This window comes from Anopheles nili, chromosome 2 (assembly GCF_943737925.1).
Source record: "Anopheles nili chromosome 2, idAnoNiliSN_F5_01, whole genome shotgun sequence".
Taxonomy (NCBI): domain Eukaryota; kingdom Metazoa; phylum Arthropoda; class Insecta; order Diptera; family Culicidae; genus Anopheles; species Anopheles nili.
In genome coordinates this window covers 55,253,095-55,321,778 of record NC_071291.1, presented here as the reverse complement: position 1 = coordinate 55,321,778, position 68,684 = coordinate 55,253,095, and the positions used below count along the sequence as shown (strand labels likewise).

General features: G+C 49.1%; 9 protein-coding genes across 9 annotated transcripts; 1 reads left to right on the top strand and 8 right to left on the bottom strand.

Moving 5' to 3' along the window:
- Nucleotides 1-11,559: 11,559 nt before the first annotated feature.
- On the bottom strand, nt 11,560-12,544 carry LOC128731116 (chymotrypsin-1-like). Its single transcript, XM_053824214.1, has 4 exons — nt 12,481-12,544; nt 12,001-12,401; nt 11,774-11,923; nt 11,560-11,697 (listed from the first exon to the last, which is right to left on the bottom strand). The coding sequence occupies exons 1-4, from the start codon at nt 12,542-12,544 to the stop codon at nt 11,560-11,562; spliced, it is 753 nt and encodes a 250-aa protein (XP_053680189.1).
- Nucleotides 12,545-12,857: 313 nt separating this feature from the next.
- On the bottom strand, nt 12,858-13,705 carry LOC128726385 (chymotrypsin-2-like). The gene is made up of 2 exons (XM_053820193.1): nt 13,648-13,705; nt 12,858-13,582 (listed from the first exon to the last, which is right to left on the bottom strand). The coding sequence occupies exons 1-2, from the start codon at nt 13,703-13,705 to the stop codon at nt 12,858-12,860; spliced, it is 783 nt and encodes a 260-aa protein (XP_053676168.1).
- A 622-nt stretch (nt 13,706-14,327) lies between these two features.
- LOC128726374 (trypsin delta-like) lies at nt 14,328-15,182 on the bottom strand. Its single transcript, XM_053820182.1, has 2 exons — nt 14,694-15,182; nt 14,328-14,627 (listed from the first exon to the last, which is right to left on the bottom strand). The coding sequence occupies exons 1-2, from the start codon at nt 15,180-15,182 to the stop codon at nt 14,328-14,330; spliced, it is 789 nt and encodes a 262-aa protein (XP_053676157.1).
- Nucleotides 15,183-16,690: 1,508 nt separating this feature from the next.
- Nucleotides 16,691-17,611, bottom strand: LOC128731115 (chymotrypsin-2-like). The gene is made up of 3 exons (XM_053824212.1): nt 17,554-17,611; nt 17,067-17,482; nt 16,691-16,984 (listed from the first exon to the last, which is right to left on the bottom strand). The coding sequence occupies exons 1-3, from the start codon at nt 17,609-17,611 to the stop codon at nt 16,691-16,693; spliced, it is 768 nt and encodes a 255-aa protein (XP_053680187.1).
- Nucleotides 17,612-19,389: 1,778 nt separating this feature from the next.
- On the top strand, nt 19,390-20,309 carry LOC128731122 (uncharacterized). Its single transcript, XM_053824220.1, has 2 exons — nt 19,390-19,629; nt 19,698-20,309. Exons 1-2 carry the CDS (start codon nt 19,408-19,410, stop codon nt 20,307-20,309), a joined length of 834 nt encoding a protein of 277 aa, XP_053680195.1. The 5' UTR covers nt 19,390-19,407.
- Nucleotides 20,310-30,959: 10,650 nt separating this feature from the next.
- LOC128731095 (lipase maturation factor 2-like) lies at nt 30,960-34,911 on the bottom strand. The gene is made up of 3 exons (XM_053824192.1): nt 34,770-34,911; nt 32,138-33,201; nt 30,960-32,051 (listed from the first exon to the last, which is right to left on the bottom strand). Exons 1-3 carry the CDS (start codon nt 34,909-34,911, stop codon nt 31,233-31,235), a joined length of 2,025 nt encoding a protein of 674 aa, XP_053680167.1. The 3' UTR covers nt 30,960-31,232.
- A 6,492-nt stretch (nt 34,912-41,403) lies between these two features.
- LOC128731106 (two pore potassium channel protein sup-9) lies at nt 41,404-43,027 on the bottom strand. The gene is made up of 3 exons (XM_053824203.1): nt 42,901-43,027; nt 42,160-42,821; nt 41,404-42,078 (listed from the first exon to the last, which is right to left on the bottom strand). The coding sequence occupies exons 1-3, from the start codon at nt 43,025-43,027 to the stop codon at nt 41,743-41,745; spliced, it is 1,125 nt and encodes a 374-aa protein (XP_053680178.1). The 3' UTR covers nt 41,404-41,742.
- A 2,092-nt stretch (nt 43,028-45,119) lies between these two features.
- On the bottom strand, nt 45,120-55,261 carry LOC128731098 (patatin-like phospholipase domain-containing protein 2). Its single transcript, XM_053824195.1, has 9 exons — nt 55,102-55,261; nt 48,325-48,557; nt 47,599-48,251; nt 46,992-47,060; nt 46,636-46,741; nt 46,445-46,566; nt 46,211-46,358; nt 46,016-46,136; nt 45,120-45,490 (listed from the first exon to the last, which is right to left on the bottom strand). Exons 1-9 carry the CDS (start codon nt 55,259-55,261, stop codon nt 45,177-45,179), a joined length of 1,926 nt encoding a protein of 641 aa, XP_053680170.1. The 3' UTR covers nt 45,120-45,176.
- A 4,023-nt stretch (nt 55,262-59,284) lies between these two features.
- On the bottom strand, nt 59,285-63,112 carry LOC128731096 (T-related protein). Its single transcript, XM_053824193.1, has 5 exons — nt 62,805-63,112; nt 61,524-61,644; nt 60,147-61,058; nt 59,891-60,075; nt 59,285-59,824 (listed from the first exon to the last, which is right to left on the bottom strand). Exons 1-5 carry the CDS (start codon nt 63,110-63,112, stop codon nt 59,443-59,445), a joined length of 1,908 nt encoding a protein of 635 aa, XP_053680168.1. The 3' UTR covers nt 59,285-59,442.
- Between the last annotated feature and the right edge of the window lie 5,572 nt (nt 63,113-68,684).

Below are 68,684 nucleotides of genomic sequence, written 5' to 3'. Positions count from 1 at the left end.
GAGCGCTCGGGAGCGCAAATATGTGCGCCCATATTTGTGTGCGCGTTTAGCCGGTGGAGGAAAGAATTTGCACCATTATGTTCGTTGCTGCGGCGGCCGAACTGGGTTTGTTCCGGGCAATTTTTTTCTCTCTATTCCTCCCCACATGAACGCCTGATGTCAGCCAGTAAGGTTATGTTTTCCACCACTTTTTCCCCTCGGAAAAATCCCGATCCCAAACTGCATTCCCGGACACAGGCTCATCGGCAACGCGTGTATGCCCCTTGGCCTGATAACAGCCTGGTCGGGCCTGGCGGCGCGCAATCTCTGGCACTCTGGCTTGCACCCGATGGTGTGCCTCCACTCGTTAACCTTTTTCGACTTTGGCACTTTGGCACCGGAAAAAGGGGTCACTCGGTGGCGCGTGTGATGCCCCAGGACTAACGCAACTCCAGGCCGGTTCCGGATGCAGCAGGAATTGCAATGCACTGCGACGGCAACGCGAGAGTTGTCACCCGAATGGGACCTCTTAGGCCTCTAGCCGATATCTGCACTCTGTCCTCTGGGGGTTGAGTTGGAAGTAGGATCGAAAAAAAAACGAAACACAAACTCACCCCGATATCGGTGACTTTCCATACAGCAGCGTGAGCTCGCCGGGCCACTCGGCGAAAAAAGTTAATTAAATTCCGCATTTATTCTCGCTCTCTTTCTCTCACTCATTTTTCTCTGGGAATAACTTCCAGAAAAGTTCCGACAAACCGAGACGCCCAGCTAGCCTGGATCGGTGCCAAAAGTGCTAATCCGGATAATTGAAATTAAAAATTAACGGATAGCCGGCGGAAGGCGAAAACGGCTAAGAAGAGCAAAACGAAGAGCGCGTTCGAACACACCCAAAACCGGTACCATGCCGGTCGACATGAGTTTCCACTTGTTTGCCGGCATTTTCCTCGTGCCCTTCAAACTGTCATCCCGCTCGGGTATGGCGCTCGGTAAATAACGCGTGAAGTGATTCAACAGCGCGAGATACGATTTTCCTGGCATCATCATGTGGCCTTCTTCGGCCGAAAAAAAACACCCGAGCTTCAAAACCGATCGATGAGCTTAAGAAAAGCTTCTTTAGTGGTGAGATTTTCCCAACTCAACCCCCGTTGAAGCTACCTGTTTAAGACGCTGCGCTAAAACACTAAAACACCCTAGTGCCGGTCTAATGGACCAACGAAAAACTCCCCCGGACCGATTACCGGGAACTTCCCACCAGATTGTCGCGTGACTTTCCACTTTTCCGTGTGGCTGGGCGTAATTACAAGCACTAATTAAGCTCATGATAGATGTCGATTCGACGAGAAGAAGCTAGTGCCAGCTGGTACGCCAGGTTTTCCCGGAGGGCACGGCCTGCTCGGATGGCGGCTAAGATTAAAGGTATAATTATGAGCCATCCGCATCCACCCAGCCTAGTGGTGGGCGCATCCGCTTCCACGAGAGTCCCGTCTGGGAGTTAACGATCTGGAAAAATGGCTAGACGACAGTGTAGGATCACGCCAGGTAGGCGTTCACATCGCCTTGCCATCGTGGTAACAACGACTAACACCAACGTAATGGTCGCCATCACCGCGATGGTGCCTCCGTTTAAGATCGTTTATCATCTCCAAGGGTGGGCACGGCAAATGAGCCGCGAAGGAGCCAAACGCAGCTCCCAAAAACGCGCCAGGGGATATATATGAGTTAATTAAACCGTTTCAAGCGGGCAAGCTCAATGCCGCCACCGGAAGGAAAATGAGCCGACGGAAAAGCACCCTTCAAAATGGGGGCACGAACTGTTCGCACTTAATCCGCTCTTATCAGCATATCTATCTTCGTTTGTCACCCGCTAATCAATCTACGAGCTGATCTCTTAATCCAGCTGCAATCTGTGTCTTTGTGTGTATTTTAAAAAAGGAAATTCCCCAACCGCATTACATTGTACAAACGAGATTATCAACACACACATGGCAACGAGAATGACGCATCATTTTAAAGCACATCAGGACTTCATTACTTGTCAGAGCTGCAGGCAGCTGGCTTTAATGCCATCACGGTGTGAATATTTCATCACACTCGAAATGCAACGGATCGGGGGACAAAAAAAAACAACTCCACCCAGCACCGTATCCTTCCGAAGTTCTTCCAGCGAGCTCCTGCCAGCTCTGGCAGGTTCCATTAGTCACGTGCGTCTCGCTCGAAGATGTGCCTTCCGAAAATCCTCATCCGGGCACGGCACGGGAAAACTTACGTTATGACGAGCATACAAACACAGCTCAGCGATGCAACCGTCGGGTTTGGTTCGGCCCGCGGGAGAAAACGAGAAACCAAGCACACGCTTCAAACACGCGAACGCGAGCCCGGTTTTAAATCAAATACCACTGTTGACAAGACTTTAACACAACGCCAAGCGGTCTGAGCGGTGTTGTCGGATGATAGGCCCTCGAGCAGTACGCAAGTACCACTCAGGTTTTGCTCCCATTGTTTCTCTGGGCATCTCGCGTATCTCCGAAAAGCTTCCGGCCCTTCAGGGCGTCATCTTGATTTCTTGTGCAGAAGGCGCTCTTCACGGTGGCGTACGAGGCTCGTAAATCTTTGTATGTGTCAGAGTCGCACGCGGTTCTGTGGGCGAGCCGTTGGTTTCCATTTTCCGAAGCTACCCCACGCGTTGGAGCACCCGGTGGGTGATAGAATAAACGTTTTACTGCGCTCGAGCTCCACCAGGTCTGGCAGATGGGAAGGGGATTGAAGGACACGCTTCTTTCTTGCGCCACCGAATGCAGCCATGAATCATTTTAATTTGAAGATATCTTTTGTGTGTACCGGTGTCGCAGTTAGGCACCGCTATTAGGTTCGGCCATCGTCCGTGGCATGTTCGTGTCATGTTTTTTGGGAAGGCGTTGTTCCGTCGATGCCTCGCCAGGTAGACCAACAACCCCAGCATGCATAAGGGGTACCCATTTGAAGGGATCTGTCCCTTTTTCTCATCCCATCTATCAGGAGTGCAACTTAAGCTCGGTTGTCTTCTGACTGCCACGGCATCACAAGAGCCGAACCGGTGTCGAACGTATTTTTGATGTGCCATTGTGTCACTGAAGAAGCTACCCAAGGTACCGTGGCACTTGGCGATTGTTGGGCCAAAGTTTGTGGGACGCAAATTTACAAGCAACTGCTGGAGAAAGCCCGGCCTTCCAAGGATCGTCAGCACAATGATGCACCGACATGGGGCTGTGGGTCTTACCAGCGCACATCTCGTGACGAATCACCTTCAGCCGGTGCTCGACCGCAAGGATGATTTAATTAAGGCGTTCCTACCTTCGTAAGCCCAACCGAGAAACGTGAGCTCGAACCGGGGGCTCTTTATTTCGTTGCATTTTGGGACGACAAATGACACCTTACCGGCAGGTGGCTGTCTGTGACCCAGATGCGAGTACAGTTGGTGCTACTTTTGTGGGTTTATTCTAAATTGAAAACCCACGCCCAACACAGACAAAAATAGGTGCCCATTTCCATGCACCAAACCAGCGCTAACGAACGTCAATTTTACTCCGGGCCGACGGGATGCAAATTAAGGATTCATTTTTACGCTCTCATTTCCAACACGAGAGTGGAGAAAATTCCTTTGTCAATGCTGCTGAGGGGGCTGCTTTAGGCGAATGATAAATTGTTTCTATGATTCCACGTGAAACCGAGCGTACGGATGCGAGCGATGATTAATTACCCGCGGCATTGATCATCGCTTTGCGTGTGCGGGAAAAGCCCACCCCCACAATAGGCTCACACACGCGCGCGTGGGATTTAACTTTTGCCGGCGGCGTATTTCGAACGCGGCTCTCTTAAACCTGTCCATCATTATCTGATGTAATTATGAAGCACTTTACGGTGTGGCCGTGGCTGTTGTCTTCATTCGTTTAATTCCCTGATCGTGCGACGTTTGAAAGCAGGAAAGATGGCCCAGATAATGGTCGTGCATTTATCACGTCCTTTGAGGCGTGCTGCTCATCCCTGGAGGCTCAACATTGGTCCTTGGCCACGTCGTGGAGGATAAATTTGCAAATTTACGGTGGCAAACAGATGGCGCAAAACCAAGGCCAAGAAAAGCCCACAAAAAGAAGGGAAAAAAAACAAATGCCCACCCACAAGATGGCAGATTTCATTACAACTTACGCAGCGTTTGAAAGTGAGGTCGCTGGTAAATAATAATCGTCCTTTCACTGGAAACCTCGACCACGGGCGACCGAGATAAGATGCCGGCACAACAAGCCCATCACGGTACAGCTTCGGCTAATTAGATTAATGGAAACCACCATCACGACCACTGTTCCAGTCGAGTGCCATCATCTGTCCATGATCTTAACGCCGCCGGGGAAAATCGGCAAGCCATGTCCGTCCAAAACACGCGCTAATGCCATTCCGGTGTAACCCGGGCGAATAACAGCGCGCTTTAATTAACTATTTTTGCGTCCACTTCGACGGCCCACGCACCGAAAAGTTGTCGAATACAATTCAGCCCCGGGTGCGATAAGACGGTGCCGGAAAAGCCACCATTTAGCGATTGATAAACCTCCCTGTGGGGCCCAGTTTGGTATTTTATTTGCTTTCTTTCTTTTTTTTGCCGGAGGGAAAACCTCTTCGGGACGTGCTTTCGCATCTTTCTCGGAAGGACGCAAAGGCACGCCCGAGGGAAAATCAACGGGGAAAACATCCTCAACTCGATGCTCCACGCGCGAGTGTCCCGAGCACCCGAGTGACCGAGTTCCGGCTGGTTGGAATTATTTATGGTGTCGCAGTGGAATTTGCCCATGCCCAGCATCGCGAACACTCGGCCCAACCGGTGGCTGACGTTGGGTAAAAATTTTAAATTGAATTAAACCACACCCGGAGGCGAACGCGTCGCGTGTCGGAAGGATTGTCGACGCGAACACAACGGTCGCATTATTTATGCATGTGCACAGAATGTGCCGCTCGAGAAACAATAAACGCACCGACAAGTCCCGTGAGAATTCCAGAACCACCCACTACAGGACCTGGCCCCTGGAGCGGGAGTGAGGCTTTTCTCTATCCTCGCTCACCCTCCCCAAGAGGACAATCTGTAATTCCTTCGCACAAAATCGCCGCAAGGTACACACATTCGACCGTAGCGGCAGCAGCAGCAGCAGAAATACTACGATTCTGACTAATGGCAAACACCAACGAGGCGTACCAGCGTTCGCCGCAGGTTCGCCGCAAACTTATCTCACTTTTAAGCGCCCATCGCAACCCCGGACGCCATTCAGCACTTCCTGCGCGAATTTTCCCGGCACTCGACGGGCAGCAACATGAAACGGCAATTTTCACCCATTTTCCCGCCACCACGCCAAGACAAACTGAAAATGATAGGCTGAATTAAATTTAAATAAATTACTCGCCGACAAAACCGTTTCGCATATTTGCTGGGATGCCTGGAGCAGCTTCGCGAAAAGAGACTCTCAGAGGCTGCTCCTCGAACAAATGTGGTTTACTTTTTCCAGCCGCGCCAGCATCCGGCTCATTCAGCATTCCGTTTCCGTTCGCGATCGAACACCGTGACGTTTGGTGCGCTATTAGCAGCATGCTTCAGATTCAGGCGAAATCCTCACGCGCAGCACTTTGCGAAAGGTTAATTTGTTGGGAGCGCCCTGTTGGTGAGCTTACGCCACGCCACGAATAACCCCGATCAAATCGAGTGGTCGGTGAGTCGAAGAATGAAATATTTACTCCACCACAGCCACACGGCGCTACCACGACGTACCGCTAATTATTGTAAACGGATATCCCAGGTGCCGAAGCGAACGAAAGCCTCTTCAAGCATCTGGCACGTGGAAAGGACGCCACGAGCAGGATGGTTGGAATCATTATCCGCCCGAGAGGCCGATTCAAGAGTGGGCGCTTGTAGCATGTAAAATTAATCATCAACCCAGCGATTCGGCTCGCCGGCAACAGGACTCGGCGGCCAAACGCACGCACGCACACAAACACACGTCCACAGGTGGGCCCAGGGTTAGCATCTGTGCCTGGTCGAGAGGAAACTCGCCCGGAATATTCATGGGCAAACGCACATCGATCGCCATGCTGCCATTCTCTTTCGGGCGTATCGAAACCGGTGGAAATGGCACAATGGCACAATTGGTGCGCAGAAAACTCGCATTCGTTTCACTTGCGGACGTTTCAATGGCTGTGCTTGTTGTGCTCGGCAAAAAAAAGAGTATACACACACTCACACACTGAATACTATCCTTTTGCATTTCGCGTGATAAACCTACGCGAAAACCTCGCTCTCGGTGAGGCGCGTTTCCACGCGAACAGTAACCTAAGTGGCAACCATTTCAAACCGGCGGATAAAAATCGAACCCCACTATAACCGGGAAAGGGCCCCACGCAAAAAAAAGGGTACATCAATCCCTCGTCACGATTCGATTGAATTATGAGACCGAGGCCGCATACTTCGGCGAAGGGCTCGCACACCATCCGGGCTTTCGGTGCCGCGCGGATTCATTTGACCGGAATCCGGAAGCTCCTCGTGAGAAGGGCCCTTTTCTGCATTCTTTGCCCGGTCGCTCTCGCGATGATGTTCACTTTCAGCTCGATTAGGTTTTAGCTTTCACTGCGGGGGAAAAATAGCCCATTGCTCCGGTTGGTTGGCCAACTACAGGGCAACCGATCGTAGGCAGCCACGGGATGTAACCTACCGAATATTTGATCCCAGCAGGCGCTGCAGGCTATCGCACTTCACACGCACTACACCTTCTCATCGGTGTTAACTCGCACAACACACTCCTCGTAAGGGAGGTTTGCGATGTCACCAACCGAGTGAACACTTCCGCGTGGAAAGCCACACTCGAGCGCACAGATGCTTTACCATTAGCTACACACTAGCGTGGCTCGTCAACACGCCCATCATCACCATTAGCGTGGCATATTGGATCATTTTCGTCGAGCACCTCTTTGCTCTTGCTTGCACTTAATCACACACGCACGCACAAAGGACGCTGAGCCCTTTTTTCTCGGAATCAGGACGCGCTTCCCGAGGAGCGCGATTATCTCGCATTCAGGTGGACGCGTTATTTTCAGCCGCTCGTTTTCGTTTCCTTTCGTATTTATTTATATTTTTTTTTCTTTGTTGTTTCGCATTAACTTCACACTCGTCCCTGCCGTGCTGCGGCTCCCGTTTATCCGTTTAGGCTGGTGAGCGGAAATGTTAGCACCGTTGGCTTTTTCTTTCTGTTAAACACACTCGCATCCGCAGCACAGCCCGGTTGGCTGGGCAGAATCTTTAAACGCACCCCCGGCTCGCCCTTCCGGAAGGGTAGTTTAGCTGGAAACAGGCTTATCGCTTCCGCAGATGTATCGCGCACGACCTAACACGCCTCGCGTAACGCGGTTTGCTGCCGGTCAGCCTCGAAACCCGGATGCCGTCGCCGTTCGGCCGAAGCTGAAGTCGGAATTGTCAGTTGTCGGTGGTGCCACCTACGATGGGGTGCCGTTTTTCGATGGTGTTTCGAGCTCGGAACTCAGAAGACTCGACGAGAGAGAGAGAAAGTGAGAGAGTTTTCCCGCTCCCAGCAGGGACTCATGAGTGGGAATTTCCACGTGAAAATTGGGCCTCGTGCAGGGAAGGACAAGTTGTGCCAAAATGCATGTCAAATGATCAGCTGGAAGAGTCGGAAGGTAAAGGCGCATACAACTGTAAATGTAGAAAGCTTGTGGGAAATCTAAGTTATTAGGAATTCATTAAAGTTTAAGCTACAGTTTAGAAACCGACAGACGGTAGAGAAGGATACAGAAATTTTTGGCAAATGACTGAGTAATAAACGGCTTATATTTCTTGAACCTGTATGGTTCAATTCTATCTATTTTTCTTCAATGAAAAGAAACAATATCTCACTTCAAAAACATCTTTAAAAAAAAGAAAATTCAATTTCACTAAGCTCGCCACCTCATTAAACATTACATTGTGTTTATTGGTTGATCTTAAATCTGCAACCATTGCTACGGAGAAACACGTCGGCTTACAGTAAATTCTTCATCCCTGTCGTTACGAAAGTTCTCAAAGCTCTCCCAGCAACACCTGCCCGGAGCTACGAGTCACTCAATCTCACGCCAGCGAAGGATCTCAAAATCACCCGCCACATACGGACAAATTGGCGCTGCTATCGCTTGGAAGGTATCCGCCTCGCTGAGCGTTTAAAATCGGAAAAATGCACATTTATTGGCTGGCAAAAATGTAAACTTACAAAAGGAGGTAGACGATGGAAAATTTTACTTCTTTTATCCATCAATTTTCACAATCTATTTGAACGGAAAGATTCCTGCAGATGATTAAAATAGCCGCCATTTTCCCATCCCCAGCGGTTGAAGGGATTGTCCGATATTCCTTCTCGCCCTCCTTCTCGCCAGGATGCAAAATCCATCTCGATCCTGGCACCGGCTGGCCACACCAGTAAACGGGAAGTAAAAGCGCAACCGAGCCAGCTCGAACGCGGAATATTTTCTTCATATTGCAAAAGTTCCAGCACCATCACCACCAAGGCACCCCAAGCGCATCCCTCGTTGGGGGAAAACTGATTAAGCAACTGTGAAGTACTAACCAAGTAAAGCACGCCCCCTAACCCCCGCTCCCCCCTCCTATCACCTCCCCAAGAGCCCGCCATTGTTCGACATCTCAAGAGAAGGGGAAACTTTCAGCAGTTTTTACAATTGACTCACTCGAAGCCCGTGATGCACGCACCGATGCACCGCGTGATGCTAAACGAAAGGCACTTTTCCTATCTCAGCTGCATTCACTCACCTCCCACAGATAACCTGCTGGGTCACAGTACGTGCACCACACACACACATACACACACACGCGCGTGGGTAGCCGACTTTCCCAAACTTCAAAGCACGGCCCACCTTCCGAGAAGCTGCAAATTTCCTGCAAAAATTAATCCCCACGCGCGTGGGAAGCTCCGATTTCGGGGGGCCAACCACGCTATCGGCACCGCGTGGTCCCTTCGCTGGTCCTTTGGCGCTGGTCCTACCCACCCAATCGCTGCTCACTATGCCGGCGAGTTTTGAGGAAAATTTCGCTTTCATGCGCCATGCGCCCACCGCCGAAAAATAAAAAAAAACGTACTTAGAAAACTCGTTACCTGCTCCGGTGAAAGATAACAACGAACAAGCGAACGGCAAAAAGGGAGAAAGAAATCAACGATCGGTGGACGGGAGGGGAGGGGAAGGGTGGTGGGTGGGACAAAAATCCTCTTACGCCCCGCCGGACGGCCAGACGTTTGAACTCGAATGGTCGAGGATTAATTTTCGGGTATTGTTCCTTTACGCCCAAACCCCCGTGTGGACCGTGGGAAATTTGGTGGAAATTTTCCTTCCCACCCGGTGGGCGAGTGGAACGGAAAATAAAAAACTCTGACCGATTTCCCACGCTAAGCTGGGAAACTGGGCAGAATGTGCCGGAAAGGTTTGGGGCCCTTCCCGGGCGTTCGCGCGAGAGCGAGAAGAGAAAAGCTCAAAAAACAACCCTAAAATTACCTTTTTGCTGCAGATTGGGGGACCCTTGTCTTTCACCCTCCGCTCCGTCACTCTTGGCACATTGACTCACCCTTCTCATCATTAACCGGTCAGCGAGGCGGGGGGTGGCTTTTCCACGAACGATCCACGAACCCCACCAACGGTCGATGGATTGGATCTGCGGAAAACGGGATCGTTTTGTTTTGTAATTTGTATCGCTTCAGCGGGCGCACGGGGTGGCAAGCGGACCACAGGAAGAGTGGGAGGTAACCATAATGGCGGCACGGCGGCAATGGGCAATTGAACGTCATCGTCGTCGTCGCCGGTCGGTCGGTCATTGTCAGTGTGGTTCAATTTCAATGCTCGCGCCAGCATCACCGGACCAAGCGACGGCTGAATGCGCCTCCATTGAGCCAGCCTGCATGAGCCACCTCTCGCTACTTACCGATGAAATTGGATTCTGGTTTCAATTCCCACCCACTCCGGCGGTGGGGGACTTCGTCCCGCATCGGGTTCTCGCTTAACGAGCTGGTGAAACGCGTCTAAATGTCACCGAAATTGGATTATCTAATTCTTGTTGCCTTCGGTTCTCGATCGACCCGCCAGGCGTTGCATCGATTTTTGTATGCACCTTCTTCGCTGAAGCGATCCTGACTGAGTCCGTGTCCGTCATGCAGCTGGCAGACTGGTTGGCTTTCAGCGAGAGGTTGTTTGAGGAAGAAGAAACAAAAAAACACCCACACACTGAAATAAAATAACACATGACATCAACGGCGGCGTGGGAATCGGCCCGTGACATACCTGTGTAGCGATTAGGCAGCGCACCGGGGGCCATTTCGACGATGCTCGAGTGAATGGAGTAAGCGTGCCCGGGTGAGGGTAATTCAATTTTGACAATCAAATCGAACGGTTATTTTGCTGCCAGACGTTACACGGTTTGCCCGCCGCTGTACAGGAACACAAGCGGCCGACCGGATGGGGATTGAAATAAATTGCAGCGAATGGGTGTATGAAGCGTGAATCGACCGTTTGAATCGACCTTTTTCAGTACTTTTGGGGCTAGAAAAAAAAAGCGGGACCGTGGATGATTTGTAATTACTGCCGTTTGATAGGAATTAACGAACTGTCAGTTATCTACTTTTTCGGTTAAATGCTAGAGCTTTAACGCGTTGCCTTGCTGAATCTATAACTGAAGCTTAAAGCTCTGATGTCTTTTTGATTTTGAGGAAGAATGTCAAGGATGGGGGTTACTTTGGCAACATATCTGCAATACCTGAAGTCGCCAATAACACAGTGAGCTTCAGCAAACTAAGAAATGCGTTGATTCCGTCTTACAAATCTATATAAAATGACCGGGACCCAAATAAAAATTGACAACACAACAGTTAAAAACACAACCATTTCTGCGTCGTCAAAAATCGACTGAAAACATCATTTGAATTTGAATACGACCAATGCTTTTCAAGACGCCACGTCCAGTTTAGAACAAATCTGGCCTTTTAATTTCAAGGTGTTTGAGTGTCCCTATAAGTGTCCCAATAAGACAAATTTCCTCTAGATACCTTACAATCAGCTGGACGAAGAATGTCGTGCATTGAAAGTTAGTATTTAATTTTTCCTGGAGAAATCGATCTTCCAACTCCGGGAACGAACACCCATGTTAGGCAATGCCAAAAGAGCCATCAATAAATCCAAAGCAACCAAAATATCATACGATAAACGTGATGCCAATATTACACGTTCCATGCTACTTATGTTGAAGAAATTTCTCACACATCATAATCCATCAGCTTCTTGGTACACCTTCTACAAGATTAGCTCACGATCGTTGCTTAAAGTTGTTACTTTTCCCGACCTCTCCCAACACCTTCCAGAGAGCAGAATTGCAAACTTCGGTAATTCCAATCCGATAAAACCCAGCGAACCCAGATAGAGCCTTATCGTGACCGACGCCGTCTAGGAACGCAAACCAAAACAGCACAAACAAACTGCCCGTTAGTAGAGTTTAGCGTTTGCTTTATTAACCGCTTATCACTCGCTTTAAATGAACCCAAGAATCCAGCTACGCACGGACGAGATACGCGTAAACACATCCGGCCGGCCGGTCGCACACGGAATGCCCCATGAGGCCACGCCGATGGCATAGTTGTCCAACACCAGTGCACCACCCTCGTCACCCTGGAACCAACGAAAGAGCGATCAAGAAATCAGTAACCAGTTGAACGAACAAGCAGAAAGAACACTCTTATCTTACGTCACAAATGCCCTGGCCTTCGCGTGTCAGCGTGCACAGTGAGGAAGCTCCAATGCGCCAACCTTCAGATCCCAGGAAGTTCGCACAATCATCGTTGCTCAGCGTGTTCACGTTTAGGAACTGCAGCGCATTGGTGTTGCTACCACCAGCCTGAAAACAGCAAATCAATGAAAGCATTAGAGGATCCCTGGTGTAAAGTTTTGCGTTCCAAACACCCAGACCAGTACCTCAGAAGCTCCCCAACCGAAGATACGCGCGCGCTCAGCCGCACCGATCACGTCCGCAGAAAGCGCTAGAGGCTGAATGGACTGCGTCAGAATGAGTGGTAGCGCCGTCTGGAACAAAGCAACATTGTTCTCCAGCGTGTTAACGTTGAAGTTCGGGTGCGTGATGATCTGCAAACCCCAGTACGGGATGGCGGCGGTGTTCAGGAACCGTGATCCAGCAACTGCCATCGTAGCCGTGGCCAACCGTCCTGACAAGCAGCTTGCAGACGTCAGAACCATCCGGTTGCTCAACAACGTGCCACCGCAAAGGTGCCCATTGAGGGAGTTGCGCAACGACACCATCCACGGGGCATCTCCGGCAACGGTCGCGATTCCACCGACAATGCGACGATCAGGCGCAACTGCATTACGCACGCAAAGCCAAATGATTAACATACATATCCTTTTTGCTGATGGCGTAAACTTCCCGCGAATACCTACCGAGAGCGGATGAAAGCGCGAGCAAGGCGCTGAACACCAGGACGCACTGTTGTACACGAACCATCGTAATAATCGAAGCACTAAACCACCACTGGAAGCGTTCAACCTCTTGGCGTTGCAATTTATGGGCTCGTTCCAGCACCTATCAGCGATAAGCCAATACCCCCCATGAGACGAGAATTGTTCGATTAGGATAAGCTTCCAGACGCGCAAGTCACCCAATCAACAAACCCCAAAGTGATATTTTGAGGCCAACCGTACCTTTAAAAGATTAGCCGCTCCGCGAGCACCATGAGTAAGGGAGCATGTGTGTGTTTGGAGTAGGAATCATTTGAAGTGACCGTTTCGTTTATTTCGTCACGATGGCTGTAAGCCTCTCAAACGAAGATGCCAGTGATTGCAGAGATCCAGGCGCGGAATGCCGACACACGTACATACACGTCAGGATAGCCGACAGCACACGGGATACCCCAGGACACGAGTCCCACCAGCTTGCCGTCGTCCACGAGTGGACCACCGGAATCACCCATACAGGTACCCTGCGCGGTCCGGCTGTACGTGCACAGGTTGGTGGCCTCGATAACTCGGTTCGTGAGCTTGCTGAATCGCTGCTTGCAGTCAGCGTTGCTGATCGTACGCAGTGCCACGTACTGCAGCACTTTGGCCGGTATAGGTGCTCCAGTCGACATAAGACCCCAGCCGGAAGCAAGAACCGCTCGGTTAGCAGCCGTAAACGAGCGGTCCATCTTCACCGGGAACACGGCCGTGTTGAAGTGCATAGTCATGATCGTCCGCACGGCCGCTACGTCGTTTTGCTGCGTCCAATCGTTGTAGTCCGGATGCACCACGAACTGCTGGATGTCGTAGGCGAACCCGGTCTGGGCCGTGGTGAGAGCACCCGTGACGGCGATCACGTTGGAGGGCTTACGATCGATGACGCAGTGTGCCGCCGTGAGGATCCAGCGGTCTCCTATGATGGCTCCACCGCAGAAGTGGAAATCCGAAGTCGTCCGTAGAGACACCTGGTACGGGAACTGACCCATGACGGCGTTCATTCCACCGATGATGCGTCCTTGCCAGTCAGCGGTCCGGAGGGATCCATCTGTCGGAAAGCGAAGAATAGATCATTGAGAATACACTTCACGTGCCTACAGCCGGCACTACTACCTTCAGCACTCGCCGAAGAGGCTAGACACAGCAGCACAAACGCAGCGATGCGATTCATCTTCACGAGCAGCACGGTTTCAGTTCCCACCAGAAGACACCCTTAGTGCAGCTAGTTCACAGTTCTTGCCATTTCTCGCCCATGCATGAACATTTTATAGGACGGTGCCTCTGGAGAAGCATCATGCACCAATGACCGGTGATTCCAAGAATTTAGATGCGAAAGTTCAACTCCTATACCACGTTGACAGCTTACAAGGGACTTCACGTGCTCTCGACCGCACCAAGACACCGCATACTGACAGTTGGCTGACAGTGGATGATGATTGATAGTGCCGTTCGGAGCTGATAAGAGACTCACCGATTGGCACATTTGCAGAATCTATCGTGCATGGTAGATCTGTATTAGACATACAATATACTGTTTTGTAACTCCGGGCATCCAAGTAGGCAGCAGACGAACGATACTACTGTTAAGTGTTCAAGAAGTAAGTCACCCAACTACTACCGTGAGCTCCACAGTAACGCGTTAAATAGACGTTAAAGACGTTTGGATTCTAGCATTTCGCGTGAACCTTCGCAGTAAGAAGAACCTTTTCAACCGATCATTAACGTTTACGTTTGAAATGTTTATTTTGATCTGTCAGACTACCTAGAGAGAGAAAGTGCGCCCCCTCAGACGTTTAAATGAGAGTGTGCGCCAGAATCCATCCACGGTGGGACGAGACGCGAGCATACACATCCGGATAGCCTTCACCACAGGGAATGCCCCAGGACACGATACCGTGCAGCTCTGCTCCGTGCACAAGCGGGCTTCCAGCATCTCCCAGGCACGTGCCCTGACCGATCGGGCTGCTCGAGCACAAGGTGTTGTCGAAGATACGCGCATCATAGGGTGCAGCAAACCGAGCACGACACTCCAGCTGCGAGATCACGTTCACCGCGATGTACTGCAGGTTGTCAGGGAACGTGGGGTTCGAGAACTGGAACGAGAAAATGATGATTAAACCTCCTGGTGGCTAGACCTAGGTGTACCCGTGTAAACTTACTTCCATGCGTCCCCAGCCTGAGACGAGAGCTCCATACGCAACGTTGATGTTGTACGATCCCAATTGCACGCCCTGCACGGCATCACTCAACACCATTAGCGTGGCCACTCGCACAACAGCAACGTCGTTAGCGAGCGTGGCATCGGCAAAGTTGGGGTGGATGACGATTCGGCGTAGACCCAGGTTGAAACCACCCTGGCTGAGCCGGTAAGCTCCAACAACGGCGCGAGTGTCCTCCGTCGTACGGCCAAACATGCACGAAGCCGCCGTGACGATCCACTGCTGGTTTAGGACGGATCCACCGCAGATGTGCATGTCAGTGAGCGTCCGCAGTGACACCTGGTACGGGAAGTCACCATCCTGCGCGTACCGACCTCCAACGATGCGGCCCTTCCACTGCTGATAGGCCGGATCTGAGGTGGCCGGAGTTCCACTGACGGCTGCCGCGAGGAAGCCCACGATCAACGCTACAACTGCGATGCGGTTCATTGCGATGCTCAACACTTTGTGTTACCTAACCGAACGAAAATTGTCCTCCACCACCGGGTGATGGGAGATTTTTATACGAGCTGAAGAACTCGCTTATCGCCGTTAGACGGTTTCAGATTCTTGCAGGATTAGGATTACGAAGATAAAACACCCAGTCTTCCTGTTCTTTCACCTCCACAGTGGCTATTGAGAGAGGGAGACGAAAATACCTAACCCCTACGATGTCTGCAGCTGGACGGGACGATTTCCTACACCCAGGAAAGCTATGCGATCCCTGTTATATCTCATACCCACGCCCCTGCGTCAACATCAGGAACGCATCAGCCCCTTCTCGCTGCCTATTACGTGAAAATGCAGGTGTTAATCACAAGGTAATAAATGCAATTAGGCGGCTCTAATCTTTCACTCCTGCCTAGTACATGCTTATCGTGTAAGGATCAGATTATATTACAGAAGACGCGAACAATCGCGTTTGCCAAAACACAACCGTCATGCCATTTTTTATCTGCGGAAAGGGAAGTTTGCAATCTTGATTTTGCTTTTATTTTTGGCTTCAGCTCGTGCACCGTGTATCACGCAATTGGAGACGACTTAAGGCTCCGATAAGGTGCGTAACGGTTTGACGCTTCTAGACGGTGTACAATCTTTAAAGCTTTCTCACTCATCGACCTCTTGCGGTTCGTTTTTTTCTCGCACACGTCTGTTTTGTTGTACGATGTTATCTTCCGGTAGGAGCGATAGATAAATTACCGTTTGGGTTATACACGATGTCAAACGGTGCTGTCGATCGCAATCAGCAGATAACATTATCAGTGTCGTATCAGGTTATCGCAATTAGTTTCTTAAATCAAAACAGTTTTGTAGTAGGCCAATCAATTTGCTTTTGGTTGCAAGAAGAAACTCAAGTCGTTAGTTTGCATCGATTTTGTTTTGACTCTATCTGTCTATGTAAATAAATAAACTCGATAATATGGATACGTAACTTTGCAATATATGACATAAAAATTGACGCAGTGAGGCTACCAACACCTTATTCTCTTTTGTAGAAATTTAAAATTAGTTCTAGTTACTATTTTTTGAGGCACATACCATCAGAGCTATCAACCGCAAGATGGCGCTTCAAAGGAGATCGAAACAACATCGAATTTCAATAGCCGCATGGATGACATTTGAAGCCTAGCAGAATTGCTATATATTTTCAACATTACCACGACATTTTAACATTAAAACGACAACATGTTGCCATTATTTCATCTCATAACTCATCATCAATGAAAAAAATCGTGATTCAAGCAAAGAAATGTTATAGTTTTCATGGATTTCCACACGACTTTTAAGCTGATAAGTTTCGCCTGCCCACAGCTTTCAAGCTTCTTCGAATCGCTCACGTTTACAAAAAAAAACCACCGACATTTTGTTTGAAGTAAAAATCCTTTAATGATCCTATCCAATCAGTGCCATTTCATATCATCACAATCACAAGAGTCTGCTGAGACGATCACGATCGCTTAGACAGCGTTGGCATTGATCCAGCCGACGAAGGACGAGACGCGAGCGAACACATCAGGCATGCCAAGACCGCACGGGATACCCCACGAGACGATACCATGCTGAACACCACCCTGGATCAGCGGGCCACCAGAGTCTCCCATGCACATACCCTGACCGGTCGGGCTGAGCGTGCACACGGTCGAGTCGAAGACCTGAGCAGCGTTTCCGGCGGTGTGACGGTTGCGGCAATCAGCCAGCGTGATGATCTGGTTGTTCAAGAACTGCAGGTGGTTCGGGATGCCGATGTTGGCCTGCACGAGGAGAGAACGTAGAAACACACCTCGAACCGGTTAGCGGAAGTCCTATAGACAACTACACGTACACAACACTTACTCCAAGCTGACCCCAACCGGAAGCAGTGGCTCCTCCACCAGTGACGAAGTTGGTTCCGAGACCGATCGGCTGGACGGCGGCGTTGTAGGTGATGACGGAAGCAGTCTGCACCAGCGAAACGTCGTTGGCCAGCGTGTTAGCGTTGTAGCTTGGGTGATTGACGATGCGAGCGGTGTTGTGCGCAATACCGCCGCTGTTCAGGAAGATCGTACCGACGACGGAGATCGTGTTGCCGGTGGTGCGACCGACCGTGCAGTGAGCTGCCGACAGGACGTAGCGGTTGTTGATGACCGAGCCGCCGCAGAAATGCGCGTTGCCAGCGGAACGCAGCGACACTTGGTGAGGGAACTGGTTGGTTCCGGCGTTCTGACCGCCCACAATGCGACCAGCCCATTCGTAGTACTCGGGCGACAGAACTGCAAGCGGAAGCACCAGTTCGTTAGACACTCGGATGCAAGGACCTTTCGCATGCAGCTCCGATACGTACCGTTTCCGAGGGCCGAAGCGGCCAAACCGATGGTCAGCAGAACGCTAAGACGGAACATGTTGTTGCGGTGGTTCGATGGTGGATGGTTCGAGTAACGGCCCACTGGTCGCTTTATATGTCGTACAGGTCTTCGGAAGGTCGTCCAAAGCTCAACTGGACTGGTAATCTAACCGATGGCGGTCGGGCCGGTACGCGTGGATTTAAAAACGCGGTGATTTATTGCGGTACTTGGCTATCGGTCAGTGTGATAAGGACTAATTACTACTGTAATGCCGGCAGGTAGAGAGAAGGTACGAGACAAGCCCGAAAGAAGGGGAGCAATTTCAATGGAGCGCTTGTGCAATATGAGCAAAACAAAACCGTTGACGTTTGGGCTGTCACCTCAGAATAAGTCGCTTTTTTTGGAGCCTTCTGATCATCAGTAACGAAGGATAAGCCTAAATTTAGACTGCTTCCAGTGCACTTAAAGCGCATTAAAAAAGCATACATTGACGCAATCTGTCTCAAATCGGCATTCGCGCATATCTACCCTGCGATACCACGGTGTGATAGTAACCCATTTATAGACATCAGATACGGGAATAACCCGACTAACTGACCATGTAAGAACACCGATCGTACCATTAGTAGCACATTGTGGCTCCGTTATCGAACCCGGTTACACTACTAGAGCGAGACCGTCACGGGAAATGTCATCCTGGCGAACAAGGAAGAGTCACCAACGTCACGGTCGACATGTTAGAGCTAAGGCCACGCGACCGCCGACTTGAATCAATCTCAGTAATCATCCGTCAACGACACCGACATAGCGCGCCGCGAGGTCTCGCAAACCTTCCGATAGTTCATCAGAGCAGGTGGCCGCCAAATTCGAACGGGGTTTTTTTTCTCTTGGGGCCCATTCATGTTCCATCTAATCAGTGGAGCATCTATTCTACTGCGACGGATGTACAATAAAACTACGTAACGGTTATTCCTATCAATACGCGCAATCGATCGATAAGCCTGGGAGTCTCCAATGCAGACTGGATTTTCCATCAACCGACCGAGATAGATCGTTAGACCGCCACGCGAACGATGAGTGATTAAATGGTCTACGCGATGATATGGCAGGATTGTGATTTTTATTATAATGGCGCTTCCAGTTAGCCTGCCGAGGAAGCCGATAGCACCGTCGCCATAGCAACCTGTGCGTTTTGAGTGTTCAAATTAACTGCGAGTGAGCCCTGAGCACATGGAAGTTATTGATTGAACGGAATCAACAGGTGAAGGATTTTTTTCAATACTTAAAGGTTAATTTCAAACAGTCATCTTAAAGGTTAACTTCGGTCATGAAGAGGTTTTTGTAAAAATTATAAAGCAACTCTGCTTGTTAAGTTACATTCCTTTATTCATAGAGTTGTCATATATATTGAAGTGTAAGCTCCTTTAAAATGCATTCGACTATGCCATGCGTTTTGAAATTCGATTTTCGTTCTTTTAACCCCAAATTCTCATCAATAAAACGCTCTCCCAACAACCCGGATAAAACGTAAAGCCCTTCTTCGCATAGAAGGGGAATAACCTTTAACTAATCCAGTGTTCCGTTCGTTCGCCCCAAAACACCCGCGCGCATTGTTCCCAAAAACAACCGGGACACCACAATCGCAAAAGAAAACGGGTCAAACTTAACATCCAAACGGATTTTCCCCCGAACGAGTCATGCACGCTCGAACGCGCCCACACATTCGGGACACTCAGAACATTCGAGCCGCCGTTCCCTATCGATCCAACAGTTCGAAATCGGATCCGAGCGTGGAGTTGGATTTGTGAGCAGCCCGTTCGCCTCGAGCACTTTCGCTACGACGTTCCAGTGCCATGGACGCGTACGACGGTGCCGAAGGTTCGAGTGAAGATCCGGAGGTCCGGCAGGCATTTTCTGACAGCATCCTCCACATTCTGAGGCCACTCTCGGTACTCGAGATGTTGCCCGGGACGAGTCCCCACCCAGACGGGGATTCTAGTTCCTCGCGGAGCGCACTCTCGGAGCCTTTTTCTGACCTGGATGACTCCTACATACTGCTGGATCAACGGAAAAAGGTAAACTTAACGTCCGAGAGTGATGGTAGCCACGCTGAATTCGATACGGTGTTCTTTGCGTTCCTCAGACACCCGGAAAAGACGACGGGGACGACATGATGCTCCTGAATCAGTTCACTTCCGAATTCCGGCAAGTTTATGACCAGCTCACTGCGGAGCATGATGAACAGGAAGATGCAGACTTGCCGTCAGAGGAACTGCACCAAGATGGCAGAACCACGCTGGAGAGTGGACTCGAGGACTCGAACGGTTTTAGCCCCACGTTCCAGGGTTTCATCGACGAGATGTTGCACAAGTGCGATCTCAAGTATCACCTGGAGGAGCGCAAAAAGCAGCACGATCTGCACCGTCGTCGGCATCGAAGGGTGCGCAAAGTTGGACCACCGCCTACGACGAAGGACTCGCTTGAACCGGCCGAAAGGGACTCGCTGTCTGGCGTGTGGCGAATGCTCGACGCCGTGTCCGAACCGAACGGATTTCCCATCACCGAGGGTCAGTACGATCTGTACGAGGACGAACGGTTCGAGTGGTTGCTGCGTGAGAAGATTCCGTGGCCGCGGTTAGAAGTGTCGCGGAAAAAGTGCGAACAGTGGCTCAAGATGGGACCCTCCGCTGCGAAGGTACCCGATGAGAAGCGATCCCGGCAATCTCAGCGACCGTCCGGTCATCGGCAATGGTGAGGTGGAACTGTGGTGTCGCGAATCAGTATTAAGCGCTTTTCAGTCCTTTGAACGAACCATTCTTTTGGGATTTGGATCGAAATGGGAATCGAAAGTGTAGCTAACGACAGGACGAAACAGAAGGCAATCGGGAGCAGCGGATTCGTTTGGATTGAATGATAATAAAAGAGGAATAAAGACGTTGAAAGGGGATTTTTATTCATCACGTTTCATCTAGAAATTGACGCAAAGAACTAAGAAATCCATAGCGAACTCATGACGAACTGAGCGGCACGTACAGTGATGTACACAAATTGTACACAACCACTACACAAAAGGGCACACTAAGGATAGTTCTATTCACTGAACCCTCCCAATCTCCATGCATAAATAAGGAATATAATTCAGAGGCTTCAATCTAAGCCACGAAAAGCTCAAATCCGTCCTTCAAAATATGCAACAGGAATAACATTTCATGTACTGTTGTGTCAGTGAACAAAATGATATCCCAGTAGGTTTTGGAGAATGCTATGGGAACGGCTTTAGGAATATTTTGGTGCAAGAGTATTTATTCTGTCCAAATTTGTAATTGGAAAATTTTAGTTAGTTGTTTAAATAAGTTTATTAGGTTGGTTTCAATCTTTAATTTGTGAACGTACCCTCTATGAACGTATGCATAGTATGAACGTGCAAAAAAATAATCTTAATCCTTGTCAAAAAAGGCTCCTGAATATTAATAGTAAGCTATGTAATTCAACCTACTTGAATTTGTTTTTTATTATCTTGTTCAAATTAGCTTCTTTCACCCTATACAATGAGGTTCACCGAGACAATATGAAGCGCTACCCATCAACCTACATTCTTTCCGAATGTATCCCTTTCATCGCGCTTGATGAGATTTAAGCTTTTTTTTTAAATTACGCATCAATTGTTAAACCCTCACGTGTCACGGATATCACCCTACCTGGAAAGACACAAGATAAACGTATCCCAGCCTTCGAAAGTCACCGTTCCCGGCGCTCGGTTCCATTCGATTGACTTTTACACCATGTTTGGCCGCAAAACAAAAGAGCTTTAATTAATCGCACGATCAATAGAACCAACCCAGCAGCACGTGCACCGCATCCTAATGCCGCTACCGATCGATCGGTTCCCGCTTAAAGCCACACCCGCTTAATGCCCCCTCACGGAAAACACCTGGAACACGACGCCCCAAACTCCAGCCACCTTCTATCGTATCGAAATTAATTAAACGAAAACTTTACATCCCGCCAAGCTCCGGGTCTGCCCGCGTCGAGGTGTAGCAAAAATGGCTCCGGTCTGACGCTGGCGCGTGTGCTGTGTGCTGTTTGTTTTAAAACCTTGTCAAAGGCTCCTGTCATAGCGTGACACACGACGAATGGCGCGATACGCTGTGTGGACGTGTTTCGAAGCCGCCTCGCACGTGCGAACGGGAGGCTTGAACAGGGAATAATCCCACCAGCAGCTTCACCAGCACCAGCAGCAACATAAGCTTCGAGTCAACACCCCTCAGAAAGCCCTCTGGTTCGTCCGCTGAGCAAGCAACACTGAAGGTAGTTCTCGACCGGCAGCCTTCGTCCTTCGATCCCGTACGTTCGGTACGCTCGTCAGCACTTCGACTTCCGCCCGGTGGCGCTTAGTGTCGGTCGTATTTTTACGAGCACTTGCTGCCATCACCATCATCTCAGCCCCTCGAGCTAGTGATAAAATATATCAGCACCCCGGCAGGACCACCGCTCGGGGCAAAAAAGCGGGTCCCGCTCGTGTTTCGTTTCATAAATTTAATCAAAACTAATGACAACGGGCATTAGTATGCCAAGTCAGATTTTACCAATTAATTCAGCGTCGCGTCCCTCGCTCGAACCTCGCTCGGTTGCACTCTGTGTGTTGGGTGGCCCTGACTGGGTTTACCAGCGCTGAAGGTGAACTGATTTCCTTCCGGAACCGAGCTCGAAACGCTTGCCAGCACGCCATGGCTGCGTTGACTCGGGTACTAATGATTGTTTCGTGAATTTGAGTACACGCAGCCCGAGGTTGCAGCGGGTGTTGCAAATGTGTTGCATCGCGCTCGCGTTGATCGATGCTCGGGAGCTGGTTCGCGCGAAACGCTCCATTTATCAGCGGAAAAGCAACAAAAAGGACGCCTCGGTTTGGGTGGCGGGTTTTCGGTAATTAGCGGAAGGGAAAATTTATTCATTGCAAACCCCAGCGCGAGCCAGCGATAGAGCTGTTGGCGTGTAAGCGGCAATGTAAGTGGAGAAACTTTTGGTTGGGAAAGGAAAACAAAGCATAATTCAGGACATGATAGATCGCGTGAAGTGTTCCTTTTTTCGGACAGCATTCTTTCTGCCACTGTGCAGAGAGAATTATTTCCGGTTTTAAGGCACTTACCGACATTTAATAAACCTCTGTTTGGGAATGCACCCGCAGCGGTTATTGCTATAATTTTGCCTCGCCAATTGAATCCCCGTCATTCCTGCGTGATGTATGATGTCTTCCTCAGAATTCGGCACTAAACCACACACAAACACACAAACGCTCACCGAAGGACGATACCTAAATAATCCCTTCCGCACTAAAACCACTTACCTAATGGAACCTGAACGCACGGCTTTTGCGGCTTCGAGGTCCTGTTTTTTTTCTACTTTGCTCCACGCATCACGCTTAATTGAATTGAACCATCGACTGACCACACCCGAAAGGACCCTAACCGGTCCCATCAGTACCGTCCGACGGTCACAGACTCCGCTTAGGTTGGCCTTTTTTTTTTAGTTCGTCGATTTTTCTCACCCTTCGTAACCATAGCAACCGCTCGAACCACGCCGTAGCCGAGCTTTGCACAAGATTGTTCCTAAATCCCGTCGCGTTTACGACTCCCGCGACTCCGTCCGTGTTCCATTCGCCCGTGAGGCGGGCCGACCGGTGGTGAGAAAACACTTGCAAAACTTTATGTTAATTGTCATAAAGGATTACTACAAGCGAGCGAGGTTGAAACAAAGCCCGCGCGTCTTAGAGAGCCGGCGAAAAATGGCCGGCCGTTTTTGTCTTGTTGCGATTTCTCAAGGTCTGCGCTTACATCCCCAAAGGAGTCGAGGTTGAAAGATGGTGCGAGTGAAAGAGAGAGATATAGAAAAACTCCCTCACTATATACGCATATACGAGCAGCCGCCCGAAACACGAAAGTGAGCGTTGTAATTTATCTTGATAATTTATGAGGTGTCGCTTCCATCCGCCCGACCATCGCCACACGGAAAAGCCACCGAAATTGGCCAACGGAAACCCGGCCCACCAAAGCCAACGTCCACCGGTGGCTGGCCGTGTAGGAGGTGTTTAAGGAGCGCAAAAACCGCCGAACGAACACCAAGCGAAGGCTCAACCCACCGTGCAAGAATCCCAAGAATCTCGTCGCCCAAAACGCACGGTGCCATAATGAGCCCAATTTACTTACCAGCCACCGTGTGCGGGAACTGCACCTGCACTGCATTTTCCTGGGTGGTCCGGGAAAATCCGACCGTGCACGGGTTTTCCCCGGGCGACGACCGCCGGATGCCGCCGTAAGAGGATTAGGAATGCGTCCATTCTAGTCCTTCATGATTTTTTTTTCGTCCTTCCTTCGCCAGACGCTCGGTGGTAAGTTTTTCGTGGCCGTTTTTCCCGTGGGTGGGGATAACTTTTCGGCATCCACCACACCACCCACCAGCTGGGGTTTGAGCACGTTCTTCCGTTTATCTTAGCCCATTTGCTCAAACTTTGTTGGCGGTTTTCCACCAGCCAGTGACGGTGAATCAAGATTTCCCCAAGACAGCGTTCGCGTGAGAGCGAAAGTGAGCGGATGTGTGCATCGGGGCGCTACTTTTCCACCCGACCGGGTGCAATCCGCGGGCGGGAGCAGCTCAATAAAGGCCCGAGCTGAGCTGAAGTAATTAGAAAAGTACCTGCTTGAAGTGCGATCGCGCCAACGGCGCTACGGCTTTTCGGTGGAAAACGAAGAGGATTTAATCATTCATGAGACTCCTGGAATTGGTGCATCCGGTAATGGTCTCTATTATGGGGTCGCTCTCGATAACACCCTCGCTGTGTAGGTGTTTTCTTCTCCTTATTTAGACTCAAAACTACAGCGCGCGATCATCCCTGAGCCGAGCGTTTCACGGTGAATAGTTTGATTTTCCTTCAACCAAGGCCGTCCATAGTGCGCTTTTACATAAAACGGCCCATTTCTGTCGGAGCAATTAGCTTAAAAGCCTGCCAACACCCGCAAGCGGTACAGTACAACAAACAGACTAAAGAACTACGTGTTTCTAAAGTTGCTGCCGCTAGTTACCCATCGAATCAACCGCTAACGTGCAAAGAAAGCCAGTCGCGCATCAACCAAAGTTTCGCCAGACGAAGGCTTTTGCGTGAAATAACTCGCACCTTCTGATTCTCCTTCCACCTGCGGTTGTTTCACGCCAGCCCAATTGGCAAACCTTCCGCTCTCGAGCTTCATTGAAGTTTAAAGAAAAAGGCCCGCCACCGGCCACGTAACAAATGGAACGAAGTACGCCACCGGAAGACGCAAGGCGTGCATTTGTCATCGCGCGCCAATTTGCACGTGTCGGGGGGGAGGACCGGAAATGGTAAACGGTGTGCATCGTGCGACAACCTGGCACGGTAGCGTCTTTGTGGAGAAAATTCACGGAAACAGTCATTGCTTCGAGTCGTCCGGGGAAAAAAAAGGATTCGCTCACGGACACGGACGGGGAGGAAACAATAAATGCCGACCAGCACGCGCAGAAAGGACGAACGGCAGCATCCTTGCTGTTGAACAAAACGCGAAAGTGAACAAAACCACCACCCAACCGGACGCAAATGCTAACGCAAGAAAGCTAACAAAACGCAGCTGAGATGCAGATGCTGGATTGGGCAGGATTTCGCATGTCCTTTGCCTCCCGGGAACGACCGCTAGAAGCGCAGAATTATGCGAGACCTTCGTACGGCAGGTGGGACAGAAAAATATGTTGGACATACATTTTTTAGCAACCGTTTCGTTCGCTTCACGCGCCTCCATTGGGACAATGCTGGGTTGAATGGATGCTGCGCAAGGATGGGCACCTGTGTCTTTGACGGTGCGATTCTAAGCACGAGGAAAACCAACCGAAGACACCATAATGGTGACGCATAATGATGACGAGTCCTAGTCGGCTGGTGAAACTCACCTCCTCCCACTACCAAACACACACACACACACACACCTGGTAAAGGTGAACAAACTACACGCGCTCAGATAACAACTCGCTGGCAGGACGTGTTTATTTGTTGCCCTTTCTTCGGGGCTGTGAAGCCGTAAAGGTACAACCGCAAGGCACCCGTCAAAGTATGCAAATTACAGCGAATAAATTCTCACATCCCCCCCCCCCACCCCACCCACCAAACCCCTCCCAAAGGAGCCTCCTGTCGAGGTGAATCGTTGTTTTCCTCGGTGCGCCGATCCAGACGATGCGAAATAAAACAGGTGGAAATGAAGATACACACCCACGTCGGGATGTAAAATAATCAAAAACGGCATTCCATCCGCCGCCAGTCGTCAGTCCGTTAGGGAAGCGTGCGTGTGTGTGTGTCACTTAGTCGCGCGTGAAGAGAGCGAGTTATCGTGCCGGAATCTTGGGCCGAGCGCGCAATTGAGGAATCCGGCATCGTCCTTATCGCGATACTGGCGCAATTCCTTGCATTCCCGGCAGCCTGTCACTCGATCGGAAGGTGTTGTGCCATCACCGCAAAACATGAGAAAAAGAGAGTAAAAATCCACCACCACGATGGTGTATCGTAAAATCTGAGATTTTTATGAAAATTGATAGGTAAAAGTGTTCGCGCGCGTTGCTCGTTGTAAAAGAAGAAGGAAGAAGGAAAAAACTGCACTAAATTTGCATACCTCAGCCGGGTGCGGGTGGAATTTATTTATGCTCCGGCAAAGATTTACGGCTAAGCTATCAATTTCACCCGCCCCCGGCCATGCGTCATCATTTGCAGCTATCGCGCGGTAAATTGACTATTAAAAGCGATGAGTGCCCCTTTGTCCGAGCTTCTAACGGGACTCGGAACGACTCTCGTCCATCCTGGGGCGTCTTCTCCCGATTCAATTATGAGTGCCAATTTCGATGCCGAAGTGCGTCTTAAAATAACGATTCCAACTTGCCCGTGTGGGCTTTCGTCTCCCGAGGCTCGTAACCTCAAAAACAACCACCGCAACCCGATGTGCCATCAGCTGCAACCCATAATTCAGTCATCCTGGCGCGCACGGAGAAAGTTTTCTCCCCCCCCCCCCCCCCCCCCCCAAATGGCATCTCCGGCCAGAGAGTGTAAAGTTTTGGTATCATTTTTTTTTATGGGACACTTTTAGTGCAGCGAGGTCGATTTACACCGTTGCATCGGGCTGCCAGGATCGGGCTGTAAAAGGGACAGGACTGGCAGCTTTCCGGCTAGAGGTACCTCGAGCAACAGGTTCGTCCACCAGGGCAGTAGCTTCCCGAATCGGTGCCACTGGAACAATGAACGGGACGGGGAAAGTTTTAACCGAATTATAAAATCTATGCCACACCGGTCGCGCTACGAAGAGGAACTTCCATCTTAAGGGTGCCTTTAGGGGTTCTTCGCAGCAAACAAACCTGTCAACGATAAGACAAACCGTGTGCCTTACTGCTTGCTGCTTAGTACCCCACTTTCTCGGCTTTCATGACAGAGAGAGAGAGAGAGTGCATCTTGGAAAGCACACTCACATGCATCCAAACACCCTAAAACGGGAGCCTAACGAGCTGTCGACGATAATCCATCCCAAGCCAAGGTGTTGGACTTTTTGCACAACCCGAACACCGCGGAGTGATGCATTTCCAGTACTCGATGGTGCTGGTTAGCTCCACCGTAAATCCCAACCACCCACCACGGGGCTAGTATAGCTCTGTGGCACGCGATTTGCGAAGGCGTAAATCGAAAATTGAAACGAGCACGAATGACAAATGCGAACAAGGACGCTCGGTGCTGACAAACGGAACCGGAGATGCTCGCAATGCAACCATAATGCCAAATGCATCTTTTTTTTTCATCTCACAAAGATGCATGTGTGTGTGCGTGCGTGTTTGTGTGTTTGGTTCGGAAAATGCACGATCGTGTGGGAAGATAAATACGCCCGCGCTCATCCAGCGATACAGGGTGGAAAATGAAAAGCAAAACACATCCTCCGGACAGCCGGAAGCTCAACGTCACGCGGGAATGGTATTTTCTGTGCCACGTCCTGTTCTTTCTCTCCTTCCCAGCATCAGCCTCCCACACCCCCGGGGGGAGAGGGGTTTTCTTTCGTTCGGATTACGGCTTTCTTCCCCAATGGTGGTTGCACCGATGCGTGTCCGAACACACACACACTTTGTGGCGGTGTATGTGGACCTCCACACACCCACCCACACACACACGCTATCGGACGCTTTCCCGCCATCGCCCGCGGGAGATAAATTATTCGCCTCCATTTCATGGCGCTTCTCGGGCCGCGCGTGCCGTTGGCTAAAGCGCAAAGGAAATCCAGAAAATGCATAAGAAAGCTGCACTTCCTGCGCTTCGTATTTCGCGTTTTCCGATGCACATCCCCACCCACCCGGGAGGAGAGGTGGTTTCGCATTTTTACCTCCACAACCAACCCCACCGCAGGCAGGCAAAAGGGACGGCAGCTTTCGTTGAATTCCTTCGCCGCAAGAAAACGCTAACTCGTGCGCTTCATTTCAGCTCTATAAATAATCTAAACCCCATTCCCTTCGGCTGGCATTGCGTCGGTCGGAAGTTATAAGCGCGCAGCTTCCGGAAGCGGTTCCGGGAGCTGCATCATGCCAGCTGTCGGCATCCTGTCGTCGCATTATTACTGGCATGTTATCCTCCCTTCCACCCAAACCCATGGGTCCCGAAAAACACCGGTGGAAAAACAAAACACGCAGCACCGAAGCGCGGCGCACGGGAAAAAGGCCCGAACCGAAGCGAGCAAGTTTTTCCATTATGCGCTCGTAAAAGCAATTTACTGTGTATTGCTTCTCATTTCAGCACTACATTTCCTAGCGCCCAACCCGTTTTTCCACGGTAGGTAAGCAATGCTTTCATTTTAACGCGCAAGGGAAGAAAAAAACATTCCTCAGAAAGAAATCCACCCGCTTTTTCCGTGGCAAATAAAGGGTGAAAAAGACAAGTGGCGTAAGGACAGCAACGAAAACAAAATAAAAAAATACCGGAATTCCACAAACGCACCATTTGATACGCTGAGTGACTCCTTTCGGCTTCATATGGGCGCAAGCATGAAGCTCATCCCGTTTAACTCTCAAACGGCAACTTTTGCCGTACCTTTTGCCGGTACGTAATTATGAAACTTCCCATTTTCCCAATCTCGGATTTACACGCTTACGGGCGCTTGATGGACGACCTTCAAGGCATCGCAAGGAGTTGGCGTAATTTTTTTTTTGTTCACGACGCCTCCAATGTGCTTTCCTGTTACTGTGAGAGCTTTGAACGATTCTGAATGCTATTCTGATTCCAAATTCTCACGTAACTAAGCGCGTTCCAACGAAGCGAACCCTTCCGTGAGTAGTAATTTGTCGTTTTCAAATCCTCCGTACGACTTCTCGAGGGTTGTGAACGAAAAAAAAAGTCACCCCCTTAACGCTCAAGCTGAATATAGCCGAAGAAGAAAAAAAAGATCACGAACCTCGCAATTGCGCCTCCGCGAAAGATGATTAAAACTTTGTTTTCAAAATGTAGCCCCACCGGTTCGTCCACCCACATTATGGGTGGCCGTGGGCGGCAGGACTGTCATTTCGCAGCCCGCCAATCATTGCGTAATGATGCTCCTACTCGGCTTTCTCTCCACACAGCACACTGGTGAATGCTTGCTTATTTCTTGAGGGCACTTATTCTGCGAATCCTTGCAGACCCGTTCGGAGAGCGGGATTTTGCGTGCCAGGGGGTCGCTCGAGACAGGGGGGGGGGGGGAAGGAAAACCGCAACCAGGACATCGTAATTCGCTCGCACCATTATCGCACACCCCACCATCGTGGCCTAGGCGAGGAGCTGAAATAATGCAGATTCCTTGTACGCGCGGGTTTTCACCGGATAAGACGACCACGACAACGGCAAACACGCCGTCCAGGAGGACGCGAGCGTCTTTTCACGCCCGAGCAGACCCTGAGCCGCTGAGCAACCGCATAGCCGTGACAGCGAAGGTATTGGCCCCGTTCCGGTAACGGTGCAAATGCATTACACAACCCCGACGTCCTTGCCGAGCATGCACCGTTGCACATTCCCCACGTTGGAGGGAAGGATTACAAGGGCCAAACCCCCACGAAAGCATCGCGCAAGAAATGACTCATCTTATCCTCTTGAGTGCATCCTTCAACGGCGTGCATATCCTCGGCTCCGGGAATCGCTTTTATACGCCTCCGAGCCCGGTGCCGAGGAAGGTCAATAGCGGTGGCAAAGGATCCATTTCCCGCGACAAAGAGCGCATCCTTGAACGTACGCTTGAGTGGCACTCGTACGCCGGGATTGCAATACGCTCGTCTTGCCGAAAAGGAACACGCCCCAAAACGCAACAAAACACTTCAACTCGGCCGGTGCAATCGCTCAAAAATGCATCCGCATCGGTTGCGCAGCCTGCAGTCCGGTCAATTATTCATCCATCCGTCCATCCATCCGCAATCGGAAGACACGAATGATCCGCCCTTGTTCCGGTGCAAACCGTGCCCTTTCAATATTCGGGGTCGGTAGAGAAACAGAAAAAAAGCATCTCAAAATAGCTATTCGTCTGTTTAACTGGCTGAATGAAATTGCACTTCCAATACTGCTCTCTCCGGTGGCGATTGGTGGCCCGTTGCAATTCGGTTTTTGGCAAGAAACAACTGGAAAATGGGTCCGGGTTGACGACGTCGGAGAAACCGGTACTTCCGGTGCCAGGAACCTGTGACAGGTCCGTGACGGAGCGGAAGAAAATCGCACTCAAATCCATCCTCAACCCCGATCGACCCCGGGGGACGGCTACGACAAAGGGGCCGGTCGAGGCATCATCATACGCTGCGGAGAAAAATGGCCATGTTTGAGTCCACGTGAATTATTGCTAACCTTTAGCGGGCATCCTTTTTTGCGCCAGAAGTGGCAGCCGCCAGTGCGAATGTGGTGGTCCAGTTTTCTCGAACAACTGCATGACTTCAGGGATCCAGCCCAGCCCTAGCTTCACCTGCTTCATGGCCGTTCAAGGCTACCAATTTTCTAATGGTTCGGCAGTTTATAGCCCTCGGGTTTCGGGCAGTGGGCAGCAGGACAGGTTCGCCTGGCAGGCAAATATTCGAAACTCGAAACGGCTCGTCCGTTCCGAACCTGTCGGAAGCTAATGAAAAATGCAATCCTTTCCCTGCGAGCTGGCATTTCAACGTTATGTGTTGCCGGCTTTCCTATTTTTGCTCTCCGATGTGTGCCACTTCCAGCGAGGGCGAGATGATGGAACATGGAAAGACGAACGGTGGAGGTGGGGATAAACGTTCAAAAACTTCTCCCGTTCGCCAATTGTTCATCGGAAAAAGCGATAGAAACAAAGCAAAAAAAAACACACACACACACAATCGGAGAACTGCGAAATTGAAGGTTATCGTTGCTTTGTGAGTCTATTTATTTGCCGCTGACGTGCAAAAAGGACGAGCTTATAAGAAATGAAAATGGCGGTGATGTGGAACAAAAAGAACCGGTAACAATAACGTCCCAATAGGGCGGGAATTGCATCGATCGGGAGGAGAAAATTCGTGCGCAATCGTGCAGCGAGATGAATACTCCTTCAGTGCGTATATTGCATAGATTTTGCATTAATTTGACTACAATTGACAATGGGTTTTTTTTCTTGCGTGCGCGTGAGAATCCCTCTTAGGAGGGCTACTAAGTGGATTGTCCAGTTCTATGCTGCTGCTGCTGCTGCTGGGTGTAGATAAGCATACCAGCGGCCACGAACAATCCCGTCAGCAGGTAGCTTCCCTCGATGGCACCGACGAACCGTCGAACGGCATCCAACAGACAACGGAGCAGCCAGTTCCACGAAGCTCCCGATGGTTCAGTCGTCGTTCGGTACTGCATCTGCTTCAGCTTCTCCTGCAGATGTGCGTCGTCAAGCGAAAATACGCTGAAGTAATCGCTGAGGCGTTCCCGTGACCAAAACCCGCCATCCGAGAACGAGGTGTACGCGAACCGGTACAGTGACACCCGGATATGCTTCGGTGTCGTCGATGGAACGTGACGCGGGTTGAGCAGATCCAGCACGGCAGGTTCATGCTGCAGCAGCCTCAGTACCATGGGGTACATCCACTTTTGTGCATCGATTTTCGAGCCGGAAGCGTCGTAGAATTTAAAATCGAATCGCGGGAAATGCAGCCACGCATACGGCAAGGATGAGCCACGTTCGAGTGTCCACGGTTTGTACTGGAAGCCGTATTCGTGCCATTCCGTGCTGTTCACGTCATCCGCATACTCGAGGATGAGCTCCCGGCGCATCGGTCGCATCTTTGTCAGGTGCCGGCCGTATTGGTTGACAACGTACAGGCTGTGTAGGCCACCGTATGCGCGGGTCATCAGAGGTGATGAAATAGCGGTGTTTGGTAACAACCGCGAGTGTGGCACGATCGACATGAAGAACACCGTGAACGCGACGATGGTGGAAATTAGCAGACCGAGATTCTTCGAGAACTGCCTCATGCCATCAGCCTAGGGGTGGTAGAAACAACAGGACATGAACAGGAACATTTTCAGAGCAGCATTAACTTCGTCAGGGTTCAACCAACGCTACTTACCAAGCTGCCCACGCTGTCCTGGGAGGCGAGCAGCTTGAGGAATCTTCGCACCAGCAGAACGAGTACGAGCAACGGAGCGGCGCGTATCATCGCTTGCATGACGTTCAGGTACTGGTCCTTCGTGAAGGATGGCTTAACTGTCAGCTGGCCGCCATCCGAGAAGCCGATGCTGAAGCAAACCCACGACCCAACGACCATGAGCAAAGTGATCGCCTTCACAAGGTGTCCTCCGTTGCGATCACCATCCGTGGCATCCTGCTGATTGCGACCGCGTACACGCGCCGGGCGACGTCGGGATCCATCGGCAAACAAGCGATCCTGGAGCCACACCAGCAGCTCGTCCTCGTCGTCTAGCAGCGTTAGGAGTAGCGTTACCACGAATGGGGATAAAAATCCATAATTGCCACAGCCGATAATGTTCAGATGGAGGAATACGTGCCAACCGAGAGCGAATCGGCGGACGGCTTTGCTCGGAGCGAAGAACAACCACGTGCAGACGAGCTCACTTAGGTACACGTAGATCGTGCTGAGCTTGTGGAACGCATCCGGCAACTGGTAGGTGTACCAGCTGTACGACGTTGGCAACGGCATCGTTTCGTAGTGCTGTTTCAGCCCATCCAGCGACCACCAGAGCGGACACCCACTAGCCAGTTTCACCGAACCGGACGCAAACATGAACCGGAACACGAGCCATTTCAGCAGAAGCAACGCGATGTCCTCCATGGGATGGCGAGCGTCCGATAGTCGGGCGGGAGCAAGCAATATGCAAAGGAAGCCAGCCTCCAGCAGCAGGTGGTCGGCTTGCTGACGGAAGGATTGCGCGATCTGAACCAGCGAGAAATACACCGACCACATCACGATGAAGCTGAGCAACCGGCAGTGGGTCCTGGTGACGAGTCCTAGGAATGCGACGGTCGCGCCCACGAGACACAACAGATCGATCGCCTCGTGGCCGTTTCCTAGTCCAATGAACGGACCGAGTTGCAGCAGGCTCAGTCGCTCTTTAAGTGTCCCGTTCGCCAGGACACGACCCGCTGGTAGAATTCCCGCGTCTCCATACAGCCCTGCAATGAGACATCGATCCGCCAAAAAGACACATCACCGGATGTACGGATTAATCGAAACGTTGCAATGGATTCTGACAGCTTCCACTCGCTGAATAAAACGACCCAACGAGCTCGGGGACGGCGTTTGAAATCGATTATCAAGTTTCTTCTCAAATTGAGATATAATTAAATTACATCATTCGCATTCGCTTTCGCTTGACTGCGCGCGCGGTGCTCGGTCAAGGGTAGAGAGCAAGGGATCATATTGGCGTTGATGGTTGGACGATGACGACGGATCCATTTCAACGTCCCTGGTGGCTCGTACACCCGCGATCCCGGTTCTGAAACTCATTTATACAGCAACCCCCTGTTCCATTGAAAGCTTGATGCTCTTTTGAAATCATTGATTTCTAATTCCTAATCCGATGAACGTCCATTTGTCACCCGAATCACCGGGTCAATCAGAGAGGTTGACTGCTCACGGACACGTTAACGTTGGGGTTTTTTTCCCCGACCCCACTCGACAAGGACCTGACTCTCGTCCATCAAAAGGCCAGCTGACAAAGCGAGGCTTGCGGAACGACAGTATGGAAAAAAAAAAAGCAAGAAGATGCTAACCAAATTACAACGGTCTGCTAACGGCAGGTAGTGAAGGATATTGAATTAGAGCATAAATTAAATTACCAAACCACATACACAACGTATCGGCTTTATTCGCCCGTGGTAGGCAAGTATCATCAAAGCAGTTCGCTGCCGTAAGCTTCACTTGGTGGTCGGCTCTCTTTTGAGTAAATTAAGTGGTCGCTCTGAAGGAAGAACATAAAGTCCCGCGGGTGATGTAAAAGTTCAGAAGTGCCTGGTGACTTATTTGTGGTAACCGAATACGTATATCTTATCCGCCTCTTTAATATGAACAAATAGATTATTAATTCACATTTTAGATCAGCTGTAGAAGTATCCTAAATAAAAGATATAATTACTATAAGTTTTATCGTTAAAAGTATAGAAGCGGCTATATTTTAATTTTTTTTGTTAGTTGTTACTGCAACAGAAATAGTGCATAATGCATTCCAAAGAGGACTGCTGAACGCCTCGAGTTATGCAACATGTATACACTTCACAAAAGCTTTAATGCACGCACAATGGGCCATGAAAGCTTCAATATTTATGTTGCTTGTAAAAATAATTTTGTCTGAAGGACATGCAGTGATACCTAAATATTTATGAGTGTAAATTTTAGCTGTTTTGAAAACAGAATGAGATTTGTAAAAATAATATCGAACAATATCTAATTTTTGATCAATCAGTTGAAACGAATATATTTTCCTATGTAGCTAGATTCCTGCATAAAATGGTAAAATAAAAATCGTTTCGCTTTAAACTTATTTATGTAGATTTTCTAGCCAATTTTAACATAAGCCCTACAGCCTCGAAACGCGCAGATCTCAATATCGATTTCTACCCGTAGCCCGGTACAATTGTAGCACTATACCAGGGCCCAATTGAAATGCGCTGTAAAATGGTTGGAAAAAGCCGGGTAACCGACAGATGTTGGACAGGGTATTGTTTCTAGATTTTATACCCACCTTCTGCTTCACAATAGAAGCTAACGAATGCCATTAGGTAAACGGCGCACATCGAACGCAGCAGCATATTTCGCACCCGTGGCACATCCTCGGGCTCTTGCGGTCTAGGATCATTGTTTTTATCACTGTGTGCCTTCTCCATGGCAGGCAACGGTTTTGCTTTGAGATCACACTTTCAATCAGGTATATCTTCTCCGAAACGAAGCTACTGCTACTGGTATGGCGAGATGTTGGCTCTGCTCGAAGCCTAAGTACTGGAGCAAAACATGAGCGATTTCGCACAGTATTTCTACCACCGAACACCGTTCTGTAAAGTTGAAAGGCAAAACCGTTTCATTACACGTACGATGCTTCCCACATATTTTGGCACTATGGTTTCTTTTTTCTACACCAATCAAAACAATAACATAACCTTCATGCACTGCTGGGAAGGAAGCTATTGCGCATGCACCGGGCTGTCAGATGTCGGCGCCTTAATGTTTTGGAAAACAAAATAACAAAAAAGAAGCAATCAACGGCGCCTCAATGCAATTGGAAAAAATGATGTTATTTTCACTAACCGATACGAAATGGCTTCGTCACTCTGATTAGAACCACCTGGTCGAGGCTACTGCTAGACGGGAAATAATACACGAGTGCTTGGGTGGTTAGATTTCATAAGACTTCCAGCGAGATGCAGGACCGGCTTCGATCGGTAATCAGCTGGGAAACTGATACCAAGCTTAATATTGATACTCTAGAATGCAATTGATATCCAATACTGTCTCGTGGACGATCCCAAAACCACCCGGCCACCGTTTCCTACCGGACAAAGGTATCTTATCAATCATTAAATCGGTCACGGATAAGTGGGTCTTCCGCAATCTGTATACCCTCCCGATTATGTGATTATACTCTCAAATTTACATGCAACAGTTTGCTTGCCAATGTTCCCTACCGGCAATAAGATGGGCGTAAATAGGAAACCGCACGGACATTTTGTTAACCGAGGCCTTCTGAAAACGCCATCTTCAATTTAGAAATTTCTCGTTTCCAACCGCACTTATGCTCTGCATGCAACTCTTAACCAAATCAATGTATGCATAGCCTTCATAAATACTTCTCATTGAAGAAAAACAACATAAATTCGTGTTAAGCAATGTATTTTCGCTATTACATTAGCGTTTCATCAATGGTTGCACATATCTTTTGTTAGCATTCGTACATGTTTCAATTTCCAGGCATCGATTGTTCCGTATCTTACTAGCTATCCGTATCATCGAACTTATGAGCTATCTTAGGGGTATTACAAAACAACCACTGGAATTTCTGATAAATTTTTTGCCATACTGAGAGGACTCGAGTTTCGCCATTCCTCTAGTAAGCGTATGAGCAGTATCAGAGCGGTACAGCAACATCCCATCGGAGCCTTTCGTCAGGTATGCCATCACGAGGATAATAACCAAATCTGTGAAATAAGAACCAAAGTATACGAATTAGCTCAGACATATTGATTTTCCACGCGAGAGCTAATACCACAAATTTTAAGAAATATTAATACTTACGTGTTTTCAAGCCGAAAGTTACGATGGAAATGAAATTTAATTTAACCCAGAGGCGCGTACATCATGCTAGAAATAGCGCGTTTCTCATTTGACAGGTTAGCTCATCGCCCCATTTGCCAAAACTAAAGAAGGTATGGTTTGACATTTCAGTGCTATAATGGCTTACGAAACAAATGTATGATTTTCAACAAATTTTTACATTAAACGCCGTGCAGCAACCGATTGTATGTATAATTACAATTTTGCTGAAATAACCACTTTGTTATTTTAAATTTATGAATCCAGAAAGCGTGATTCTGGTTAAATTGTTTTTTATACTTGCGATACACAGAGCCCTTTAAAACAATTAAAAAGCGTTCTATATTATATTGATACAAATTTAGAATACATTGCTTTTCAACAGTAATGTTTTACAAACAAGTCGTCAACATATGCGTATATCCTTCATGTAGTGTCCATAAACCAGAGATAATTCATTGGTGTTTTATATAGTATGCATGCAGGCGTTTTTTACGACATCCTGTAAAAATAGCAGAGGTACAATTGAGTCAAATTTTATTGTTGGATTTTTCCCAAAATTTCTTAGGCTTTGATAAACTAGTTGAAATAAACTATTTTCACTTTAACTTTACAAAAGGCCAGCGTAAAGTTCAATTTCCACGCTACATAACACAGACGTTACCAGTAGTCACAAATTTAAGGTTCAAATATCAAATTTCATACATTCAGTGATGTAGATTCTGAGAGTAAATTTAGCACTTTCTAGCAGATATTTCTAAAACGAAAAATTTATCATCCTCATGCTGAACCAATTTAGCGCTTTAATCTTCACCTTGTTCAGCTCGGATACCGGTCAGTGGGTCACGCTATGCTTTCCGACTGCGGCTCACCGCCACTTTGGTGCAGTCGGAGATGAATGTACAAATTGGTAATTTGCTTGTAATGTCCCATGCACGCCACCGTCTCGCACGACCCACACTGCTCATGAATATGAAACAGCCTCCTGGGAATATGAGGGTGGCAAAGTGTTTCCTGGTCGTTGCAGGTAAAACAGGCCACTCGACGCAGGACTCGCTCGGTTCCAATCCAGCACCAGCTACGGTTCGGCCTGCTGGAACGGAATCCCATTAACGGGCTGTCGAACGCAAAGTGGCCCAGAAATAAATATATTCGTAACGGGAAATAATTTCCTAACTTATGCTCCACCGAGAACCGAACCCTTGCGCCGGTGAAGAAATGTCCCCCCGGAAAGGCAAGGTGACGCGAAGGTGCCGGACGTTATGGGCCATTTTCGGAGCGGAACTTGTGAGACTTTTCCCCTTTTTCGGTGTCGTAAATATAATGGGCGCATTTATATTTTTATATCACCTCGCCGGCCGGAACAACCTCCCGACACGTGGCTCCGGGGTTCGCATCGGAAATGAAGTCGGAAGGGACGAATTCGGCTCGACCGGGCGCCAAAGCCGTCCGATGATAAAGGTGTGGCAATTTATTGCGAACGGTTAAAACGGCTCCCCGGGCAGGGCTCGCAGGACGTCCGAAGGGTTTATGCTAATCCCGGACGAATGGACACCTACGGTTTGCGGGCGGGGATTGTAGTTGAAGTAATTCTCGCTCGTTCTGTTTCGCTTCCGTTGGCGCTTGTCTCGTAACAAATATCTTCAAATCACTCACCCGTATCGATGCGGCTCATAAGCTTCAATATCCGTTCAGAAATGGCGAGTGGACAATTTTCGTAGCTAGTAGCAGGAAAAAAGCGAACGAGCAAAAGGGATTTACTAGTCGATCACTCGGGAAGAATGGGCCATAATCTATCAAACGGAACAGGACACTCGGAAGGATTTGCCCGGGAAGGTAATGTACGTTTCTAGGAATCGATTCGGGTGAGTGAAATCAGAAGACACCGATCAAGAGGTGTATCGAAATGTGATCAACTTCCATTGAGGGATGAAAAAGGGATGATTTTCGTAAAGTTTTGCTCTCAAATAAATATCGATCAAGCGATAGAGTAAGAGGATTTTCAGTTTTTCTATCACATGACTCATGGTCATGGCTGTGAACTTAACCACACGGTCGTGAACAAACTTGAGACCAAGAAGAGCTAAGTTCAGAAACTACTAAATAGGGTTACAAACAAGCCACCCAATTGCGGTTTGCCGTGGCACACACAGCGGGAAAACAAACTCTCTTCCGACGAAGTGGCAACCGCTCGCATTATGCAAAACGGTGCAAATGTTATTAGTAGGTGAAAATTGCAAACCCAAAAGAAGAAGAAAAAAGTAAGCAAAACCTCCTCCCGACCGTTTCGTTGTCAATTTTCAAGCAGTATTCAGAAGTTCTCGGTCGCTGGAATGAGAGGGCCAATGGGTTTTCCGCAGGCTTTCGACATCGGGTTGCTATGATTTTCCCGCGCATCCCATGGCAACCGACAAATTGAACCATTCCGCGGCGTGCGCGCGGAAACTAACCGCGCCCTTTTGCGAAACGAACGAATTTACGGCACGCGGGATCGGCTGCTTTACATAAAATGCCACTCATGAATATTTAAGCGCGCACCGTGCGGTGGAGGAGCGTTTTTATTTTGCTCCTTGGAGCCACCTCATCGGTGGGGCTGATGGAATTGGGATAGGGCCTCGCTGTCAGTCGGAACCGAGTGGTGTCAACTACCAGCTTGCACCGCTGACGAAAGCTCTCTAATTATGACGATGAATATGTTTACCAAACGTCCCACCACCGACCCGGGCTTCAAAAGGACATTCTTTTCCCTCATCGCCCTGAGGGGGTTGGGCCGGTTAAACAAGGATGTTGTCCTCGGGGGAGGACGAAAAAAGGCCATCGGGATCAAACGCGTTCAGCGAACTCGCATACCGAAATGCGTCCCGCTTGACAAGCTAATCCCATTAGAACGCTCGATTTACGTTCCCGGTTCGTCGTGTCCTCGCGCCAAAATGCTCCCCGGCATACCAACGGCCTCATCGCTTGGGCGCATTAATGCCGACGCCATATTGTTGTCCCTTCCAGTACATCGATTGACTTCCCATTGGGCAGCCTTGGCTGTGAGCAGGAGCAAAAAAAAAAAAAGAGTACAGCCCCATCCCACCGGACAGGACAATGTTGTGCTTTTTCGTGGCGCTGATGGGGGTGGAAAAAATAAACTCACCCCCATGCACACTCGGCGTGCGTGGGGATGAATGGTGCGGGAATATTGATGTGACATTACCATGTTATTTCTATGCTTGGCCATGCTTTTCTCCCACGCTCGTTGGGTGGCCCTTCTAGCAAACTCACCCCTCGCCGAAGATGAAAGTGTTGAGGCGTAAAGCAAATCCTCGCTCGGGAACACATCCTTGGCAACACACCCCCACAAATGGTGCGCCCAAGGGGGTGGGATTCGCCAATACCCATACACTGGGATGGCCCTCCGTGTGCTGAGGGAGAAAAATAAATGGTACGCTAGTAACATCTAAGCGGGCAATCTAAAACGCTCCCCAAGCATGGCGGTTCGGGCGGTTTTCCTTCCGATGGTCAATTGACTTTCACTGATGGATGGGAAATCGTTCGCACGTACCACCCAAACGGGGTGACCATCCTCGTTCGGCAGGTAATCGGGCGAAAATTAAATGCAAAAAGGCCATCCGCCAGTGGCTTATGGTTGGCACGCGTGGATGTGTACATGCTAAGGACGAGGCACTCCCAACTCCTAACTGAGAGAGTATGCAAATCGTTAGTACACAGAATATGTTTATCGTTTACCGGGCGTTTGTTGTTGATCGTTATGTGGGAGTGAACTTGCAAAAAAAGGGGATTTAGTGACCCATAAGGACGAGAAAAGGCGGTACACGTCGCTTAAGTGAAATGTTATACGTATCCGGATGGGTTTCTTCCACTTTTATGCCACCATGTACCGTAGCCAGTTTTGTAGAATTTTACATTTTACATTTTACTAAAACTGTTTTCGTTCTCATATGCTAAGGTAATAATTTATATTCACCGAACTCCAGATCACGATCTTCGAACTAGCACCCGTTCAAAACGTAAACCACCATACGCCAAATATATTACGTTTATGCATTCACTAATAACATTAGCACAGAAAGTCCCTTTCAGGATCTGGTTAGGAAAATCTCATTCCCAGGTGTAAAACCCGAAGGATGCTCCTGCTTGGCATCGCTCGGTTCGATCGTTGCAGCTCCGTAAAAGGAGTGAACTCCGGAACGATCCTCTTTCCCACCTTTGACTCGTTTCCGGTTCACCTGTCGCGGGCGGCGAGGAGCAGTGGAAAATCTACCCTTCCCGGTGGAGGGAATTCACTTTTCACAAGCACCCAATTTGCATGTTTTTATGTGCATTCATAAATAGTAATCAAGGAATACTTTTACTTTCTGCTGCCCGGAGCACCCGCGAGCACTTGGGTCGGTTCGTGCCGTCCTGGGACGACACTAGTTTTCCCTCAGCCCACAGCACCGCTCAGGATATTCTGATTTCCTTGCAAGAATTACAGCGAATCTTCACGATGCGCTTCGGGAAACGAGTCGTGTTTTTTCCTTTTCTTTGCCAAGCAACGTTTCTATTAACATTGGTAAGTTTTTTTTTGTTTCTATTCGTTCGTTATAGCTGGTTTAGCAGGAGTTTTGCTTGAACTTTGCAAAAAGTTTTTTCATAAGAAATGAAGCGCATTATAAGCATGAAATCGAGTGCACAATACTTATGGTCGATTTATGTTTATTTCTATATATATTTTACGTTAAAAACTATGAGACAACTGTAACATAAGGACGTATTATACTTTCACAGAAAAGACGATACTGTCTACAGGTTAAGCAGACATGTCAAAAGTTTAGATAATAAAGTTATAAAGTAAAGTAGTAACGTAAAGTAAGCTTTAAGGCTCTGTATACTAAACCGAAGCCTTGCATCAATGTATTATAGCTATGAGAGCTAAAGGTACGTAATTAAAAGGACTTAGCAACTAATAAATCAAAAGCTAAAAGATCGCCTAAATCGCGAACTTACAACAATTTTGACTGCAGGCGATTTCGGATTTCTCCCCAAAGAACGCAACCAAACACGCACGACTCGCTTATGTACGCAAATTGCTCTTGCTTTTTTTATTAGTAACGCTCGAACCGATTGTTCCCGGAATTTTTAATTTGTCTTTATCATTGCTAAAACTTGACTCAACCGCCTTATTACGCTACGCTTATCGTAAACCAATTCGTACGCATTCGCATTGAAGAGATGTTTTGTTACAAAAGTACTTAGAGGAAGTTGGTGATTCGCGGCCACTAATTGACCCAGTTTGCCGAGTGCGATGTGTGTGTAGATCTGTGTGTATGTGTGAACGGGAAGCTGCCGCACACCCGTCGTCATGGTGCGCGTACACGTGTGCGTGGTGGCCTGGGATCCTGAAAACCGCAAAGGACGAAGGTTCAAACGGACGCGCGGCCACGGCTCGGATGGAAGTCATATCGGAGCGGTCGTATTAGGCCATCATCGTCGGTTTCAAAGTCATGCATCCGCTGACCAGGCTCGGGACCACCGGCCGGCGATCGGAGCTGCGTCATCTCGCAGTCCATCAATGGGTACCGGTAGCTCGTCTCGATGAAACATCCATTTCCACCCTCCGTCATGTCGAATTTGGTCGGGCAGTTGTGACACACCGTCATCGGGTTGATGACCGAAATATGCTCGTAACATCGCTCATCCACGCTATCTGTATTGCCGGTGATAATGTCCCCATCGAGCTTGACCGCGATTTGTAGTGCCTGTGGGAAGGTTTTAAGGATCAACCAAAGATCTATAATGATGCACTCGGTCGAAAACCTGTACTCGAACACTACGCCTACCTGTATGGCTTGGGCTTCGTCCCGTTTTTCATCTTCTGTGTTCATTGTCACGAAGCGCAGTACGAGCAGATTGAGCGAAGCGGCCACCACAGCCAGCCCAAACAGGATGAAGATGAGCGCGAACGCCACGTACTCCGGTTTCTTATTGAGCGCGTTGTCCTTCTGCAACGCCACCATGTCTCCGAACCCAATCGTCGTGAGCGTGATGAAGCAGTAGTAAACCGAGTCAAAGTAGCTCCAACCCTCGAATTTGCTAAATGCGGCCGCTCCACCAGCGATCGTCAGCGAACTGAGCGTAGTGACGACGAGGATCAGATCGACCTCAGACGCGATCGCTTTTTTGCAGTTGAATGACGTCTTAACTGCGTGCACGATCACGCTGCTCAGCCGATTCACGCGCTCACCGATGCTCTGGAACATGACCAACCCCAACGGGATGCCAATGGCCGCGTAGCACATCGTGAAGATCTTCCCACTGACGGTAGACGGTGTCGAGTGGCCATACCCGATCGTCGTCAGCACCGTGGTGGCGTAGTAGAACGCCCCCGAGAACTTCCACTGCTGGCCGGCCTTGTGCGGTTCCGACTTCATGATGACCGTCTCGATGACTTTGAAGTCTTCAGCGCTGATGTTGTAGCGCGTGATGAGCACATTTTCGATCGCTGCAAGAAAGGATCGGCAGAAACATTAGCATTGGTTTCATCTGGGGAAGGACATCTTTAGATAATCCTCGTAACGTACCGCTGAGAGCCTTCCAGCGCTTCTTTTCCGTCTCCGACTCGAGAGCATCGAACACGGCGGCTCCTATTAGCAGGTAGGTGAAGGTACACACGATCAAGGAGATGGTCCGTACGTTTTGCTTTTTCATGCTCGGTTACGTCTCTGCAATGAAAGGACACGGATCAGTGTTACATCGACTCCGTCACGGATACGGCCCATACTCACCTCGGGGTGGCTCTGTGGAGTTTCGTTTCGGATGTTTGGCACTGTTTGGGGACTGCGAGGGTATTATTACCGTGGCCGTGTTCGTGTATTGCTATTGCTACGATAAGCCCGTTCAAAAATGAAACGGCTTCTCCACCAGTGCGATTGGTCTTAGCTACGTGGAAACATCCTGGCAGGTGGAATTGGAAGCGTTTTTGGCGGCCGTTTCTCGGGGAAGATTTCGGATACAGGAAGTTTTTTGGCACATACACACAAACACACGCCCGGCAGACCCGCCACCCCGGGCTGGGTTCCAATTCCTGCGGTGCGCTCGCCTGGCCAGGAATCACGGTACGCGGTAGCGATGGGTATCGGAGAACGGCACCATGACAGAACAGAAAAACGGGAAGCAGCTCCTACCTAACTATCTATCGATTGATTTTTTCGCCCGTTGTTTGACGACCAACGAGCCTTTGACGTTTCTCGCCACGCACTGCGCATGGCACGCAAGGACGAAAGCATACCACTAACACACGCCCGACGATGGAAGGACTCCACGCGCTTCACATGCGTGCACGTGCGCTGGCCTACAGTACGATGCGCTCGACGAGTGGACAGATAGGTAGATTTTTTTGTCGATTGGTTTGTTGATTCTTTATTTTTTAAAAATATTTCTATCGATAGATGAATCGTATAAATAAGCAAAATGTCACATTGTTTTCCCTCAGCTATTGAACTGAACGGGCAACGGATCGATAAATTCTACGACGCTAGTTCAAATACACTGTTTCTCTTGCACTAGTTTCATCCGGCACTCTTCGCGTTTCCGGCTCACCTTGTTCCCGACGAACGGTGTCTACAAATATTACGTATCCCTTTCTACATGGCAACGCGCTCATCCTACACCTCCCTACACGTAAAATCTACACACAAAACCCAACAGCAAGTTCCTATCCATGCGCCCTTTGCATTCGAATTCATTCTAAACAACGAAAAAACAGCTTTGTTCCTATTGCACAGCCTTTTGTGAAAGTCATTCCGTTCGATCGGCACCACCGAAGCACTCTAATATCATTCACGGTGACGTCGAAACGGGACGGCGAGCTGAAACGGAGCGTGCGGAGATAATCATAAGTTAACCAACCACGTGGCAACATACCGTAACCAATGTGCTAAGGACTACACTATCTCGCTTAACATACTTGCATTCAAAATCACATCCGTTAAAAATTGCCTCTCGCAAAAAGCTGACTCGAAATGAAAGCATGGCCGTTTTTGGCTAACGTTACGTTGTTGCGCAACGAAAATAATTGAAAAAAATATCCTCCGACAAACACCGGAAGTTGACTGAGAGCAATCAAGAGAAAGAAATGTATATCTAATTTAAAAATACGCCACACACACATATGCAATCACACACGCCTGTGGTCATCGCATAAAATGCAAACGATATTTCGGCACCCTCCTATCGTTTACGATATCCTGTTTGGTTCTGTTATATCCTTCATTGTTTGGCCTGCTAGACACCACAATATATCGCAATTGAACACAATATTCAACGTTCACCACGCTCGAAAAGGCACACCTGCGGCACGGGGAGCATGCTTCATCCGTGCCATAATAGGTTCCTGCCTACGTGTAAAACCTACCCGCCCTCTATGCTTGCAGCCTCACTAGCCTCTGGTAAGTCCTGCAGAACAGGGGTTATTTTTTTTTTTTGGGCCGCCTGTGTGAGAGTTGTCCCGTACCGGCCAGCACCAGTGCATGGCGCTCGACGGCATCTCAGCACATTGCACTACCCATTATTCGCTTTTGAAGCTTGCCTCCGGGCAGCCCAGGAATGGTGACTCTAAGAAGGTAACTTTGGTCGCTATTAATTGGTAATATCATTCCGGTAACCTCTGGGGCCGACGGGGTTATGCAGAGGGAGTTTAGCATTAGACCCGTTGCGGCCGGACGTGTAAGGCACCGATCGGCTATCATGAGTGAAAAAGCATGGTGCTGCTCGGTTTCTCGCGCGATCACATTTTTTCCCTCTTCGGCTACGCCCCAAACTGGTACGCTCAGTTCACTAGCACTAGCCGGCACTATTTCTACATTTCGATCGAGTAGGACGAAGGTGGTTTGCTCAGCAGCAGGGTGGCCGATTCCGACAGCAGGCTCGTCTGCTGGTCTGCCTCTGGTTCGAGCGAGGGATCGTTGAAGTCGGTCGGCAGCTCCTCGATCTGCACCTGCGAGCACTCCCACGGGTTGATCGGATACTGCGTCAAGGTGTTAGGAGGTCCGGAGTTGTTGTTGTTGCCACCGCTCATGAGATGATGGTGGTTTCCACTCATAAAGATGCTGGGATCGAACTCTTCGATGTCAATTATATTGTCTCCACCGTACGAGTTGGCGTAGAGGAAATCTGCAAGGAGCGAACAAGATGGTGATGATCATTAAAACGTCGTACAACGCGAGGAGATATAATACAGTGTTTCTACAACTGTTATACGCTACTATACGGTAGCTGCTAATCCCACCGAACGCACTTACAACATATGATAACAAGTACACAAAAACACACACTTAATATGAAACGCCCGTGTTAACTTATATCAAACGAACGAAAGAGCGAAAAGAAGTGATGAGCAGGTGTTTGGTGAGATTTGGTTAGAAACAACTAGCTGACGTTAAACACCGCGTGTTGAGTGTTGAGACAACATTTCTGCAAGTTGAAAGAAATCATACCATTACCAAACCAGCCACTTCGGGAAGTGCTGGGAAGAAAGGATACATCCACCATGCTAGGATACATCCACAATGGTCTACAAACAGCTCTACTACGCTAGCAATCAACTACTTCAACACACGCAGATGAAGATGGTGGGGAAAGGAGGACATACACAATGTGCCATGGTGGAGGTCCAACTATAACGCTTCCGGCCTGTACCTGGCTGTGTCGTTTCCCAGTCCGTGTCGAACTCGAGCTGTTGGTTCGCCTCGCGCTCGTTGGCAGTCTGTAGAGCAGGATTGTCGCTTTCGCTCATGTCAAATATTTCCGTCACCTTAACCTGATGATAAGAGAAAAGGAGCATGGTAAATGCTCGATCTTTCACACACGATCCTTCGATCCTAGACGGTTTACCTTATTGTCTTCGTCCATGTAGTAGTAAGCGTACATTGCGTCGTGATGGGAAGAAACCTGCAGTATGTGATCGAAGGCGTCGATGTCACCCACCGCCGAATGATGACCGGAAGAGTATCCTGAGGCGATCTCTTTGCTGAAGGATTTTCTGGAAATCGAACAAATGCAATGGAAAAATGTTAGTCAGATTGAACAGATCCTTGTGCTTGTACAATTTGTATGCTCGGTACGTACCCATCATCCAGTCGCATGTCAATAATCGAGCTGCGGTGGCTGTGTTGATGGTGCTGCTGTCCTGCTCCTTGGTTGTACTCAGTCAGCGCGATCTGACACTGCAGGTTCGCGGTCAGCTGTGCCTGGGAAGAGGAAAACCGAACTTCCGTCAGTTACGAAGAACACGATGGAGAAGTTTATTTTCACCTTACCTTCTGTCGCCGGCGCACCTTCAGGAGGATCGTGTTCAGGTTTTTCAGCACAAACTCGCTCATCGCCCAGATCTGCTTGCCTATCGACGGTGCCGCGCCCATCAGTCTGGTGAGCCGTGTTGAGCAGAGTAAGAAAAACAAAGATAGATTAGTCATTGTTATAAACATTTCAAGTGCTTTTGCATCTTAAGTATTCGCATATTCGCAGGCACACCCGAACTTCCGCCACCAACATAGACAAAGGTCACGCAGGACACAAACAGACAGGACAACGCAGAAAAAGGCGAGACGGTCACAACACGCACTGCAAGCGCTAGTGTGCTAAGGGTTTTGGACCCGAATCAGGGTGCGCTTACCGATAGGCTAGAAGGCTTTCGAAGTGCGCCAGGACGCGCTGCCGATCGAGGACACCCATTGCCGCCAGCCTGCCGAAAGGGAACGGAAGGGGAGCGAAAGGGCGAGCCGAGGTGGAGGAGCATACAAGATGGTTACATTTCGTACGGTGTTGCTGCAGCAGCGTGGAAGCTTCCGTCGGACAAACGACATTCCCGAGCACTTGGTAGCGGAACTGTCGCTGCTCGATTTTATCCCCAACGGCACTATCGGCACGAAGGTTAGTTTAGCAAGAGGAGTTTGGGGATCAGGCGGATCAGGAGGATCAGGTCGCAGGAAATGGGAAGTTGGGAAGTTGCGGTTTTTTTGCGGTTAGTTACAATTGCTACTACTTTTTCACTACTTTAGCGGTGTAAGGTTTCGTGTGAGGTGTAATGGGAGAAGATCGGTGATAAGCGAGCCAAGACGGACAAAAGCGACACGCACATTGGTGCGTTGTGGTGTTGTGGACATTAAATAGCGTGATGGCGGAAGATTGGGGTGTATCTGGCGGGAAGGAGATCCCAAGCATTGTGGGGTGCCGTTCCATTTTCCCAGTTTAAAAAACGAAATGGATAATGGACAACTCACTTCGTTAGCGTTGCGCACATGATGTCAGCTGGCAGGACAGCCGGAAGCGAGAGCGCTGTTAGTAACTTGCCACCCCGGTGCCGGAATACCCAGTTGATGAGACCCTTGTTCGCCTGCTCAATGTACGTCTGGAACACGGTGAGCACGTTATCCGGCATGCTACCGACAAGCGCGTTCTTACGGTGCTGCGTACACTCCTTACACTCGCTGCACTCGGGATCGTACTCCTCCAGGATCTGCTGCTCAAGGTTCGGAGCAGGTTGTTCCGCAACCACAAACGTCGACTGTACAGCGAGGCAGCGCGTGCAGCTGATGAGATTGTTACGGTGCAGGAAGTTGAGCGCATCGTCGAAACCCTGCTGACAGAAGGACGACAGGATCTCGGGCTTCGGTGGGAACAGGATGCGCCCAAACCGATTGATGTTTTCCTTCGACAGCTCGATGCTGGTGTTGGCCCAGTTCACGTGGAACATCTGCGAGCTGTTGTCGCGCGGGCAGATGTCACTTTCACCACAGAACGGACTGACCGTGACCGTGTTCTCGTCCAGCGTTGGCAGGTTGTCGGAAAACGCTCCGTCCATGTACCGGACACCGTGGAACCTCGGTGGCAACAACCCAGAGAACACCGGTATGAAGCAAGCACACAAAAGTGCCTAAAAGAGAACAAACGGTTAGCATGCACGTTGAGCAGATGGAAGCCAAAGGACCTCAGTTAATCGTCATTACCTGCAAGAGATCCTCACGACTGTTGAATTGGGACACGATCACGTTCTTGCCGTCGTACACGCGAGTCAACGAAATGTGCAGTTTGCCGTTGACGCGTTCATGCGCATCAGGAGGCAGAAACTTCTGCAGTCCCTCCAGCAAACAGGTCTGGATATTGAACCGTGGGCTAAACGGTCCCAACGAGTGCGATCGGGCCTCGTTCACCACCCGGAAGAAATCCGACGTCATTTCACCTGCGAAGAAAAACGTAAGGCCCTACATTAGCTATGTGCGTGAAATTAATATCTTATAGCTCTCCGGTTGGGTGATGGCGTGGCGCATGCGCGTGTAATCGAGTTGTTGCGCAACGGCAAGGTTAACCACTTGAACCTGACACCACGATCGCGCGATCATATTACTTGCAGGTTATTCTCGCAGTGTCCCTTCGGTGAATAATTATAGCTTACTTGTGAGGCTGAGAAGGTATGCATGCGGGCGTAATTAACAACTTCACTAGCATGGACTTTGAAACCCACAGTGAAGTGTTCCTGTAGCAGTCGGGAACTCCTCAATGAAGTCATCCCAACACACCATTCCTCTTGTATTTCCCTTCTAAAGGGTGTTGGGATGAATATTGGTTCTAATCGCACCAACGGTAGCGTGTTAATTTTGAGATAAGTATTTCTTTGCTTCTCTTCGGAACCTTTTGGGCCTTTTGGAAACTTTCTGCCGACGTCATGCACACCCGCAGACACACCTTCTTTTCACTTTTCACCCTTCTTCCCTGTTCCCTCGACCCCCTACAGCATCCCCCGGAAGCGACAATCGGAGACGGGCCTCCAAAACCAGCGAAAACCCAAAACGCTCGGTAACGAAAGTCACCTTTCAAACGAGGCCCTTTGGCGACCCCGACCCTTCGTTTGTTAGACCCATCAAGCCGGCTGTTCCGCTACCCCGCCGTTTGACTCCCAATCCTCCGTCTAGCTCTCCCAAAAAAAAAACTATGCGCAGCGGGTTTACGCACCGACGGATATGTTTCCCAACATAAGTCGATGCTTAGTTTCGACACCGACTCGGGCCGCATTGGTGGGGGTGCGTGTGTTGGTGATCGCCACAACCATACCGTCTCGCACCCTAGATCCCTTATCCCTTCGTGTCTCCTCCCCGCTCGGATGTCACTCGCTCACATTCGAAAGGGCCACAGTTCCCGAATACTCACGCCGTCGCTCGAACGTTGTGGTGAGTCGTAGAAGGTTCGAGAAATACCCACGTAACCAAGCGGTAGGCAGGAGGAACAGAGGAGAATGGAGACCCTTAAGGGAAGGGGAGACGAATTTTTGGAGGCCCGTCAACCGGGTTTTATGGAGGCGCGTAGATTTCCCGCCTGCTCACCCAATTTGGGGTGGGGATTTTGCGTCGCAGCCAAACTCGCTTCAAATTAGACGTCGAGAACGAGGAGTAGGAGGTATGTAGATAAAATTTCGAGGTCACGCTAATCGACGTCAACACTCGCACGCCCTGGGCGAGCCCTTCGTGGGGCGGCGATACTGCGAACTTCGTTGGTTTGGTCAAGCGTACATACATATATATCCGGCTTATTAGAGGCCCCACGCGCAGCTCGTTCGTTGGGTGGAATTTGTTGGGGATCAACATATTTTTCGTCGAGACCCCCTTTTAATCACATTACCCGGATGTTTATCATCAAAACAGGGAATCGCCATATCTACGGAGCAACGACACCGTCAATGTCGTAAATGGCGCACTCGTGCTCTGAGATTTTGAAGATAATTTGGCAAACTTCCCGCTCGTCGATCATCGATGAGGTGTCGCGGAATCGGAGCCGCCAATCTAATCGTTTAAAGTTCCCAAATCTTTATTGCGATTACTAAATTTAGTACCAACCTTAACTGGGAATTATTCGAAATTAACTACGAGGTCTGCAAGATGTTCTGATTGATCAATAGGCCTGTAGCTGATGACCCGGACGACCAATTTTGATTAACTTTCAAGGACATATCTATTTGTGGATATTACCTATGTCGCAGATATTACCCATGACTATATTTCCTGAGACATGTTTTTGCGATCATGAAAACCTTGACCTTGAGCACTTGAGCTTGTGGTTGGAATTCGTGTGCCTTTTCGACGTCCTACGATAAGGTGTGTAAGCTCGGGTTCGAGTAGTCAGACAAACGAAGGGGTTCTAGAACCCTTCCACATCAAACAGATAACCCTGTGCACGCATCAAGTCATCTCTCCTCTTGAGTATGGTTTCTTTTTTGTACGCCCAAGGAGCATGCTGACGTCAATACGGCACACGGTCGGTGGAGTTTTCTTATCAGAAAGCGTCTTCCACGAAACTCTCCCAATGGTTGTCGTGTGCATAACGAACCAGCTGCGCGGCAGTGTTACGACATAACAAAAGCATAATAAACAAACGAAATGATGGGGAGACAAAGAGAGAGAGAAAAAGGCATGCCCCATTAGGAAGTCGGCCGTGACAGCACGACAGGACGTAGCATAATTCCACGGTGGTTTCCGATCATCCGATCCGATCGCGCCAGTCGGGACGGGTCAAGAAGATCAACCTCAGTCACGTCCTGAGAAGGAGGTCACCCTGGTCAACACTGAGACACCACAATTGTGGAACCAACGGAAGCAAGAGAAGAAGGAATCTCGATCAATGAAAAAAGCTGAGGGGTGTCAAAAAAAACCCACGCCGCAAATGATAACGATCATCACCCGATCGCCAGGACGACTCAGTTTCCCTCCCACGAAGTACTACACACACAGCCGCAGACAACGGACACTTCCGACGTGCTGATTCTTTGTCGATGCCGACGCCTTTTTCCAGGTCAACTGTTGCCCCTGATAAAGGCACCTAATCGGACCAGGGCGCATGTTTACATCACGGACCCGCGATCGGCCAAAAACGAGCCACGGAGCTGGGCGTTTGCTGCATTGAATTGATCAATCGACAACCCTTTTCTTATCACGCGCCCGCTATAAGGCCGACGACGGGACGATGGGGACAAAAGAAAAAGCCACCCCCGGGGGCACATTGACACGGGCGTGTGTATGTGTGTGTGTGTGTGTTTCGTTCCTATTATGGCAACAAATCATGCCACCATTTGCGTCACTCGCGCACACAATCCGAGGACGCATTCTGCGATTTCCGGAAAACGTGCCGCAGAAAAGGAAGAAGTGCAGCTTCTTTAACAATTTTGTTACAATGTGCTCCAACGCAACACAAAACGTGCACATGACAGTAGGGGAAGAAAACGTTTTTTGAAATCGGTCCTAATTGAAGAAGATTACTCTGTATGGCGGAAGCGTGCTTGAAAACCGTAGTTCCTATCACGTGGTGGGTAACGTTGTGCTAGTAATTCACCAGAACACATTCAAAGACACTTCTCATGTCAGGCACATTCCACAAGGGCCTCCTGGACCTATTACCTCGCTCTCAAGTGCATCAAAATTAAACGCACGGAAGCATAGGAATTCGAACGCCGATACACCGTGAAGAGTGTCAGCCATTAAGCAAGTTGCAATCACATCACACAGCACAACAAACGGCTTGACCTAATAACCCTCATTTCGTGTCGCGATGTGCCGCAGTTTCCCAATTCAGCCCCGCGAGGAAAACCTCGCGTGTGATGCCATCATGCGCAACACCTTCATCGCGAGTAGGGAAGCGACATTCCTCGGTCTCGAAACTCATTTGTCCCTCAATGTGCTCTCGACAGCTCATCGGCTGAGTGCAACGAGCGTGCACGGGACTGGAACAAAACAACTTGTTTACGATATTTCAAACCGCGACAGACACGCGCTCACACATGGCGTTTTGCTTTTAGCGCAAACGGAACACACGCTGCACGTGGTTTTGACCTTGCGAAAAATGTGCGTCGTTACGTACGCGACCGTAGCACAATTTTAAAACATGCCCTAGCGCATAATCGCATCGATCCTGCGGCGGCGGCTCATAAAAGCCTCCTCCTTCTCCCTTCGCACACCCACACAAACACAACTTTCAGCCGCGTGTTTGAGGCGTGCCACGTGAGTCACGAAATGCTCCACTGGTTGGCAGTGAAAGGGCCGTTGGTGGAGTTTCGTTTGTTCGCTGCATCGTTCCCCGAAGTGCAATTGCATCGTTTCAGCTCTCTCACCTACCGCCAGCGGTACTGGACAGATGATAAATGTGTAAGCAAGGCTGCTTGCGAGCGCATTTGCGTCCATGTGATTCCCTTTCCCTTACAAAACAGCGGGCGAAAGTGTTTCGTTCCGTGGCGTCTCTTGAGCGTCTCCAACAATTGCATCCGACGCAAACACGCTTTCGCAAGCGTGACGGCACGCAGACACAACACGGGGAGGGGCGGGTTTTGCGCAATTTTTCGTGGGGGAGAAAATCACAAAACACACAACAACTCCGCTAAGAGTAAAAGCCCTTAGAATGGCGACGCGAAAGGGCCGCTAGGGGGTTAATTTATTCACGCTAAGCTGTCGCCCGCGTGGCTTCCTGCTCTAGATCTTTTGCAATCGAACACCGAGAGTGCACCGAATGCATGTGAAATGAGGTTTGATTACGCTGCGCGAAAATTAAAAAAAAAATAAAACTAGGACCCACTTTTCGTGGCTGATTTCTAGCACCGGTAGGGAAACCGTGTCAACAGTTTCATATTTCCACCACACGCTGCCAGAACACAAACAAAACAGAGCAGCAAAAATAAACATAACAACAGCGAAAAATGTGTATAGTGAAGCATTTCGCCATTCCGCGATAATGCACGGGTGGAATGTGGCATTACCTTGTTCCTGTTTTGTTTGGCACCCCCCACCGAAAGCCACCCGTTACGCGATCGGGAAGGCTCCACTCTAGAAGGTTGGGGCTCTTCTCGTTGCGGTTCAACAACCCAAATCTGATGCGGAATAAACCAGAATGCAAACAGAACCCAGCAAAAAAAAACCCGCACTCCGAAGGATCACGCGATAACACCCGCGAAGATCGTTCAACATTCCAACGCCAATCGGGTAAAAATGGCGCGTATATGTGGGGGCATCGTAGAGGTTTGGAAAGAAGCAAAAATTAATGGAAAAGAAACCCTCCACAGCCAGGACAAATCCAATCGAACGGACACCAATCTGGAGGGGTTCGAGTAGCTGATAACCCCCCATGTGGATGGTTCGGGAGGGTGAGCAAATCTCGGCACTCGAGGAGGCTCAAGGAGGGCTCGTAAATTAAGCGACCAACCGAGCGACTCCTCGCACTGCGCGGTTGCCTCGTTTTTGCGTCATAAATCACAAACTCTCCAGCGGATGGTCATCTTCCTCCCAAATCGATTTCGCGTCACTCCAACCGAGTTGCGTTAATTTCTTCTAAATGCGTAGTAAACGTTTGACCCGCGCGCGTTTGTGACGTACAAAAAAGGGAGCGTTTTTGTGCAAAAATTTCAAGGTTGTTTTAAATGATGTGATAGCGCGGTAGTTACCCCCCACCGAATTCCCTTCTACTTCGGCCTAAAGAGCTTACTTTAAATAGAAAAAAAAATCCGTTCCGCTAAATTCATCAGCGGGTGGATTAAAGCACCTTCAATTCGTACACCCGGGTGGTTGACAAAACATCATTAAATCTAAAACCCCTCACACACCAAAGATTAGATAGACCTCCGAACTTCGTGTGATAACGATTTTCAGCTGCGTCGGTAAACCCCACGCAACCCCTTTCCAACGCCCACCCCAAAGGTACAAAGGGCGTTCGATTCGAAAATCCCTTTTTCTCCAATCAAAGAGTGATCTCATCGTTGCTTTGTCCGAATCGCTGACGATCAACTTTGGCCACGCGACGTCACTGGACTGATTCTGGGGCTTATCGTTCCCATTTTGATTAAATTGGATCAGATTTCAACCCCATTCGACTTGCACGATCCTGTCACTGTACAGTGGAAAACCCTCTCCCAAAAACAAAGAACGTACAAGCAAGGGCTGAGGACCTTCGGACCGTGCCTGTCTCAGCTGACCGTGGTGACGAATCATCCCTTGCTTCCCCGAAGGGCACGGTCGTTGCCGCTGTTGGAAAGGCTTCCCGCGCGGCTCCACTTCCAACCATCTCCCACCTCCGCAGGGCACGTGTTCGAGGCTAAGCAAACGTTCGATTATTTCGATCGATAGCTGAAGCGCGACCGGGGAAGCAGAATGTTTGCGCCATCCAAACAGCGGGTGGTTTAGGTGGGGATTTTCATCATTTCGTGGAAACTGCCGGGAGAGCGCACAATCTGCGTAAACAGAATCGCATTGCCAGCTAGGCGTCGGGCATCCAAAGGTCGTTACTCTGGCGGGTTTCGTGACCATGAGCCCTTATTCTATGGCCCTTATGGAGGCGTCATTCTTGCTTGCTGTTATTGTAGAGCTGTGAGACGCTGAATGGGTCGAAGAGACGCCGAATAATCGACTAATTAGCAGGGTACGCGTTAAAGAGCTTTTAACTGCACCGTCGCTTACCTGAGCCAGGGAAAGGTCCAATTTACAGCGACGTCATCCTAATTTGCGGTAATTTTTCTCTCTCTCTTCAAACCCCAGAGGTAGTACAACCACTCAGCCAAGTGGTTTCGGTTATTCAGAGTTAATGTGATTCCACATAAAAAACACCAAAAACCCAAACTCACGTTGTGGAACACGAGAACCGAAAAGGGACGTGTTGCATTGGGCGAATCCCGCGGCCTTTCACGTGATTTTCTTCGCGGACTACGGCAAAAGCACCGACTTCTTCGTTTGATTGTAAGGATTCTTCGACACTAGACTTACCGAGCGGCATGTCGCAAAGGAGACAGCAGGCGGCCAGGGCTCCGGCTGAAGCGCCGCTAATCCGGTGCAGGAGCAGATGGGGCGCATACTTCTTGAATGCCACCGCAACACCGACATGGTAGATGCCCAGGAAACCGCAACCGGCGAACGACAGATTCATCTTACCGCAGGAAAAATGGACCGAAGAAGTTCGCTGTACTATTTCGTCCACTCGTGCGCACCAAAACACAATCACACGTTAGGGAGAAAACCCTTGGGCGTTCCCTTTTTGGTTTTTAAGCTTTTCGTTAATCTAAAACGCTATAATCACTGCCACTCGTGGTTTGGGAAAACCCTACGGGCACGTCTGCTCCACGCAGTACTAGAAGGACACCCTTCTAAAGGACCCTCTTTTCACGCTGTTCCGCGGACACACGCGTTCAACACCTTCAACTCGCCACTCGAGCAAACCCCCCCTGGATGAGGGTTAAGTTTTACAACTTCGGAATGCCCGCTGGCGTAGAGTTTTACGATCGTTCACTGACGGAAATGCACTCAAAGCTGGGTGAGATTGGGTCTTTCTTTTAGCCCAAAGGGGATGTGCACTTGTTTCTATTTCAACACGTCGTACTCTGCTTCGAGACAGATGGTTTACATTATGCTCGACCTGGAACGAAACAGGAAATCGGTGCGTTAGGTTTTTTTTTGTGTGGGGCGGGGAAAACAGTAAAAATCCATCACTTCAAAAATAAAGCTGTCTCTCGTCTTTTGCAGCCGTGTGTGGAGGAACTGAACAGTTGGGAATAAATTTGATCAACAAAATCCGAAAGAACCCATACCAGAGAATAGGCCGTAAAGGAAGCTGTGTCAGCTTTTAGCACCGCCTGCTGAGGTTTTTACTTTGAAATGCAACGACCCGCACACACCACACGCGGCTTTTATGCACCGCTGAAAACAAAGCAACTGGAAAACACGCGAAAGGCTGCTTTATTTGCGCAAGATTTCCCTTCTTCTAAACGCGGCTTCCTGTGTGTTTCGATTGAAGGAAGCAAGATTGAACGCCGCGTGTTTCGGAACGCGTCACACAATCACTCGTCTGTCCGGAAGACTGAAAGCTGGCCGCAAGTTGGGGTCGCGGTTTTATACGCACCCTTCGCCACCCTCGGTCGCTAGGCTAGACCAACCCCCACCTGGATCCCCCTTCTCCATCGACCCCATCGACTAGCAACAGGCTAGCGCTGATTGTGTATGTGTGATTGACATCACCATCATCGTCATCAGCGGCCCTCGCAGAACGGTTGCGTGCACAGCACCGCTCTATCAGCCGTTTGTCTGCCAACGGGAGAGAATCACGCGCACATTCGTTCGCTCCCTGAAGCCCTTTTATCGCGCAAACCGCCCTTTTCCTGGCGCAGCCTTTCGCGCTTTCCTCCCACGTCTAGCACCGAAAACTGACAGCTCGGAGCCCATCGAAATAGCTGGCGCGCGAGCTGATGTAAACAAACAGTTTCCAGTGAAGGTTCTGTTGACAGCGGACATCGCTCACCGATGGCATCATTGACGTTACGTTTCGCGCTCACGCGCGAGAGCGAGAAAGCAAGAGCGAAAAAGAGAGAAGCGACAGGTTGGTCCAGGAGACTAACGCACACTCGCGCACTCGCAAGGGTGATGATTCGCGCAATCATACCATCGTTGGCGTTATCAACCCGCGCAGCACAGTTCATGGTAAACAACGCACACAGCGGTGTGAATTGTCCGCAACAGCGTACACACACACGCACACACGAGCGGACAACCCGTGGCGGGAAGTGATTGACCAGGTCACACACGCGCAACAGCTGTTCCGTGGGTTGCACATTGCTGAAATTCCACTGCAATTCCACCTCTCCGGAATGCACCCCGAGCTAGCGCAGTTGCAAGCTGTCAAACGGCACGTACGTTGCTAGGCAACCGTGCGTTTTCCTTTTGTCCGTTGATTTCCCACACGCAATGTGCGTGTGTGGCGCGGTTTCCCGTTTGCTACCTGTTTCCCTCCGATTTTCTGACTTTTTCTTTTCCCACACGGGCTCGCAAACGGGAAACGGACGTAGAAAAATTGGCTCAAAAATTCGTTGCCGATGGTGGTTGGGTGCGGGAAACAGGGAGAGGAAAGCCGCTGCACAACCCTAACCATCCCTTCGCTCCCTGAGACCTACAGCGCGTTTCCAATGCTTTTTTCCACCCATTCCGCATGGGTTTGCCTTTTTTTCGGTTATCCTTTCGCCTTCTCGCTCGCGCTCACTCACTTACTCGCACACTCTATCTCTTTTCCGTAGCCCACTGACCCGGGAGAGTGCGTGCACGCACGTCGGGGTGCGTACGTTCGTTTGCGTGCTTCCGTCTCACTCACACCGCTTGCAAAGCATTTCGAGCGCGGGCTGGTCAGCGAGAGCGGTGCGCCTTTGTGCGTTTTTCTTCTATTTCTCCTATTTCGGGATGCCCGCCAAACGCACCGCTTTTATTTATTTCACGCACACACAATTTTGGCAGCAACATTCTTCCGGCCACCTTTTCCCCTTCCCGCCGCTGGCCGCCTCCTACCCCATCCAAGGGTGAACCAAACGTGTTAATTCGTCCTGATTGTCCCGATGCGCATTTTGTGTGGCACGGTGAGATGGATTTTGTATTCCGGCAAATGTTACACTTCTCGAAGTACCCCCGGAAGATGAGGTGAACAAATTATAGCGAATCTAAATAACCCACGCACAAAATGATATCCATTCGGCGAGTCGCAATACGTACTGGTGTAGGGAATGGTGAACAGGGGCAAATTATCTATCGCCCTATGGATTGAACTTTCACTAACACGTCGGTTATACCCGTAGTTCGGTGCAACAGAACGCTAGTAGATTAGATCCGTTTACTACGATAGTATACACAGTTTAGTTCGCACGCTAGACACACCCAGTGCCGTTTGCTTCTTAACGGTTGAGAATTGCTGGATGTAATGATACGTACAGGCGCACACGCACGCAGAGCCTAAGTCAGGCCGAAAAAAGCCGATCTCGTGTTGCAGGGGTGGAAGCCATCGGTGAAAACCGCACGTGAAATATGATGTTGTTTTCAAAGAAATTAGGTCAAAAACAAAGTTTTGTACAAGAAATTGATCAAAAATTGAAGCCAAAATGAATATCAAAGAAGTATGAAACGTTCTGGCACAATAATTAATAGAAAATAGGCTTTGAAATTCTTTTACACTAACCCTGCAACAGAGCGAGCGAAGAGCATAAGTAGAAAAAGAGAAAAGGAACATAAGAGCATAAAGTTCTCTCTCGCATCAAGCACGTGTAAACAAAATAAAATCGTTATAAGAAAACGGCCAAACGACTGTTGAAGCATAATAGTTGGGCGGAATGGAGAAAAACGCGCCCAGCTTCACCTGAAGGTGGATTTACACGGAAGTTTAACAAAATTGCAACGTAGAAATGCTTTCAGACGGTGTGAGATTTTCGTATTGAGCAATTGAATAGTGGACTATATTTATAGGGGATTTTCTTTGTTCTTTTTAACGCAATTAGAAACTATAATGTAGAAACTAAAAGCTTACGAAGAACTAGTGAGAATATGATCTATCATTTTGGGAGATAACTTGTTTTACGTTCCTAGGTACAGTACGCTAGTTTTCGCTCTAATAATAGTTTGTGAATTATTGCTCAACGATCAGCCATGCTTTGCTATCGTTGAAACATTTCACGATTAACATATATGTTGGAAACAATCATATTTGAAAACGACCAGTTATACCACCTTGTAAGCGGTGATATGAAGCGCTTAAAGGTATGCAATATTGAAAACAATCGTATATATCTTGCACAGGGATCAGGGTTTTAAACGGGTCAATGAAGCATAAGAGATAATAAATAAAATTTAAGTAGCTTAAATTAAACAAATTTAAATACGCGTCATTACGTGTAGAATTTCATACGTCTAGTGGTTTTTAAATTTGTGTTGAGCTTGCGGTTCAATACTGTGTAACACACATAGCATACATTGAGGCGTTCATCACTTTGAAGCAGAACATAGTCAGATATCCTTGTTCTTGAAAACGCCTTCAAAAAGAATATCAAGAAACCAAACACAGTACATTTCCACGTGTCCTTATCGTTTATTCTATCTAATTTAAAATTACGTTTAAATTGCATTTCTAGTTACAACTACACCACACGCAACATCCTGCGACAATCCTTCTCTGGGCCGGAGTACGCCACTCTTTCGTCCCGCAACCCTTTGCCGTGCCCTTCGCCGATAGCGCATCAGCCTCCAAGCATGTCTCTACGTTCTGCCGGTGCGTCCCTGTTTGATGTTTAAGTGTTCGTCGGCGGCTTAAATGCTCGTAGTCTGCGGCGGAGTCAATGGCGTCCAGGCACTCCCAACGGAGTTCAGCGTCGTACGGCTCGGACTGTGAGACAACTGGTTCGAGCCAGGTCCAGGTGAAGAGCCCACCGTATTAAGCGCACTGGACACGCTAGTTGCCACCGTACCGGGTGTCGGTTCCGGGCTGTGGTTCTCGTTACAATGTGCGCTCGTCGGTCCGTGCTGATGATGTGGATGATGAGCTGGAACCAGCGAAGATGCCTCGCTCATGTGATGGCCGTGATGTGCGTGTGTGTGATACTGCAGTGGAGAAGCTCCGGTTGGCTCAAGATGTCGATGGGACGCGCCCACCGACGTCAGCTCCGTGATATCCGACGGGTGATTGTAGGTACTGCAAAGCGAGAATCAAAACCATCAGCATAAACCCACGCGACTGTCGCCCTCGGTGGCTGCGTACTTAATCTCGCCTATCATCGGGATGTACTCAGCCGTTGGGTAGTGGTACGTGCTTTGGTAGACACTGAAGTCACCCGCGCTGTGCCAGGATGTGGAGTAGCCCAGGTTCGAGATGGAGGGCGCGTTTAGCACATTTCCGTACAGCTGGTGATTCGGCGACACCTGCGTCGGTGTGGGGTGATAGATCTATAACGAAAAAGCACAGGTATTCGTGAGGTTGGCGGAATCGAGCAGCAGATCCTAACGAACTGACTCACCTGATGACCTGAAGGCGTATAGAGCTGTTGTGGCGACCCGGCAGGCTGGTAGATGCCCTCCATCTGCGCCCCTGACACTGGGATATACTGCGGGTGTTGCGGCGTCAGAGCTGGATGGCTGACCGGATAGGTCGGTGAAGAGGCCGCGTAAGATGGCGAACCGCCATTTGAGGGTGTTGGCGAGATGTTGGGAGCAATTGAGTTAGGACTTGCGTTCGAATTCGGACCAGATTGCGCTGAACCAGACGCATTGCTCCAGTAGGACCCACCCGCAGTAGTTTGCGTTTGCCAGGTGGACGGATACGACGAGAACACGGGCGTTGGCACGGGATCCAACGGTAGATAGGCCGAGCTGTGCTGCGGTGACGAACTGCCGCTCGCGTTCCTTGAACGCTGAGTCGTGTACGGAGTGACTCGATTCGTTCGTGAAGCACCCGCGTGCGAGTGTTGCGCATAGGAACGGTCCACCTGAGCCTGTAATGGGGATTGAGCCGTCGCGTACGATGGATGGAAATTGAGCCACCCGTAAGTGGAGCTCTCACGCGAGTACACCGAGTCCGGGCGTTCCTTCGCATCAAGGAACGCCTTCGCGAATGGGTTGTACTTGATCTTGAGTGAGGTGACCTCCTCGTTCTGGTACGCTGTCACCGCGATGAACTGCGTCTCTGGGAACGGGTACGTGTGAACATTGCGCTGATCACGCGCATCCGACACGACCTGTACCAGGTGAACGCGCGGTTCGTACTTGTGCAATGAGTTAAGCATGATCTGCCCGTTCCCGTTCGTTTTGTTGGTAAGCTTCACCTTTGCGAACGAGATTGGTTCCTTCATCCAGTGCTGGCCGAAGTTTGGCGACTCCGGGTGCACGTACACTGGGTTTGGGGGTGGCGCCTCTGCCTTTCCACCCGCGACCTATAAGAGGAGAGTGAGGAAAAAGAATAGAAAAAAAATTTAAAAAAAAATCCCTTCGCAAGGCAGGAAATCGACGTCGACATCAAACGCGGGCTCGGACGCGATGGCTCACCGCGAATTGTAAGCGAAGGCCCTATAGGGCCTTGCGAACGGCCATCGGTGTGGTCCGTTCTCATTAGCACCCAGCCCGAGCCCGGGAATTGTTGTTTCTGTGCATTAATTAGCGCAATGCAAATAGTTTGTTACGGAATAAACAAGCGCTATTTAGACGCTCGGGCGTGGAGCGATGCACCCGAGGTTTGCCGATGCATCAGGAGTGCTTGCACCAAAGCCCGGCGGGTTTTTGCGATGCATCCTTGGCCCGGTACTAGGGGGGCCCGGTATCGGAGTCGTGTTTGTCTAATCATTACCGATGCGGTCGGACTTCGGGGCCTCGATTCTCGACCACGTTCGCAACGTACTCACCCATTCGCCGTTGACGTACTTCCAGCGGTGCGAATCGACTTGGGAAAATTCCAGCAACACCGTGTACATGGCGGTCGGGTCGAGCCCGGTAGCGGTCACCTTCACCACCGGGAACATGCGGCTGGAATGGGCAGGATTGAGAGGATGTTAGAAATGGCCGACGAGGTGGGAATGGGCACGAGAGAAAGCTCGTTTCGTACATTTTACGACGTCAGGTAAGTGAGTGTAATTTTTCCAAACAAAATATAATTTAAAAAAATGCACTGTCATGTCGAGATATGTATAAACTAAATAAAGATAAGTATGTAAGGGAAGTTTTTGAGCATTTAAGTGGCAATTAAAGAAACATATTAAGCAAAGGATATTAATGAGAATCTAATGAGAACAAGTGAATCAATATCAAACCGATCTTTTAAGGGTAATGCACTACTAGCTCCATTGTGCTCATTTTTCAACCATTATGGTACCTAGATGGGTTTTGCTGTAATTTGTCGATTTATTGTATGTTTGGACGAATTTATTATATCTTTGTCGTAGCAATGTGAAACGTTAAAAAGAAAATGCTAAAATAAATAAATACATACATATCTATATACTCTATTCAATACTATAACATTGTGATGAACAATTTTAGTTGTGAAATGGAATTAAAATAGTCTTTACTGCCAGGATCGCCACATATTTTCAAGAAAACCATCAGTTTGGAAAAAAATAAGTCAACCTGTGGGCCATGTACCCAAACAAATAATGAAATACTCGAATAAGGCTACAAACATGTAAAAAAATTACATTAATATATGTTCACGTATTGCTTGGAAACCCGTTATGTTATAACGGTTCACCGACGGTAAAGTTATAGAGAAAAATTGAATTGATTCAATTGAAGAAAAATATTGACATATATGAAACAATTAGTGATTTTGATACTTAGGGTAAAAAAAATTATATTGTTTTGCTAAGATAGTTTTTTGAGTCCTGTCAAAATTGTCTCACTAGCCGGATAAAATCAATTGATGGGAAGTATTTATGGATCTTAAGGAATAACGAAGATTAGTGTATTTATATGTTACCAATCAGAACAAAACATTCGTGGAGCTTGTGTTAAATAAAACGAAAAGTAAAACTAAAAAGCAAGCCTCGATTCCCTATGAAGTCTCAGACTTATCCACAATCTTAGAATAGTTAATGGAGCTGTCCAATCTACTTCTTATTTTCGATTAAAAATGCCACGTCACACGTATCCTTTATACTGCTCCCTAAATCCATCCTTTTATCGCTTACCGGCCATTTTTGGTGACGATCATTTCGTTGGTGAGATTTTGAAAACGCAACCAGAGGTCGCGATCATCCAGCGTAACCGCAAGGCTATTGCGATCTCCTGCGCCTCCTCGGCCTACAATCGTCGAGCCGCCGGGCTGGAGAAGGCCACCACCGATGCCGGAACTGCCGCCATTGCTGCCACCGCCGGAACCGCCACTCGGATCACTCCCATTCATTCCACCTCCGGACGTGGTGTTGCTCGAACCAACGATGATAGGATCGATGGCGGACAGGATGTGCGACGTCGCCATCTCCTCGACCGAGCGCATCGGTTGACGGGAAAAGGAAAAGCTGAAAACAAAAGCCGACGGGAAAGTGGATTAGATTGCGTCCTCGGGTTCGAGACTGGAATGCAACTGTACAGCTACGAAGAAGCGCGTAAGAAGCTGCACAACCATCATCACAAAAAAAAGCTATTAAAAGTCCCAAACGATAGAGAAAACTTCGTCGATTGCTCGACCGGCCTGAAGGGTGCCGAAGGGTAAACAGTCACCGAACCCGGCGGAGGAGGTAAATAGTGGCGAGAAAACACCCCAAAAGCCTGCCCACCCATCTTCGATCGACGGCTCTAACCTGGAACGGTTATGAAAAAATGATCACTTGCTCAAACACCGATCCGGTCGGGCGCAAACAAATCGTAAAATCGATGTGTGTGCGCGCGCCATCACTCGCGGGTCCACGGATGGGTTTGGTTTCACGGGCATGTGTTGGTTGGTTGGTTGGTAAACCGCGATCCGCTTGAGCGCCTCGACGATGGCTCGATCGTGAGGATCCTTTTTGGTGTGGCGATGGAAAGGGAACCCAAAAATCAACCACCCGGGGGGGGAAACCATCCATTGGACCACACAAACAATGTCGCGGCTGTGCCGGAATGGTCCGACGAAAGAGAGCAGGCCACCGAGACCGAGGAAAAAGACGATCTGGACGGGTGACGCGTGACGTCGCTCTATGGCGATGGTTGATTCGTGAGTAAAAAAAAAGTGAACACCGAAAAATGAAGCCCACCGAAAACGAGGGAGAGCGTGAGTTGGCTTTCTTGCTGCCGGAGTCTGGTGAAGATGGTGGATTTCAAAATGCGACGGCGGCCATGCTGATCATGACCATGTTTTTATTTCGCTTCGAGCGGCCGAACCGAATGAGCTCATTTGTTGACAATGTTTGAGGTGATCGTGTGGAGAAGAAAAGTGTGCAAGGGTTGGGTCTTGCAGGCGTACGTTTTAGATAGTATCGTTTAATGAAATAAAATGAAGAGTCAAAAAGTCGCCAAAGTATTAAAGCAAATAGTATTAAAAATAAAAAGGATAAAATGTTCAATTACTACCGAATAATATTCATTATTAGTTTGAAAGTTTGAATTGAAAGAAGCTTGAAGAACATGAATGCATCTAGCTGTTATTCTTGCTTATGGATTTTAGATGAAATTTTTTAAACCAAATTAAGTTCTACATGACAGCTGTAAATTAGTATCAAAATGCAGCATCAAAGTTGTTTATCTCTTCATTCAAGGATGACCGAGCGCTTGATCAATATGCGTGATCGCAGAACGATAGTAAAATGAGCCTTCTTCCTACAAATAAAAAAACAAACTCAAAGACGCGAAACACAGCTCATTTGTAGCTGAAACGAGTGTGCCTTTAACACCCAGCAATAATTAGCTAATAGTCCCTGTTGCGATGGGGAAGCCATCCAATCGAGTCCTTACCTTTGCTAGCTTCGCAACCCTAACAGGCCCGCACCGGTACAAACAGCCTCCAATCTCAGCTCAGCCGCCACAGGGCGCATTACGAACGAATTAACATTTCGGCGCTGACGTCGATGGCTCAAATTGGCAGCGTACATATGCGGCGTCACCCATCGCCCCCATCGGTGGTACACTTTCGATCTGTCGATCATCGGATCATCGAATCCGATCGCAATAAAATCGATCTAACATGCGTCCTTTTCGCGGCCAGCGTGTGATTCAAGGCCCCGACCGGAAAGTCCGAACGATCACGTGGCCTTCTGCAGACGGTACGTCATGGAATACGCAATCGCACACACGCAACATTTATCAGCTCCTAGTCGCGCTTATCGCTTTGACGTGCGCGTGGACAAATGGGTGACAAAAAAAATATAATAATCACCTAACATGGGGTGGGTGCGTGCGCGTTTTTTGGCATCGTCATTCACTCCTCGGTTCATGAGGGGCCATTGTACCGGAGTTTCGCTACTGGTTTTCGAAGTTCGCAAACGAAAGACTTGCGACGGCGATAAAGCGACGAACCTTAAAAAAAAACCGTTCCTACACCTGGGATGTCAGTGTTGGATGGAGTATTTTTTTTATTTTTCCTTTTTATGCTAGTCTCCCATTCCTTTAGAGGTGACTTTGAATCCCAAACCGGTGATCCTAGGCGGTGAAACAAAAGAAAACCCTCGCCTTCAGGAGCCGCACAACTTCGAGAAGGTGAACACCGTGGAACATAAATCAGAGAAATATTAATTGATTCATCAACAAAACACTCGACGGACGGTTTTATGGGCCCTTCCCCGGCTCGAGTTGCCGTTCACAGCGCGGTCAAACCGCTCCCAGATTGGAGCTACCAACGGCAAGCCTTGCGCCGGATTCCCGACCATCGATCGTGGCCAGGTGGAGAGAAACGGCTTCATGGAGTGAAGAAGAGAAAATCGGAAAAGAAGGAAAAAGCAACAGGCAATATCTACATGACCAAAACCTGCAGCCTCGGGTTTGGCGGGTTCTTTTGATTTGTGTGTTTTTTCCCACCGGCCGGAACGACGCGCACCACCTCGGAAAGGACGACGGCGAAAGAGCGCTCCGAAAAAGGTTAAAGCGTTGTAAATTACACTTCGGCTTGGAACCATCTCCTCGCTATGCTACTCCCGTGAAGGAACGGCAGTGAAATGGCGGATCAATCGTCCAGCACAGCCGTTATCGCCCCCGGGGTGGAACAGTGGGCCCGAGCAAGCGAAGGAAATTGAGCTACCTTTTATTTTTCGCACGTGAAAAAATATTTCACTCTCTGAGGGCTTCTCGGGAGCTTGACCTTGCTATCGGTTGCGATGAGTGGCTTCTGTTCACCCTTTTCACTGCACCCCTGTTGGCCATTGCGATCGGATTTGCTCAACCAACCGGGGCGGTACATCGGGCCCGAGATTAGACCCCTCGGTCCACGGCAGCGATTCCCGGCAGAAACCTCCCCGGGTACCATAAAGCGATAAAAATTAAATGATATTTTCCAATAAAAGAGATAAAAATAATAAAATATTGATATTGGCGGCGGTGGCGGTAGTGCGAACGGGCGCAGCTGTGGCTTTTTTTGTTTCAAACCGTACCGCAGAAGAACCCGAAAAGCGCAGGCACGCAGGAAGACCATATCCCAGCCGACGATGGGCCAGAGAACCTCATCAAGACACTTGAACGATGCCGCCGCCGGATCGATTGTGCGGCCATAAAACGGGGCCCCGGATTGCAGGGAATTCTTTTACACCGGTTCGATCGTCCCGGGATCGAGGCGTGAGTCCATCGTATCGCTGTTTCGCGGCCATTTCTGTCGCTTCTGTGGCGAGCTCCGGACTCCAGCGGCAGGAATGGGGTTTTGCTCTGAAATAATTAAGACATTTCCGATGGTTGTAAAGACACCGGGCACCGTGATAATCCAGCGCGCGAACGTCCAAGGCAAAGCGGCTTTTCCGAGCCAGAGGTCAAGCAGCGATCGCAAATCGAAGCGCACAAAACCGCGCAACCGGTGCAATCGAGACACCGGTTCGGGACTTCAAAAACGCGGGCATTGGCTGTGAACGTGAAGGTACCGTCCGAGCGGCGGATGAACATCGAATGTCGAGCGAAGGATGGAGAAACGGGAAAACACGGACCCCGCGAGTGCCGGAGGTGAGAAGCGGCCACAAAACGAAGCGTCTCAAAAAGTCCCGTCGTAAAAAATTAACTCGTAATTTGAATTGTATCACTTTCGAGTGTTGCTAAGTGGCAGGCTACATGTCATGATGTGTTAATTAGGTGTTTATACATTTCCGAGAGCGCGCGCATTCGAACCGAATTTCGAACGCGAGAGGATGGCGAAAAAAAAAACAAGAAATATATATGCGCAAGCAAAACAATACCGTACGGGACGAGGAATTGGTCGATGCTGGTTGCGGGTGGAAAATTTGTCTCCCACGTGTGGGGTTTGTGATGGAATATGATTGGGAAAATCCCACCCCACGATCGATCGCAGGTGGGGTTGGATTTTCTCACTGTACCAAATTCCTGGAATATGACAGTAGTTAGTGGGGATAAAAAGTGATCTTTAGCATGATTTCACGGCGAAATTCAGTGAGAATGTTCTAGACAAGGCTACTATGGTATGATCAACGTATTTCAGAGCTTTTTTCTTCCCACTTTTGAGAAATATATTCTATATAAGAATTAAAACTAGTGCTACTTCTAACATTCTCAAACAGTTCTTTGTAAGCTGTTTTCTATCAGTTTTGTGGACTATCTACAATCATATGGCGTTTTGAGTCAAGTTAAGTGATGAAATATAATTCAAAACAAATAAACGAATAAACATTCAGTGTTCCAGGTAAACAATCGAAATTATTTAGCAATTGATTGCAATTAAAATGTATTCAAATAAATAGAAAACATAAGTAACATTAATATGTTTCAAAATCTGAGTTGGTGGTTGGATTATGCTTCTTACATCGATTTAATGGTTGTTGTACTACAAGAGATACTTCTTCTTTTTCTTCTTGTGGAAAACTGGAAAATTTCGGTATACTTTACCTATACCAAAACAATTTATGCAATTTTAATGATTATACTCAAAAAAATCAACGTTTTATTGCATGAATAAACAAAAGAATACTTTTCTTAGCTTTTTTGTGCCTATCATATGTACAATTTTATCGAAATAATTTGATTTACATAGTACAATAGGCTATATATCTAGCTCCTTATAAAGAACATTCGTCTTACGTACTTAAAAAATCTCTACAATCGTCTCGATAAAGTCGTGTATTTATACGGTAATTAATTCCCATCTTCCCCTCAGTTTCATCGTTTGGTTTTCGGCCATTGCAGAGCTGATCTCAACCATTTGCATATGCATATGTCGTTTTGTTTGTCCGCACGTCATCGGGACGAATTGGCCCATTGTTTGTATTAACGAATTGTGTCATGTAGCGGTCGGTTTCAAATCACGCACAACTATTTAGCTATTTGTCTATCACACATCGCCCATTTGTGTGGTCCTCGGCACCGGATGTAAGTGATAGTAGGTAGCAGACACCCACTCGGAGGGGTGTGGGAGGAATTTTCTCACGCTCACCCCCTCACCGAAGACACCAGGAGGCACGCGCCCGCAATCGTATGCCGAAGGATTAGTGTTTTAATGTTGATTTCAAAATTCAATAATTCAACTCACCCCACACGCGTTGTTCGCCCTCGGTAGCGTTGGGCCGATAATCAGCCACAAGCCGGATCCTGTGTCCCAGGCGGGGGAGGGGCCGGTTTTGGTTGCAATTAGGAAAATTATCTCCTCTTTAAGAACCGTTTGGCACCCGGCTAAACGGCTGCGGGCTCGATTCGGGGTTTGGCGCGTTGGGTCGGGTCGATGCGCCGTTTGATGCGGGAATTTGAAACACTCGATTTCGCGACAAATCTCACGCCGTCGGTATCAAAATTCGCAAGCCCGTAAATCCATTACACGGTTTGGTTGCATAACGCAACGGCACTCTGTGTTAAAGGCACACATACACACCCACACACACATAAATGCAAATGCACAGCCACATCAAATGGCACGACCAAATAAAACGGTACCGTAATAGCTTTTGCACCTCGTT

Bases quoted from the DNA above. Each gene is read 5' to 3' on its own strand.
- LOC128731116 (XM_053824214.1), bottom strand. From the start codon at position 12,544: ATGGTTCGTGTACAACAGTGCGTCCTGGTGTTCAGCGCCTTGCTCGCG. The intron at 12,402-12,480 runs GTAGGTATTCGC...TGCGTAATGCAG, and splicing joins CGCGCTTTCATCCGCTCTCG to TTGCGCCTGATCGTCGCATT. The intron at 11,924-12,000 runs GTACTGGTCTGG...TGCTGTTTTCAG, and splicing joins TCGGTTGGGGAGCTTCTGAG to GCTGGTGGTAGCAACACCAA.
- LOC128726385 (XM_053820193.1), bottom strand. From the start codon at position 13,705: ATGAATCGCATCGCTGCGTTTGTGCTGCTGTGTCTAGCCTCTTCGGCG. The intron at 13,583-13,647 runs GTAGTAGTGCCG...GCTTTCCGACAG, and splicing joins CTCTTCGGCGAGTGCTGAAG to ATGGATCCCTCCGGACCGCT.
- LOC128726374 (XM_053820182.1), bottom strand. From the start codon at position 15,182: ATGAACCGCATCGCAGTTGTAGCGTTGATCGTGGGCTTCCTCGCGGCA. The intron at 14,628-14,693 runs GTAAGTTTACAC...TTCTCGTTCCAG, and splicing joins CAGGCTGGGGACGCATGGAA to TTCTCGAACCCCACGTTCCC.
- LOC128731115 (XM_053824212.1), bottom strand. From the start codon at position 17,611: ATGTTCCGTCTTAGCGTTCTGCTGACCATCGGTTTGGCCGCTTCGGCC. The intron at 17,483-17,553 runs GTACGTATCGGA...TTCCGCTTGCAG, and splicing joins CGCTTCGGCCCTCGGAAACG to TTCTGTCGCCCGAGTACTAC. The intron at 16,985-17,066 runs GTAAGTGTTGTG...CTCCTCGTGCAG, and splicing joins CCGGTTGGGGTCAGCTTGGA to GCCAACATCGGCATCCCGAA.
- LOC128731122 (XM_053824220.1), top strand. From the start codon at position 19,408: ATGGACGCGTACGACGGTGCCGAAGGTTCGAGTGAAGATCCGGAGGTC. The intron at 19,630-19,697 runs GTAAACTTAACG...TGCGTTCCTCAG, and splicing joins TGCTGGATCAACGGAAAAAG to ACACCCGGAAAAGACGACGG.
- LOC128731095 (XM_053824192.1), bottom strand. From the start codon at position 34,911: ATGGAGAAGGCACACAGTGATAAAAACAATGATCCTAGACCGCAAGAG. The intron at 33,202-34,769 runs GTGGGTATAAAA...GTCTCATTGCAG, and splicing joins CTTCTATTGTGAAGCAGAAG to GGCTGTATGGAGACGCGGGA. The intron at 32,052-32,137 runs GTAAGTAGCGTT...TACCACCCCTAG, and splicing joins AGGACAGCGTGGGCAGCTTG to GCTGATGGCATGAGGCAGTT.
- LOC128731106 (XM_053824203.1), bottom strand. From the start codon at position 43,027: ATGAAAAAGCAAAACGTACGGACCATCTCCTTGATCGTGTGTACCTTC. The intron at 42,822-42,900 runs GTACGTTACGAG...CCTTTCTTGCAG, and splicing joins GCGCTGGAAGGCTCTCAGCG to CGATCGAAAATGTGCTCATC. The intron at 42,079-42,159 runs GTAGGCGTAGTG...ACCTTCCCACAG, and splicing joins ACGAAGCCCAAGCCATACAG to GCACTACAAATCGCGGTCAA.
- LOC128731098 (XM_053824195.1), bottom strand. From the start codon at position 55,261: ATGAATCTGTCGTTCGCCGGTTGCGGTTTCCTGGGCATCTACCATGTC. The intron at 47,061-47,598 runs GTGAGTTGTCCA...CCCTTTCGGCAG, and splicing joins ATGTGCGCAACGCTAACGAA to GCTGGCGGCAATGGGTGTCC. The intron at 46,359-46,444 runs GTACGTACCGAG...TTCGATTTCCAG, and splicing joins GACATGCGACTGGATGATGG to AAAATCCTTCAGCAAAGAGA.
- LOC128731096 (XM_053824193.1), bottom strand. From the start codon at position 63,112: ATGCGCTCGGTCGAGGAGATGGCGACGTCGCACATCCTGTCCGCCATC. The intron at 61,645-62,804 runs GTAAGCGATAAA...TGCCCATTCCAG, and splicing joins ATCGTCACCAAAAATGGCCG to CCGCATGTTCCCGGTGGTGA. The intron at 61,059-61,523 runs GTGAGTACGTTG...CTCCTCTTATAG, and splicing joins AGTACGTCAACGGCGAATGG to GTCGCGGGTGGAAAGGCAGA.